Below are 53,300 nucleotides of genomic sequence, written 5' to 3'. Positions count from 1 at the left end.
GGATGGTCTCGATCTCCTGACCTCGTGATCCGCCCGTCTCGGCCTCCCAAAGTGCTGGGATTACAGGCTTGAGCCACCGCGCCCGGCCAGGAATTTTTTAAAGTTTGACAGCTGGGGTCAGGTACGGTAGCTCGTGCCTGTAATCCTAGCACTTTGGGAGGCTGAGGCGGGCAGATCACTCGAGGCCCGGCGTTTGAGACCTGCCTGGCCAAGTTGGTGAAACCTCATCTCTACCAAAAGTACAAAAGTTAGCTAGGCACAGTGGCACACCCCTGTAGTCCCAGCTGCTTGGGAGGCTGAGGCATGAGAATTGCTCAAACCTGGGAGGCAGAGGTTGCTGTGAGCTACTGCACTCCAGTCTGGGCAACAGAGCAAGATCCTGTCTCAAAAAAACAAAAATAAATTTTAAAAAGTTTGACAGTTATCTCATTTTGACTTTATATAGTTTAATACCAGTGGCAAGGAAGTTTTCACCAAATGTGGGATAAACTAGTAGAAAATTGTAGTGGGGATGAAAAGTTTTCACATATATTCTTTAAATGGTGCTGTTTTAATACCCAAAAGGAAGCCTGAGAGTTAGTATTTACTCATACATTAGTGTCCATTGTTACACATTTCGGATCTTTGAAAGCTTGTGAGGGGTATTTTTAAATTCATTAATTGAGGCATTTCTACAAATCAGGAAATGTAGTAGATGGTGCTTCCTGCTGCATTATTTTTTCCCATTTTCTGCCAGTTTAGTAAGAAGAAGCCTCCAACAGGCCTTTTCTGTCTGAAGACACGTCCAAACAGTGAACAGACGTTTACTGTTTACGGGACTGGATAATAGGAATGGTGTGGGGGGGAACAGTGAGGACATTTTATTCTTCGTTTTTTATATGTCTGTATTATTTTTCTTTTAAAAGTGTGTATTATACTTGTGATCATATTAAAACAAAGCAAAAAAACAACCATCTAAATCGGTGTGCATAGGGGCCTGGCCAGGAGTGAGGCAAGAGGTCAGCCTAACGCTCGGCAGCTGCTATGGGACCAGCCCTTTTTAAGGTTTGGTAAGTATTCTTCACTACATTTTCAAATATTTCTGGCTTCCAGTGGAAGGCAAGAAGGGAAATCTGAGTCTGAATATTTACAGGCATGTCTTTCTATTTTCTTTACTTTTTTTTTTTTTTTTTTTGGTCAGGACTGTGCAAGAAAATAGAAAAGGCTAGAATGAGACTTCCAAAATCTTGGTATTTCAGGCTGCAGTTGATCCTCTCAACCACCAGGGGACGCTTGTGAGTCTCTGCAGGAGAAGATGGACGTGAGCAACCTTAATCTAAACTTTCGTAAAACATTATGAGAATTTCTTACAATTTTTTTTTTTTTTTTAGCTCATCAGCTATTGTTAGTGTTAGTGTATTTTATGTGTGGCCCAAGACAATTCTTCTTCCAATGTGGCCCAGGGAAGCCAAAAGATTGGATACCCAGATCTAAGTATAAATTTTTAGAAATTTCGGAAATTTGACAAATCACCAGATTAACCCACGGAGAAATGAAGTATAGGTGTTTCTTTAAAAAAATATATATTATATCATATTATTATTATTTTTTGTAGAGATGAGGTCTCATTATGTTGCCCAGACTGGTCTTGAACCCCTGGGCTCAAGCAATCCTCCCACCTTGGCCTCCCAAAGAGCTGGGATTACAGTTGTGAACTACTGCACCTGGCCAGGTATTTCTTGATGCATTTTTATGAGCAGGTCAGAAAAGTTTTATATTGGTAAGTAATTCCACTTTCTCCTCAATTAGGAAATGGTGATGTTCTGATTTCTGCCTGAACATGTCCATCATCTAAACTCTAAATTCATATTTAAGATTATGGACATTAAGCTGACTTAATCAAAATGTGTAAGGTGTACACATATTCTTCTCATTGCAAAGCTTTTGGTTGACCCCATGCAATAAAAAGACAGACATATCTCAGACTTGCCACCCACCCACAGCATAAATGAAAAAACCTTTGTTTCCTTCCTGACCGTGGGTGGCATCACATAGCAATCTTGTATTCATTTAGCCAAAAACGGCACAAAACTCAGCCCCCCAACCAGTTCCTCCTGTTTTTTCCAACAGTTGACAGCGATTCCACCACACTAAGACTCAGGGTCTTTTTTGACTTCCCCAATGTGTATATAGTGTTCTCATAAAAACATGTACACAAATGCATTACGCATAATGGCAAAAACATAACAAAAGGAAACTGAAATGACCCAAATGTCTATCAACAGTAAAAGAAATAAATTATGATAGGTTCATAAAATGGAATACTATACAGCAAAGATAATGTAAAAAGTATAGATCACTCATCAACATTATATTGATTGAAATAAGCCTGACACAGATCACTCATCAACATTATATTGATTGAAATAAGCCTGACACAGATCACTCATCAACATTATATTGATGGAAATAAGCCTGACACAAAAAGGATTCCTATCATGGGATTCCATCTATATAAATTCAAAAATAGGCAGAAGTAATCAATGATATTAAAAGTAAATGGAATAGCCACTTTTGAAGAAGAGGTGAAATGTATGTTATATTGGGGGAAATCTGGCTGAGAGAGCAAATTCTCCTTAATTGAGCCTTTTTTGTTTTATTCAGGCCTCTGTTGGATTGGATGGGGTCCACTTTTACTGGGGAAGGCAACTGACTTTACACAGTCTGCTAACTCAAATGTTAATCTTATCCACAAACACCCTCACAGGCACTCGGCATCATGTTTAGCCAAATATCTAGACCCCTTGTGGCCCAGTCAAATTGATGTAAAATTAACCATCACAGTTTTATACATAGTAAAAGCTCAATAAATAGTAGATTGGTTGACTGATTTCATCTACGGATTAAAGCTATTTTGATATCAAACTAGCCCTGAATTTTTTTGTTCTGGCTAAAATATTTTGTTATAAAACTTTTAAATGTAGGAATACTATTGATTAAGTCAAATGCAATGTAGCTTTTTGTGGTTGTCATACATGTAAAAAAAAAAATCTGGGTGAAATGAATATTGGAGCAGGGCTGCTTTCTGTAGGATAAAGAAATTCCTTGTAGGCTGGGCATGGTAGCTCATGCCTGCAATCCCAGCACTTTGCAAGGCTGAGGCAGGTGGATAACTTGAGGCCAGGAGTTTGAGACCAGCCTAGCCAACATGGTGAAACCCAGTCTCCACTAAAAATACAAAAAATAGTCAGGCGTGGTGGTGTGTGCCTGCAATCCTAGCTACTCAGGAAGCTGAGGCACAAGAATTGCCTGAACCCGGGAGGTGGAGGTTGCAAGTGAGCCGAGAGCATGCCACTACACTCCAGCCTGAGCGACAGAGTGAGATTCTGTTTTAAAAACAACAAAAAAGAAAAGAATAAAAAAGAAAATTCCTTGTAATTCCTTGATAACTGGCACCTGCCCGCTACTTCAAAGTCTCATCTAGAGCTCCTTCCTTCATCACCCACTTTCTTTTTGGCCACATCGTAAGCAATACAAAACTCCACGTGGCTGCCTGGTCCCATGCTGATCCCTTTGCGTGGACCATTCCCTACAGTCCCCACTCTTTTTTTCTTACCTGCCCAAATTGATGTGCTTATTTGGTTAGTATTTGTTCAGCCTCATTTCTTTATCTGCTTCACAGTTCCCACCTACTCTCCAGCCAGCACAGTCTATTAGGGCACATTGATCACATTTGTGCCCACATCTGTTTTTCCTACTAAAATGTAAGTTTCTAGAAGTCTGATACCAGTATCCCAAATAGCTGTCCCAGTGCTAGCAAATGGTAAATGCTAGTAGACATTTTTGGAACCAAAGATTTAACTCTAAAAATAGTGCTCTTATTTAAAGGGATCTAAATCTTTCCCATTTGTCATTTATAACCTTCATAGATTGTCAACAATATGTTGCAAAGGTAGCATAAGAATCTGTAAAATTACAAATGGAAATAAATTAAGGACAGATTGAATTATCCTAGTAAACACATAGATGCCTTTTGAGTTCATGAAATGTCTATTCCCCTGTAGACGCCCTTACTAATAAAAAGATCAACTCCTTGATATTTTAATTTGTAAAATCTTAAGTTGGTGGTAACATAAAATCATTTATTCATATTTATATCCATATACCGATTCTATAGGTATTATTTATTGGTATTTATTGAATAACTACATATAAGCTGCTTGAACTTTTCAGATATTTTGACTTGGGTTAGGAGTGTGGATTTCCTTGTCTATGTGTCTTACGACTACCAGCCAGACTAAATAGATTTATGAATAAATGTCTCTGAACCAAAGGCATAGTTATTTTGAGTTTCATCTGCTGATTTGTCCCTGAGTCTCTACTTTCCCCATTTTTGGCAACTTTATCTCTACCTGCAAATTCTCTACCAACTTCAGTTTCTAGAATCAATTGCAACCTGGAAAAGGTTGTTCTTAACCGGTTTCAGCGTCACTTCCACACAGGCATTGCATCATCATCCTTGTTGTGGGCCTGAAGTGAATGCTGTAGGAGTTTGCTCCATAACAAAGAACCACAAAGTGTGAGTGTCTTAAACAACAAAAAGTAATTGTCTCACAGTTCCGGATGCTAGAAGCTCAAAATCAAGGAAGTGGTAATGCCACGCCATACTCCCTCTGAAGCTTCTAGGGGAAGGCCATACCTATCCGTTCCAGCTTCCAGTAGCCCTGGCCACTCCTTAGCTGGTTGATGCAGCACTGCAATCTCTACTCCTGTCCTCACCCGGCCATCTTCTCCTTATGCGTCTCTCTGGCTTCACATGCTTCTTATTCCACGTGCGTCCCTCGTCTCTTCTTATATGACATCAGTCATACTGAATTAAAGACCCACCTTACTCTAACATTGTGATGTCATCTTAGCTAATTACACCTGCAATGATCTTATTTCCAAATAAGTTCACATTCTGAGATACTGGGGTTTAGAACTTCAACATATGAATTTTGGAAGTATACAATTCAACTCATAACAAGCAGTTTAGTCATCATAGCCTAAACTGGAAACAACCCAAATGTCCATCAGCTGGTGAATGGACCAATAAAATGCTGTGTTTGCAGACAATGGAATGTTACTCAGAAATATAAAGGAATGAGCTACTGACACATATAAGCATGGATGAATCTCAAATGTGTTACGATAAGTGAAATCAGACTCAAAAGGCTACATTATCAAAAGGTTCAAAAGCCTTCATTTACAACATTCCAGAAAAGGCAAAGCTATAAAGATAGAAAACAGATCAGTGGTTTCCAGAGACGGGAGAGTCTGACCACAAAGAGGCAGGAGGGAATTTTGGGGAAGATTGATTAATCTGCTCAAAATCTCAAGCTTGATGCTGGTAAGATGACTGTATGTGTTTATGAAAACCCATAAAGCCATACTGCAAAAGGATGAATTTAATGTGTGTAAATTATGTCTTAAAAAGCTTGACTCCCCCGAAATGGTATATACACAAAAATTAACTCAAAATTGATGATTGATCTAAAGAATATTTGAAATTAGCAAAACTTCTAGAAGAAAACATAGGAGAAATCTTTACAACCCAGGGAGAGGTATAGTTTTCTTAGATATGACACAAAAAGCACAATCTGTAAAAGGGAATAAAAGAAGAAATTGGACTTCATCAAAATGTTAAATGTTTGCTCTTTGAAAGACACTGTTAAGAAATAAAAGGCAAACCACAGGCTCAGAAGAAATATTCTTAGCACATGTATCTTACAAAAGACTTACATACAAGATATTTAAAGAAATCTAACACCTCAATAGTAAGATAACAAATGACCCAAATAAAAATGGGCAAAAGATCTTAATCGACATTTTAAAAAATGGATAATGAGCACATAAAAAGATGCTTAAGGTCAGTGGATATTAGGCAGTTGCAAATTAAAACCCAATGGATTAACGTTATGTTCTCATTAGAATAGTTAAAATTTAAAACACTGACTAAACAAGTGTTGGCAGATGCGAAGTCGCTGGAACTGTCATGTGTTGCTGAAGGGAGTGTAAATAGTACAACCACTTTGAAGACATGTTTGGAAGGTCTTTATGAATTTAAACGTATACTTAGTGTACAACTCATTTTCAGAAAATTACCCAAGAGAAATGAAAACTTGTCTGCATAAAGACGTATATACCTCTTCTGGGTATTTACACAGGAATAAATTCCTGGATCATGGGACAACTGTGTCTAGCCTTGTGAGTCACTTCTAGACTGTTTTCCAAAATAGCTGCACCATTTTGCACTCCCAGGCTATGTGGATTGCAATTTTCCCACATTTGCAACAAAACTTGTTATTTTCCATGGGTTTTTTGTTGTTATTGTTTTGTTTTATTTTTATAGCAATCCTAGTGGGTGTGAAGTGGTATTCCCTGATGGTTTTGATTTGTATTTCCCTGATGACTAATAATGCCAAACATCTTTTCATGTGCTTATTGGCCGTTAATGTATTTTTTTGGAAAAATAACTACTCAAATCCTTTGCCCAGTTTTTTGTTTTGTTTTGTTTTGTTTTGTTTGTTTTGTTATTGAGATGGAATCTCACTCTGTCACCCAGGCTGGAGTGGAGTGGCACAATCTCAGTTCACTGCAACCTCCACCTCCCGGGCTCAAGCAATTCTCCTGCCTCAGTCTCCTGAGTTGCTGGGACTGCAGGCATGCACCACCACAGCTGGCTAGTTTTTGTATTTTTCATAAAGACAGGGTTTCACCATTTTGGCCAGGCTGGTCTCGAACTCCTGGCCTCAGATGATCCACCCTCCTCAGCCTCCCAAAGTGCTAGGATTACAGGCGTGAGCCACTGTGTCTGGCCCTTTGCCAGATTATTATTTCTTTATTGTTGAGTTATATGAGTTCTTTATTCCAGAACTGAGACACATATAAGATTATATGATTTATGAATATTTTCTAACATTCTGAGAGTTGTCTTTTCCCTTTCTTGACAGTATCTTTTGGTGCACAAAGTCTTTTTCATATTGATGAATTCCAGCTTATTTATTTTTCCTTTGGTTGCTTGTGCATTTGGTTTCATGTCTAAGAAACCATGACCTAATCCAAGGCCATGAACACTTGCATCTGTGTCTTACTCTAAACGTCGTACAGTTTTAGCTCTTACATTTAGGACTCTGAGACACTGTGAGTTAATTTTTGTGTATAGTGTGAGGTAGAGGTAAAAATTCATGTTCTTGTTTGTAGATGTCCAGTTGTTCTAGGACCATTAGTTGAAAAAATGATTCTTTCCTCCATTGTATGGCCTTGGACCTTCATTGAAAATCAGTTGATCTTAATAGGAGGGCTTAATTCTGAACTCTTAGTTGTATTCCATTGACTTATATATCTATTCTTTTTTCTTTTCAAATCAAGAAGTGTGAGTCTTTCAACATTGTTCTTTTTTTATGATTATTTTTGTATGTCCATTAATTTTAGGATCAGTTTGTTTCTGCAGAAAAGATAGAACTTTGATAAGGATGGCATTAAATCAGCAAATTAATAAGGGGAATATTGAGTTATTAACAATATTAAGTCTTCCAACTCAAGGCAGCCAGGCATCTTTCCATTTATTTAGTCTTAATTTACTTCAGTGTTTTGTAGTTTTTAGGTTAAAAGCCTTACATTTCTTTGGTTAAATTTATTCCTTTTGGCTATTACATTCTTTTTGATACTATTGTACACAAAAGCTTTTATTAAGTTAATTTTTTGATTGCTTATTACTAGCGTATAGAAATACAACTGATTTTAGTATTTTGATCTTGTGTATCTTAAAACCTTGTTGAGCCTGTTTATTAGCTCTAACAGTTTTCTTTCTGATTTTTTAAGGATTTTCTATATATAAGATCATGTCATCATAAACACAGCTAATTCTACTTCTTTCTTTACAATCAGAATGCCTTTTATTTCTTTTTCTCATTAATTGCCCTAGCTAGAAACTCCAGTACAATGTTGAATAGATATGCCAAGAGTGGACATCCTTTCCTTGTCCCTGAACTTAGGGGAAAGCTTTCAGTCTTTAATCATTTAATAAAATGTTACCTGTGGGATTTATAGATGAACTTTATCAAGTTAAGGAAGTTCTCTTCTATTTCTAGTTTTATAAGTGTTTTTATCCTGAAGGGGTGTTGGATTTTGTCAGATGCTTTTTATATCTTTATTAATAGAATTGTGTAGTTTTTAACCTTTATTATATTAATATGATATACTACATTGACCAATTTTCATATGTAAATACAAGCTTACTTTACCGGGATAAATCCCAGTTGACCATAGTGAATAAGCCTTTTTTACATGATGCTGAACTCAGTTCACTAGTATTTTGTTGAGTATTATTTATAAGGGACATTGTTCTGTAGTTTTTCTTTTTTTGTGATATCTTCATCTCATTTTAATGTCATGGAATAAGATTAATTTTTTTTTTTTTTTTGAGACAGAGTTTCGCTCTGTCGCCCAGGCTGGAGTACAGTGGCGTGATCTCAGTTCACTGCAAGCTCCATCTCCTGGGTTCACGCCGTTCTCCTGCCTCAGCCTCCTGAGTAGCTGGGACTACAGGCGCCCTCCTCCATGCCCAGCTAATTTTTTTGTATTTTTAGTAGAGACAGGGTTTCACCGTATTAGCCAGGATGGCCTCAATCTCCTGACCTCGTGATCCACCCACCTCGGCCTCCCAATGTGCTGGGATTACAGGCGTGAGCCACCGCACCTGGCCAAAATTAATTTTTAAGAAACCTATGAAGCAGAAGAAAATAACACTATAATACTCTGACATGAATTTAATAAGTAGTATTTGGAAAAATTTAAAGAACATTTTTAATCAGACATTAAAAATTCATGATAGGAGAGGGCAAACCCAGGAATATGTGAAATCCCAGTTGACCTGAATTAGGATGTAAAGGAAAAGAAAATTATCTTAGAAATAAGGCCTTAATTCCATAATGCTCACAGAAGAATAGATTTAAATGAAAGCATAATAAAAGACTTTGAGGAAAGGAATGAAAACAGCCTAGAGAATGAAACAAAATGGAAAGGTGTAAAGTGAGAGATATTTAAGATAGAGAAAGAAATTGAATAGAAGATAATAACTGAGAATAATTGAAAGGGTCCACCATTTACCTAGGAAAATTGCACTGTAATGTTCAACCTTGGGTCCTAACAAATTATTCAACTTGAAAGATTTTCTAAAATAGGACCTCTCAATAAACATCTAGATTATTTAACAGAACAAAAATCAACTTGGCTTTAGACCTTCAGGAGCAACAGGTATGTATATCTCTATGTCTACAGACATGTATGTGTATGTGGTGCCTGGACTCTTAGTACTTAGGAAGTAGTCTCAACTCATGGTACCAATTGCATGCCTGTTTTCATTTGCATTGACTACCCTGTTTAGGGGTTCACTATTTGAATATAAGAGGTAATTCATGGGTCTATTCTAACTCTGCTGATGTGGAAATATTCTTGGAACTAAAGAGATATTTTGTTTTCACTCTCTGGCTTGCAGAGGATTTTGTTTTCTTTTATTGTCCTTGCTTAAATGTATTTCAGCATGTTAAGCTGTTTAACAGTGATTTGCTCTGAATGTTGCTACATCATTGTTCATCTCCATATTCAATTTGTTGCTGACAGTAAAATTCACCCCAGGAACGCAAACCAACATACATACACACGCCCTCGCTTTCTTCCTTTCTTCTTCCTTCCCTCTCTCCAACTCTCTCCCTCTCTTCTTCCTTCACTTCCCTTGCCTTTGGGAGGACGTGATGGTTAATATTGTAAACTTGATTGAATTGAAGGGTGCAAAGTATTGTTTCTGGGTGTGTCTGTGAGGTGTTGCCAAAGGAGATTAATATTTGAGTCAGTGGAATGGGAGAGGCAGACCCAGCCTCAATCTGGGTGGGCACCAACTAACCAGCTGCCAGCACAGCTGGAATAAAGCAGGCAGAAGAACGTGGAAGGACTAGACTGGCTGAGTCTTCTGGCCTACATCTTTTTCCCATGCCAGATGCTTCCTGCCCTCAAACATCAGACATCAAGTTCTTCAGCTTTTGGACTCTTAGACCTTTGGCCACAGACTGAAGACTACACTGTCGACTTCCCTACTTTTGAGGTTTTAGGACTCGGATTGGCTTCCTGGCTCCTCAGCCTGCAGATGGCCTATTGTAGGACTTTACTTTGTGATCGTGTGAGTTGATACTCCTTAATAAACTTTCCTTCATACATACATCTGTCCTATTAGTTCTGTCCCTCTAGAGAACCCTGACTAATACAGAGGGCCTGACCTATCTTGCTTCCTTGCAATATCTTGACTAATTCCAGTGGCATTAGTTTATAATTAAATGAAGTGGATTAAGGTTTGGGAAGTATTCACTGAGGACTCGGCAATAAAGGCATTGTGAAGAACACAGAAGATATCATTATCAGGTACATAAGCACAGGAGATTTTCCTGCTTTAAATATTATATATCGTTCTGTTTTTGTTTCTTAAATTTTGATTTCTGTTCGTTAATACTACATGGAGGGATAAGAACACCGTATAAGAAATTTGGGTGAATAACACAAAACATGTAAGAATAATTACAACATCTGATGAATACTATAATCAGGACAGGAAGCAAGTGCTGGGAGGCAGAGTGGAGACCGAGTTTATGCTGCTTGAGAGGTTAGGTATTTATTTGACAGGGACGTGACTTTTTTTAGTTCTTTCTTGGAGGATAAATAGAATTTCACTATTTAGAGAAAAGGAATGTGGCTTCTCAGGCAAGGAACCAGTGCAAAGAGGAACAGTGAGAAGTTCTTTAAGATTATGTTTTAGGGTAGTTGAGACAAAAATGGAGTAAAAGGCTGGGAAGCACTGTAGGCTGAGGACACAGCCCAAAGTTAGACATCATCCTTCCTTTGACAGGGACCATCACAGGGTGTTAAGCAGGAGGACAGGATTAGATCAGTGTTTTAGAGAGATTATTCTTGAGGTAGCAAAGAGGGTAGATGATGTGGCTGGAGAGACTGCCAGAATAATTCATGTAAGACAAGATAGTCTAAATACGTTGTCTTCAAACATTTTGCTCGTAAATCCCTTAACAATTTTTGAAAAACTATGTTCCTTCTTGCATATTTTTAAGTTGAAGCATACATTTTTATCATAAGTTTAAATAATGGCAAAATGTTATTTTCAGTTTATCATAACAATTGATATTTTAAGATGAAACAGTGTAAAGCTATTTTAAATGTATCCAATAGAATAAATATGATAGCAATTTTATTCTTACCCATGAAAAAATATACAATATCTTATTTAATCTTTATATCCTTTATTCCTTTCTATCCTTTAGCTTCTATTTCTATTCCACTTCTCTTCCAAAGATGTTATGGTCATATATTTTACTTGAAAGTCTTTTATTGTTCATCATATATTTCTTTTCAACAAAAGTCTATATATACACACAAAATATGAAATTTTATTTCTTAGACAATAAAGCTCTAAGAGTGTTCAATTTTCCTCTGGGTTGAGTTTTCATGGTAACTAGTGATAACACATAAAATTCTATAAACACACTACAAAGTTTGATAAATATTTATTAATTATTATTATTATTATTATTTCAGACAGAGTCTCACTCTGTCACCCAGGCTGGAGTGCAGTGGCACAACCTTGGCTCACTGCAACCTCTGCCTCTCGAGTTCAAGCAATTCTCCTGCTTCAGTCTCCCAAGTAGCTGGGATTACAGGTATCCATCACTGCACCCGACAGATTTTTGTGTTTTTGGGAGAGACAGGGTTTCACCATGTTGGCCAGGCTTGTCTTGAACTCCTGACCTCAAGTGATCTGCCCACCTCGGCCTCCCATTACAAGCGTGAGCCACCGCGCCCAGCCAAATTTTGATAACTGAGACATAAAAAGTAAACAGTTATTAGCAGGGCATTTGCTACTGAAAGTGATGGAGGACTTTTTCCAATTAGTTCATATATCCCAGGATAAATATTGTTTATGTATTGACTGGATGATACAAGATTCATTAGCAACTTCGTAATTATATTTCTTATTTATTTATTTATTATTTTTTGAGACGGAGTCTCGCTCTGTCGCCCAGGCTCAAGTACAGTGGCCGGATCTCAGCTCACTGCAAGCTCCGCCTCCCAGTTCAAGCGATTCTCCTGCCTCAGCCTCCAGAGTAGCTGGGATTACAGGTGCCTGCCACCACTCCTGGCTAATTTTTGTATTTTTGGTAGAGATGGGATTTTGCCATGTTGGCCAGGCTGGTCTCAAACTCTTGATCTCAGGTGATCCGCCCACCTTGGCCTCCCAAAGTGCTGGGATTACGGGTGTGAGCCACCCTGCCTGGCTCATTTTTAAAGATTTAAGCATTAAGAATACTTATGAGTAGTTCAAGCATAAGTATATGGAAATGGAAGAAGTTTTGATATAATAATGACAATAAACCCTTTGTACCCCTTCTGAGTTACATGCCAAAAATCCCGGAGTTACATCACTAAGTATAATTTTTAATGACCCATAGATTGACAAGTCAGGCCTCCTTCAATTCTGGAGAAAGCACAGAAATAGGAATCACCTGATTTGCAAATAATTTTTAAAATCTAGTTATTAGAGTAATTCACTTTCTCAACACCAATATCAATATTTCATATCATTCCTTTATGTGATGGCTTGAAAGTTTCATAGGATTGCGAATAGATGGGATATATACAGTTCCTTTGAAAGAAGGCCTATTTTAAGAGGGAAAGTGAGCTTGGGTACCTCTCCTCCCACCACAGGTTATTTCTCAAGCAGACCAATTTTAGGAGACATTACATATAGAAATTAAATGTTAAAATGGATTTCCTTAAAACTATACACATCCACCTATCCCTCAGAAAGCTTGGAATGTTTCCAGGGCACACCTGTCCCATTGGTAGATCATTCATCTACCTTAAGACTAGGAAATAGATAATGGAGAGCAAATGGCAGGGTCAAGAGATTTAGGAAGAAAATTGACCCAATGGTGAGGAAATGAGAGAAAATGGTGAAATGTAACTACAGAGTTTCTAGGTGGATGGGGATATCATTGATCCAGGAAAGTGAACATGTTTTGATCCCATGTGTTTTTAGCTACGTTAAGTTTAAGGGATGTGTGAAACATTCAACTGGATCTATTCAGAGGTAATATACATATGTTGCTCTGGTCTTCAGGAGAAAGATCTGAGTTGGAATTTTAGATTTGGAAATCCTCGTTGTTTAGATTATTATGGAAGGCACAGATGTACTTATCTTCTTAATGAGAACACTGAAAGTTGGAAGAGTTTTGCAAACATTTTCCCTACCCCTAGAAAGTAAACACTTTGAGAATCTAACTTACACCTTTAATTTTCCCAGGGACCCCAGTACAGGGTTTGAGCAATGTGAATGAGTAGGAAAGCAGAGTGGGTGACTACAGCTAAGCCTTATGCAAGCATCTGGAATCCACAGATTCCTTCCTTAGGCTCCATGCAGACCTGGATGAAATTCTTTTTTCGGGGGACAGAGTTTGGCGCTTTTAGCCCAGGCTGGAGTGCAATGGCACGATCTCGGCTCACTGCAGCCTCCGCCTCCCGGATTCAGCAATTCTCCTGCCTCAGCCTCCCGAGTAGCTGGAATTACAGGCGCCTACCACCATGCCCGGCTAATTCTGTATTTTTAGTAGAGACGGGGTTTCACCATGTTGGCCAGGTTGGTCTGGAACTCCTGACCTCAGGTGATCCGCCCACCTCGGCCTCCCAAAGTGCTGGGATTACAGGTGTGAGCCACCGCGCCTGGCCAGATGAAATTCTTGATAGCTGATAGCAGCCGAAGGCTTCTGGAACCAAGGGAAAGTATAGTAATACAGTCAGCTTTGTATTCTAACTCTGATTGAGGAAGGCGGTAGTTGTTACTTTACATCTAGAATAGAGATTTCTAAGACAGCAGAAGTTACATAAATGGAAAGTAAGCCTGAATTCAAGCCTCAAATTTCTCCACTTCTCTTAGTTCAACTCATGGACAAAGCTTTAATCATTGCCACATTAAATAATTTAAAGAATTGCAGCAAATCCCTGAAAGCAATGACAATTCCCACATTTGTCTTACAAATAAGGATTTTGACTACACTATGTAATAACGATTGCGTTTTCCCTAGCTTTCTTCTTTCAGGACAAATCAAAGATTTACCACATGAATGCCAAATCAAATGGCTAAAGAGAATAGAGTGTCACTCGGCAATGTCAGGTCGAATTTTCTTTTCTTTTCTTTTTTAATGTAGAGGTTTTTAAAAATTCCAGATTGTATAGCATAGAACTTTCTCTACTTTTAAGCACCTCTGTATCTTCTTAAGTACACTTGCTTAATGATTCCATAGGAGTCCACTTTAAGAGGTTCATTGTTACAGATTTAGTCATAGTAGTAATGGCCATTTCTCATTTGCATATCTACTATTCTGTTGCGTATTTTATATACATTGTCTCTAATCTCCATTTTGAAGAAGACAAAACTGAGGTTCATGTGTATGAAAACTTACCCAAGCCCTAACAGCTAGTTAGGAAGGGAGCCAGGATTTAAACTTTGTTCTTTTACTATCCCTACTGACGCTTAAAGTCACTGAAAATATAGTATAGGTACTTAGAGAAAGAACACACTGAAGTCTATGGCGGTAGTTTGTTTGTAAAACTGCCAGCCTTATGAAGTCAGTTCTTTTTATTTTTTACATCATACCAATTATATAAAACAATGTTAACTTTAAGAATATTCTGATTCCTATGGTTTAATATTCTTATTGTTATAATAGGTTTTCGTATTGACTTTTCTTTGTGGTTCCATTATTAGACAGGGAAAGGACAATAGCAAAACCTGAGGGTGTTTTTAACCATTCTTTACTGTGTTCCTGTTTCCAGTTTTAGGACTTCAAGTTTTTATGAACCTCAAATATAAAAGAATTTGTCCATGTAACCTTACTGTTCAGAAAGGCACAAGTATGCAGTCACAATCTCAGATGCTAAGACCCAAGTGTAGTGTGGTTATAGACTGAGCGGATTAGCCCTAGATGGCTAGCTTTCCCTACAGGAAAACAGATGATTTCTACAGGAAAACACAATACTTGTTAATCTTACTGATTTCGTTTTTGCATATTATCTTCCAATCGTTAGCTGTATACATACAGTCACAGTATAACCACAATTTTGAATTACATGTTTTCACACATTAGTCTCTCTTGTTTTTAATGACTGCACAATACTCACTTGAGTGTCTTCTATTTGTGACCTATGGTGGGCATTATATTTTTCCAAGTTTTTGCTATCTAGAGACATTGTAAAGAATATCATCATGCATGTGGACCTTTAAAAAAAATTTCCCTAAGGTAATCCCTCCAATAGTGAATTGAGTTAGAGTATGAATAGTTTAATGATCGTTGATTCATATTTGGAAATATCCCTTCTAAAAACATAATCAGTTTATACTGTTACTAAAAATAAAGGGCTAACCCTGACTTGAGCAACTTACAATGTTGGTGACATGCTTAAAAACGTGTTCTAATCCCACAGCTGTGAAATGCACCCCTCATATGTAAAGCCTGCTCTCAGGGAATCATCAATCTTCCAGACCCTTCACTCCTTGAATTTCTTAGATGGTTTTAAACTTGATGTCAAAATAAGGTGAAGCCAGACTGCATAGGTTCAAAGTCAGTTCTGCCATCTATCAGCTGTGTGATCCTTTGACAAATTATTGAATGACTTTGCATTTCAGTTTCCTCATCCGTATAAGCAGAGTACCTACTTCACAGGGTTTTTCTGAGGGTTAAATGCGATGCCTACCACATTTTGAAATTAAGCATATGTTCTTTTGAAATGAAGCCTGTATCTTTTTTCAGTATCCTAAATTGTGAACAACAGCAACAGCTTTCAGGATAGATTGAATTTTGGTGAACAGCACAAAGCTATTTGGAGGCAGGTCTACAACAGAGTTCATTTACGAAGCTGGGTCATAAATATCTCATCTATCAAATATGTTTAACCTTTTTAAAATGCTGGCATTTAAGCATTAGCTTGGGAAGAAAATTTACGTGTTTGGATTCATATTCTCGAGCCCGTCATTTCATTGCTGATCAGTGCCAAACTGAGTCACTGCTATTTTATTTGTCCCCAGTCTGTGTAAGTTTGCCTTATTGTTTCCCCTTTAAATGGATGGATGACCTTGATCCCAAAGTAAGTAGAATATTTTATTAGTCTTGAGCTCTGAGAAAATTAGCTTGTATTATTTACTTGTCTTCTACTCTCCTTAAGAAACTCCTATTAGACAGATGCTAAAACTTTGTATCTATCCTCCATGTCTCAGTTTTTCTCTCATACTTTGTTTTTTGCTCTGTCTGCATTGTGTTCTATAAAGGAACCAAACTTATCCCTCCACCTCATTAATTCATTTTGTATCTGCATTCATTCTCCTATTGAGCTCATCTGTCACGTTTATTTTCATGATTCATTCATTGACTCAGCAAACTTTATCAAATGCTTCTGTGGTGACAGGTGTTGTCTGAGGAACATTTTTTTAGATTCCCAGATCTTTTGGGGGATTGTAACATCCTCAAATCTAAGCTTATTTTGTTGTCTTGTTTAGGGTGCTGATGTTCCTCAAATTTCTCGGATTCGATTCACTACTTTGTCATTTGAGAATGCCTCTGCCGTCTAGGATCATCCATGTGGGATCGATTCAAAGGTAGCCCATGTTGATCCTGCGGACGCTGGCTCATGCTGCCACATGAGGGAGGCCAGGAGCCCGCTCTCTGTGCAAAAGGGCCCCTCATCTCACTGGGGAGCTGTAGCTACTGAAGGTTTTGTGGGTATTCTCTGGCCCAAGGCCCACGGTCAGGGCTTTGGCCTGAGAACCACTGCTGCTGCCACCTCCTGCTCAGCCGAAGTGGGAGATGGTCACATGATCCAGCTGTTTCAAGCGCAGCCTCCACAAGGGCATTTTCCAAGACCTGCTCCTGGTTTGCCTCTTCCCTGTGGTTACTCCCATTTGACCTACACTCCTCATTTCTGCAAAGCCATGCTTTCCTCAGGTCTTATTTATCAGATCCTGTTTCTATCTTTCAGAAATCCCTCAAAAGCATTGGTCAATTGATGAGATTTTGGTTGCACAATGCCATTATTTCATTTTCTTGTCTCTTTTTTTTTTTTTTTCCTTTTTGGTGAGGGAGGTTTGGGGAGGAAGAGAACACAAAGACATTTGCTCAGTCTAACCATCTTTATCCCATCTCCCTTCTTAAATGGCCTTTACTTCAATTCTGTTCAGTGGTCAGCCTAGGTCTTGGAGCTTCAATCTGTCTAAACTGCCAGATACCAGTAATAATACCCAAAAGACTGTTCATGTATTTAATTCTCCCTTATTTCATGTATTTATCTCCCTTAAGTGTCATAAGTGAAGTACAAGGAAAGTGCTCTGATGTTCTGAGTTCTAGTTGAGTGAAGGCATCTGAGTTACACCTGGAAAAAAAGGAAGAATTTGACATGTAGGACAGGCATTTAAGAAGATAGCAACTAGGCCGGGCACAGTGGCTCACACCTGTAATCCCAGCACTTTGGGAGGCCAAGGTGGGTGGATCAACTGAGGTCAGGAGTTCGAGACCAGCCTGGCCAACATGGTGAAACCCTGTCTCTACTAAAAATACAAAAATTAGCCGGGCGTGGTGGTGGGTGCCTGTAATCCCAGCTACTTGGGAAGCTGAGGCAGGAGAATTGCTTGAAACCAGGAGACGGAGGTTGCAGTGAGCCGAGATCTTGACACTGCATTCCAGCCTGGGCGACAGAGCGAGACTCCGTCTCAAAAAAAAAAAAAGCAACTAGTTTGGTTTGAAACACTAATTGATGACAGAACTTTAAGATACTTAAAGCAATAAGGAAAAAATATTTGCCAATTTTTTTGAAAAAATAAGCTGTGTGAAAGATGCAATAGAAAAAAATTTCAAAAACTTAAAAAGTTACAAACAATAATCAGATAATTTATCACAAAAGTAATCAATAAGGCTAATATATTTCCATTAGTGTGTGCATAAACATATACAAATATATACATGTGTGTATATACATGTATATACACACACATACACACTAATGGAAATATATTGGCCTATATACATATATATACATAGTGTGGGTGTGTCTATATGTAAATTCTTCACTTATATTACCAAGTCATTTTTTTAGGCAAGCATCTGTTTTTATTACAAGAAAATTTAATCTAATACCTTAGAAACTATTGATAAGGTGCTTTCGTTGGAATGGCCCACTCTTTTAGATGTTTTCTGCAGAACCATTGAATAGATTCTCAATCTCAATTGGCATAATTGTGACAGGGTTGATCCTCTAGGGAGTCATTTCTGAATATATAATTTTATTTTAAAAATTCAATATTAAAAGATGATTTATGGCTGGGCATGGTGGTGCATGTCCATAATCCCAGTGCTTTGGGAGGCTGAGGCAGGAGGATTGCTTGAGCCCAGGAGTTCGAGACCAGCCTAAGCAATATAGCAAGACCTCATCTGTACAAGAAAAAAATTTAATTAGCCGTACACCTGTAGTCTCAGATACTCTGGAGGCTGAGGCAGGAGTGATGGCAGCAGTGGCCTGTCTGAAGCATCATGCTCTGTGGAGCCAGTAGGGGTGGGAACAGGTGGGAGCCCCACCCCCTACTGAGTTGACAGGGCAGGAGCCCCACACTCTTGGGCACAGTTGCAGCCACCCAGCTATGGCTCCAGACATGGGCATCCCTGCACTCCTGGAAGCCCCTCTGCCACCACAGGCTCAGAAGTGCCTGCTTCTGCTTCTCCCCACTCCTGGCACCGGCTTCAATTCTGGAGCAAAGCTGAGGCTGAACCCAGGTGCTATCTCAACCTGGCTGGGTGTCCATGTGTAAGATGGTGCTGACACACCAGTCCCACCGCCTTGGCCCCCTTTGAATTCTGGGCACCAACAAGCAGGGGAGGGAGGCGGAGGGGGCACTGAGAGCAGGTTGGCACAAGCCTGCAGGTGCCCCTTGGTAGGAACAGCCTGGTTGCTGTGGATGGCATGTTGATGGTGGCAGGATGGAAAAGGGTGGGTCCTGGTGAAACCTGACCTTCAAGCCAGGGATGGCCTGAAGCCTGGGGCCTGAGCTGCAAGTTCCAGGTGGAGTCCACTGTCTGGAGTGAGAACATAAGGTGCTTTTTCCCCCCGACCCACCCATGGCCGCCCATGGACCAATCAGCATACACTTCCGCTTCTGAGCCCATAAAAACCCTAGACTCACTCACACTCAAAACAGACCCTCAGGACTACCAGCTGCAGGAAGAAGCTACTCACTGTGGGCCTCCTTGACTCTTCTGGAAGACCTGCCTGTGGAAAGGAGCTACCTACTTCGGGTCTCTTCTCTGCTGAGAACTGGACACTCTTTGGGATGACCTGCCTGTGGAAAAGAGCTACCTAATGAGGGTCTTCTCTCCACTGAAAGCTGGACACTCATCGGGATGACCTGCCTGCAGAAGGGAGCTACTCACTTTGGGTCTCCTGAGAGCTGTTCTATCACTCAGTGAAGCTCCTCTCTGCCTTGCTCACCCTCCAGTTGTCTGTGCACCTCATTCTTCCTGGATGCAGGGCAAGAACTCAGGACCTGCTAAATGGTGAAACTGAAAGAACTGTAACACAAACAGGGCTGAAACACGCACCCCCCTCGCCCCACCACTCACCACATTGTGCGTGACAAGAAGAGGTGCAGCTATCTGGGGAGTCCAGACCTAAGGGGTCCCTAAGCCAGGGCTGTGACACCCTCTTTGGAGCTCTGTGGTTCCTGGCATCTCCAAGCTTCCGGGTGCCACAGTGTTCCCTTTGTCCAGATGTGGGTACCTGCGGTGGAAGCCACATGTGGTACATCTGGTCCAGCTGCAGCCTCGCATGAAGCTGCCTGCACCAACACAGCACCTGGTGTGCCTGGCTGTGTGCAGTGTCTGGACCCTGCATGCACTTGCCCACACACCCCTCGCTGCTCCATGCCTGGCTCGTTCTTGGCAGGTGTGGGATCTGGACTGGAAGCAAAAGCCAAGCACAGCCTGCCAGGCTGAGTGGCCAGAACAAGCCCAGTGGGCATGAGCAATACTCAGGCAGAAGGCACCACCGGCCACAGATGTTTCTGGCTGGCAAAGTGACACCCCAAGGATCCTGTGACAGGAAGATCACTTGATCCCAGGAGTTTGAGGCTGCAGCAAGTTATGACTGTGCTACTGCATTCCAGCCTTGGCAATAGAGCAAGATCTTGTCTCAAAAAAAAAAAAAAAAAATGATTGACTGACTTTTGCAAAATCCTAGCTGAGGAACTGGGGGCAGAAACGGTCAAGTCTATGTTACCAAGAGAAGTCTCAAATGGTGAGGCATAAAAGTAAAAATTTTAGCCTTACCCTAAAGGGACGTGGATTTTTAAAAGGTTGAAAAATAGTGCTTTAGGGATGGTTCTAGGGCCTAAATCCTCAATAAATTGCTTTTTTCCTCAAAAATTAAAAATGACCAAAGTTTTTGGAAACCACAGCATATATCTAATACCACCAAACCATAAGCAAAACTCATCTGTTCTTTAACATATGCAGTTTGGTTCTTCTACTGACTTTTTTTAATAACACTGACCTACAATTTAAGAAAAAGTATTAGGAATTTAGCTTTTATTCAAAATTAAATAAGCAAAAGCAAAAATTTTAAGAAATTTTTACAAATTACTTACATAAAAGAAAGTTAATAAGGACAGTCACAAATTTGCAACAAATAATTACAAAAGTTTCTAGGGCAGCATGAATATAAACCATGTCGCAGCATGGTCATCTAACTGTGATATGAATAAGGCATAACTAACATTTGCACCGAGACCAGAATTAAAAACAAAAACAAACTTTAAAAGCTTAGTTCTATATTAAACTTCTTCTCTTCTCCCAGATCCTTAATGGGTTTATACTATGCATTTTTTTTTAAAACACATCATGTCAAACTATAAATTACATAAATGGGCAGTTAATGTGAAAAGCCCCCTAAAATGTACAAACTAACTGGTACTGAATTGAGTTCTCCATTTACCTTTATGTACAATTAAATGTAAACCATATTTTCACAGTTTTGAGTGTTTTATGAATAGATGCACAGTACCATGTCAGGTTTACAATTGTTCCTGAAAACTGGCTCTAGGTTCTGCATCCAATGCCTGTCGGCCACTGTGATGCAAGTATTTACATAAGTAAGAAACTGTGTCATAGTCAGTGGTCAAGACGGTTCAGCAAGAGCAGTATTTCCAACAAACAATGATCCTCAACACGGTATTTTACAGACTTGTGCAAATATAAGCATTAGGACAGATATATCTGAGGCAAATTCAATTTCCAAAAACTTGTATCGCTACTCTTGTAAACTTGGGCAACAAATGACCCTCAGCAAGTTCTGCTCTCTATGGCTTTTGTGTTTGTTTTAAAATTTTAAAGCCAGAGAAAATGCACACACACTACCCAACCCCCACAGGCACGCACACACACACACACACGCTCTCACAGAGTTCTTATTTCATTTTAGAGTATGGTACATAGTGCAACTTCACAATGTAGAGGTTTAACACACATTCAGTGCGTGTTTTTCTGTGCAAGTTCTTAGTGGTCTAAATCCTAGTCGAAGGTATTCATTTGCAGAACCACATGATTCAGGAGGTTGAAGGAAAAAGAAAAGTTTCATTACATTTCTGAAACCAGCACTAGATGTGCAAAGGCAGCGGACAATCTGGCCATCGAGGCAACCAGATTAGGGTAACTTTAAAGGGAGATCCAAGCAGTTACTTAGATTGGTCTCTAGAAAAATAGGTCAGTATATGCTGTATCTTTGTCAGCCGTTCTTTCAAAGACTTCATTGACAAAACCGACAGCTGGTACCGTGGATCTACAGGGAGAACTGCGAGAAGCCACCAGCACCATGCGGGTCCATTAGGGGTTGCCTGAAAACAATGGGCAGTTCATAGCATTAATAAAACAAGGATTTATGTAATAACAACAGTAGCAAACCACCAAAAAACTACTATTTATTGAACACTTTTACTGTGCACCAGGTGCTATCTCCAGTGTCCTTAACAATTATGCACAGTATAAAATGGGGGAAATTGAAGTTCAGCAATGTATGCAAATTGTCCAAGATCTCTCGACTCATATGTGGCAGAGCCGAGATTCAAATCTAGACCTGACTTGCCATAGTCAACACGCGCTCCTTCCTCCTATTGCACTGCCTGAGAGCAAGGCTTCTCGACCCCAGGGTACCGACACTTTCAGCCAGATAATTCTTTGTTGTGTGTGGCTGTCCTATGCACTAGAGTACATTCAGCAGCATCTCTGATCTCTATCCACCACATGCCAGTAGCACCTTCCCACCCAGCTGTGACAGCCAAAACTGTCTCCAGATAATGCCAAATATCCTGTGGGGGCAACATGCCCCTAGTTGACAGCCACTTTCTTGAGCTATATATTTAAAGCATTAAGAAATGTTAATTGAGATTTAAAATTTCCTCAAAGTATGATGGAACCCTTGGAAAGATAGAAGAAAAAGGCCCCAGCTTCCATTTTTGTTCAAAAAAGAAACATCTCTCCAGTAAAAAGGTCCTAGTGATGTTGTAAGGGCTACCAGCTATTGAAAAAACTAGAAATTTCCATAAAAGGATTTGTAAGCCACCTTCAGTGAACCTTGAATTGCTATTTTATCGGACTTAAAATATAAAGCTTCAGAATGACAAAAGGAGCTTTGGCATCAGTGCTGATCTCAGTAGGCCCCTCTAGAATCAGATTTGGTTTCTCTATCTGTGTATTGTCTGCTGTCAGCTAGGCATCACTACCTCCTCAGCTGCATTCCAGGGATGTCAGAACCTGTCTCCCAGAATCCCCTCTGCCATAGGGTTCCAGGTTAGAGTTGGCCGATGAAAGGCACTCTTGTGGGGTGTGGAAGCTGGAAGAGAAGTCATTCTCCTCTGAAGATTGTTGCAAAGTATGGGGAGGAACTTTCCAGAGGGCTCCTGGAAACCCCTTCCTCCACTGCTGTAGACTGAGATAGTGGTGGGCACTCGCTATGATTCCTAAGAATTATAGCCACTTCCCCGCTAGTTCTTCAGAAGCACCCTGTTGGCTGTTTCTGATGCAGGATCTCTGCTGGCAGATTCCCTGACTTCTGCAGGTGACACCCTGACCTTCACTCCACAGCTCTCCCAACCACTGTATCAAGTCTACATCCTGCATTAAACCCTTCCTTCCGGGAAGATGAAGAGTGGTTGCTTTTGCTTTCCTGCCCGAATCCTAACTCACACAACATCGCTATCAGAAAGCAGTGATAGGGGACAGGGTAATCAAAGGCAAGGGTGGTGAAGGTGATGGGAAAGTTACGTTGAATTTTTCTATAAGCTGTTTTGTTATTTAAAATTTCTTATTCAATATTGTTCTTATCAAAGCCTATTTCTATAATGTTTAATCAGATTCAAGTAATCAGTTAAAACAAATAAATGGCAACTGATAATATGCTAAACAGAATGAATACTAAATTTGGAGATGGCCTAATGTTGGTGTTTCAAGTTGAGGTGAAGGATTGACTTGGGATTCAGACAGACGTAGACCAACCCTTGAAAACGGGAATGAGGCAGTGTGCATTACAATGAGATCGCTTATCTCTCCGTCTTCACATATTTACTGTCAGCCATTCCTTTGTAAAGTCTATCACCTTCTGATCAAAAACGTTTAATTCAATTCAAAATGCTTATGCCTAAAACGAAGTGCTTTAGTGAGTCTATGATCAGATTTTCCAGGAGCCAGACCCTTCTTTTATGCCTCCTGCAGTTTTGCTTGCACAGAAAGTGCCAGATACACATTCATTAGACTAAGCTTAAGTGTAAACCCTAAGTACCAGCAGCAAGACTAAAAGAGTAAGTTTCATGAGGAGTGAGGTATTAAACATGAAGAGACAAAAATGGCGTGGTGGGGTCAAATGTTGGGAGACACAAAGAAAGGTGAGAAAGGATGTTTTCAATGTATAGAAAATGGTAAGTCTCGCTGCTGTCAAAGAATAACAGCAGCAGGCAGTGGGCTTGAAGGCACGGTTAGTTGTCTCACAGTCACAGTTTCCAGATAGTAACATCCCATTTTTAATTCCTTACCCCTCCTAAAAATCCTAAGGCCTTGCTCCCTCTCTGGCACTCTCTGCTACAGGCATCTCAGCTGACACCTATTTCCAGCCTCGACCTGTACCGAATGCAGTGGATACCACTGCTCTAGAACACTCATGATTCTAAAGACCAGGTGGGGCCGGTGTGGGGAAGGGGGTAGTCAAAGAAAATGTAGTGCAGAAAGGACAGTGAAAAAACAAATGTAGAAGTTTGCAGATTTGGGTTTACAAAAAAGTGACTTTTGGAAGAAGAGAAAAGCCACCATACCTGAAGGTTTTCCTCCCTCTCGGGCATTGATCCAAAGTGCTGAAGAATTTGGCTTCGAAATCTGTCTCTTAAATTCTGAAACCAGCTGCAGGCTTGAGAGTAAACCAAATCATGAAGCTCTCTGAGATTCTTAATCTCATCTTCATCCTCAACCTAGAAATACAATAGTCAGTAAGACTTCTGTATCTAATCCTCCATCCATATGCCAACCGACACAAATGGAAAAAGGCATCAGAAGAACAGGACAATATCTGTTTCAGTGCTGACCTCCCAGAGAGTATTATTCCTATGCTATACTACATATTTCTGTCTCATATGGGGCTGACCAGACTAAAGAAAGACAGCAAGGCCTGACCTATGCCTAACCTTGCTGACTTAACAGTGCTTCATTGCAGAACCCTACTAAGAACCCCTAAGTGGGAGGAGTAAGACTGAGAGTGCGTTTTGGTTCAAAGGTCTACACTAATTTGGAATTCCTTTTGTCTTTATGGATCAATGGCTTTTGAAAGCAGTGGAACAAAAAAGTGGATGATAGTTGCTACAAAAAAGAAAAGATGAGTGGTTAGGGTGTAGATGACATGACAGAAAGTAGTAACAGGAGGAGTCCATGCACAGTTACATCTTTTACCATGGAACTGGGTCAAAACACAAACACAAACAAAAAGCTACAACAAATAAGTTAGCATATAAAGCCAGTATGTCAGAGAGTCAGTTACACAATGATGAATTTCTGCTGGAAAGGCCCAAGGCTATGGCTACCTCTGGAACCCCCTCAGTGTATTCTTTAGACTACTGGGTCACCAAACTGCAAATGTAAAATTAATTGCATCAGGCTTCCAGCCTGAGATAGAAGGGTAGTCTCAGAGAACACAGGTGGGAATATCTAAGTTTAACTCATCCATCTTATATTGATTTCTTTAATGCACACTTACATCCCACTTGCTACGTGCCAGGTCGTGCTCTGTCTCATATGCACAAACTCATCTGAAAAAATACCAGGCCTGACTCAGCCTTTCATACTTCAAGGATGACTCATATAAAAACAACAAAGGGACTCCGAAAACATTTTGAAACATAAAAATAAGACTACAGCACACCAGAGACTAAAAAGCATACTTTTTACTTTGGAAAGATTTGAAATGAAAATTAAAACTGAAGTTTAAAGAGCATCTGCTTTTTGCATAACAATGTGAGTATACTTAATGCCACTGAAGTGTGCACTTAAAGATGGTTAAAATGGTAAATTTTATGTATATTTTACCACAATAAAAATAAACTTTTAAAAAAGGTAGAGGAGCCACACAATTGAAGAATTTTGGTCCTGAAATGACTACGCAAGATTCGGGCCATTGCTAACATACACTGACAGGAGCAAGAAACAAAACTTACGACTTGTTCCATCTTTTTTTTTTTTTTTAAAGCATCTGCTTTGCACCCTCACAAAATTCAAGAAAACAAATGACAGGCTCTAGTAAGGAATGATAACAATTATAAGAGTCTGTGATGACAAACCGAGCTGGCCAAAAAGCAGGCAGAGATGCTTTTAAAGTCTCTGCCTGCTTTTTGGCCAGCTCCATTTTAAAAGCAAGCTTTTAAAGTCAAAGTACTTTACTGTGATAATTTTAACAGAACTTAAAATTTCATTAGAAGTCACGGAAAACAGAATTATTGTAAGAAGAGGAAAATTTGCTATAAAAAACAAATCTGAGAAGGTTTTCCAGAATGGACAAGAAAATCATTATATAGATGAAGACATTATGATGAGGAAAAATTACTGGACATTCCGAGGACTACAAAAAGGACTCAAGTTTATAAATAATTTATAATTATTTATAAAAAAATTTATAAAAGTTTATAAATATCAAATTTGTAATACTTTTAGAATGTGATTCCATTGCCTACGTTTATCAGTATTAATACATAGTCATGTAATTTAGCCATATACTCAAGTGATTTTGTCATCAAATCCAATATGTGAAGACATAAATTTACATGAAACTGAAATAGGGTTATTAACTTTACAAAGGAGAACCTTTAGCAAGTGATTCCATTAATCAAGTATGCTTAAAGTTGGCACAGATTATACCAATCAACTCAAAATTTTAACTCACACAATACTTTTGGCCAACTGCACAAGGCAAAGTACCCCAATGCATTTTTATAATAAGATAGGACAGCCAACGTCAGACTAATCAGGTTTATCAGCAGACAGCCAAACGGCATAATGATAAAGCTCAGAGCCTGAGTCAGAGAGTTTGCTTTCATCATTTTTGTTACATTATCTATAGGATCTTAGGCAAATTAATTAACACCTCTGAATTATACTTTCCTCATCTACTATTTCATAGAGTTGTGAAAATTCTATGAGTTAATGTTTGTGAAAATACCTAATGCCAACATCCAATAAATGTTGACTGAAATGAAGGGCCTAAACAGATCAATGAACAAGTGACGGGATAAGATCTGTTTTTTAATGCCTTTCCAAAAGAAATTGCCTTCAATTTGGTATTTATAGCATCACAAATCATTTTTCTGGTTCCTAAACTAACTGTAGTAGGTAAACTGGGTATTGCAAACATCAAAAGGGCCACCTTAACCCTATTCTAGAAAGACATCACAAAACCACTGCCCTGGTAAGGTATCACCGACATGTACACGGACGGTGCTTTCCATGTCTGCCCCAGGGTCTCCACACAGCATTCAACTCTATTTTATCATTAAGGTTATCTTAGGCACAAGAACTATCTTAGTATATAAAACAATTCTTACAAGACTTAATGTGTTTACATTTACATGAAGTTTCAATCTACTAATTCCATCAGCTTCAACTACTAATGCATTCAATAAAACAGGGCAGAAATGTAAACCTTTCAAAACTTAGATGGGCTGGAAGTTCAACTTAACCACTATGAAGTACGTATCATGTGTATACACACATGCACATGTGTACATGTACACATTCTAGGGCACTGGGCTGGTTGTTAAGCCTGTTGAAATAAAGAGAATCTACATTCTAGTCTTCCAAGTTATCTTAGAATGTGCAACAATTGCAGAGCAAGATACGAAAAAGGTAACTTGGAGCGCATTCTCAACAGTGGTAAGGCTCTCTGATAAGAAGAACTGGTTCATGCGCCTAGAAAATAGCCTGCATGTCTGTACCAATCCCTGGAACAGGATACACTAAAGTATGCTGGCAAAGCACATTTTAAAATACCTTAACATCTTCCAGATATTCAATGTCGGCAGTGCAATATCCATCTTTCATTCCTCTTTTTAAAACCCTAAACCGCTTTCCTCCAACTGTATCAACCACAGACCTTCCATCAGGTAAGAAATGCACGTTTCTAATTTGTAACATACAACCATAATCTGCAAAACTAAAAGAAAACCTTGATTAGTAACAAAGTTGAAAGATAAACATGCAAGTTCTCATCCATATTGACAGGTCTAACATAAATACAAATATTTTAGTTCACAAAAAGCATACCTATTTTGTGTATCACTGACACACATGCCAAACTGTTTGGTTCCAGTCTGTATACTTCTTCGAATCATCAATCTATATCTTGGCTCAAATACATGGAGAGGGCAAGGCACAGTGGGGTAGGCCATAGTGCAAACAAATATTGGAACATTCTTGGTCAAGCTGAGGGAAAAACAGTTTAATTATTGAGTTCATACAAGAAAAATATTCCAAACACATACAAAAAATGCGTGAGGTTTATAACAGCAATGAACTAATGTAAAACAAAAAAAGAGTAAGTTCTAAATAAGGTGGTTTTTATTCTTGGCAAGAACAAGAATCAGCACCCCGTTCATTAAGCTCACACTGATGAAATATTAATACTAAAAATCTGCTGTGATCCTCTTATTTATAAGAGTAAATTGAATTTTAAGACACCAGATTATCTTACAGAGCTAAGTATCTTTATGAATCAATTTATTATAAGTAATATTTTATATTAAAATCTGTTTAAATATTTATAACATATGACAATAAATATCTTTTATCCAAACACTCATAGTTACTCTTAGATAACAGTAAGAAAAAGTGAACTCCCACAACAGACAAAAAGCAAATAATTAAAAAATCTCAGGCATTAAAATATTTTCAAACGCAAGATCAGAAAACATATTCTGATAACATTTTTTCCAAGTAATTAAAATGATATAACATTTTTCATTGCCAGATTGGTAGAAAGAAAGAGAAAGATAAAGGCAATGCCCAGTCCTGTCTGAGATCTGGGAAAACTGGCAGCATGGGGGCATTCTGAAACAGCACAGGCACACTGAAGAACATGGCTACAGACAGCAGAAACCTTACGTTGTTGGCAGGAAATGTTCATGTTCTTGGAACCAACCAGCTTATTTTCAGACATGAGTGGACAAGTGCTACATGAATGTTCACTGTAGCAATGTGGGTAGTAACCAAAATGTGGAAGCATAAAGAGGGGACTAGTAAGATCCATTATGGTACATAGGTAAAACAGAATACTATGTTTCCATTAAAAGATGATGTGTATGAACTGAATTAGAAGAAATGCTTATATCAATGAGAGGAACAGGTTTTAGATACAGATCATGAATAACATGATCCCACCTTTGTTTAAAGCCTGTTTACATACTGCATTCAAGTTTGCAAATACGTATGCCAAAATGCCAATAGTTGATTCCCTTTGGGTTGCAGATTACGGCTTTTTGTTAAATGCTCATTTGTATTTTTGAGTTTTTTTCAAAATGATCATCAATGACTTATATAAACATAAGGTGAAACATGTTTAAAATATGTGTTTTAAAAAACAGCCCCATTAGTAAGCAGCTGGACACCCTGACGCTTCGCTTCTCTCCAACGCGCAGCTCTCTGTGTGTGACTCCCTCCTCTGTCCTTTGAGTCTACCACTCCTCTGTGGGCGGGCTGGTTGTGTCACTGTGTTTCAATTTTCAAAAGTGTAACTGCAGCTTTCTTAAATCTAGATGCTTCAGCATTGATCAGAAAGGCTCATAATTGTCACATCAGAGTATTTTGTAAATCACACAATAAAATACCAATTCTGTGAGAAGACAAATCAGTATCTATTTCTATAAAGAAAAGAATGGCAACCTTTCTTCTGTGGAAGGCCCCTGGCTCACTGAAGACATGTGACGGACACATGCTGAAAGAGGAGTCTACAAGCACAGCTTTTGTTAGAAAGTGACATATAAAATGTTCAATTTATATTTTGAAAAGTAATGGAAACAAAAAGTTGTCAAATAAATAAAACAGCATACAAAAATTATAATTTTGCTTTTTAGTGTGTTCAATTAAAAGAGAGTAAAAGAAATAGAGTAAAGAAATTTAAAACCCGTGAATAAAATTTAAAGAGACCCAAGTAACTGGTCAGAGGGAAAGACATTTAGGGAAAAGAAAGGGAGAAAAATGGGAAAGAAAAACAGGAAAGGGACAATGAGCAATGCCTCGCCCTGCCTACCCAGCTCCATCAGCTGCTGTGTTCTCTGCAGAGTGGTCTGAATTACCAAATCCCAAAGTTACCTCCGAGATTTTCACCCTCCCGACACCAACTCAGCTGTGCTCACAGTCAGTATCTTCATTCATTGAGGATTTGGCCCTGAATACCCCTCTTCCAATTTCGATCTCAGATCTCAAAGTTTGGAAAGCCCCCTTCCTGGCCTCCATGTGACAGAAAATCCCCTGCTAATCTAGGTTACTGACCCTCAACCTTCCTCTCGCCCTACCATGACACATGAGAGCTGCCATCACCACCAGTGTCACTGTCACCAGCGCCCCCTCTCTATTTCCCATTCCACTGCCTGATGGCACTGTAGGAAATTCCTCCTCCGCCTAAAATACTGCTTCAGCCCACAGAACTGAGTCAACAACTCCCTGTAAAACATCCGGATGTTACCAAGTGAACTTTTATAAAATTCTGTCTGTTGAGGACCACAGAAACTGACCAGTACTTCTTGACTAGACTGAGATGAACTAAAGACAGGATCCAGCTTGCGGTGAGGTTTTCCCTTACTATTAAAGGATAGTAGTTCATAATTTTTTTTTTATGAGAAGAAACTTACTGTGAGAGTTCAGCAGTTTCTTCATCATATATTTTTTTTCTCTCAGACAGTTCATCAGGCAGATACTTCACTATTAATTCTTCCAACAGCTGTGTGACACAGTACCTCCTATCTGCTAGATACTAAAAGACAATATTATTTTACATTCCAGCAGTGCTTTTCCTACAGTATAAAACAGGCAACACAGTTAACTGATATATTAAAGCCTTTATTACATATTTATACCATCAATTCTGGATTAATTAGTGAGGGGAACATTACAATGGATGATGCTAAGCAAAAAAACCTGTCTAAGGCTTTGCTCAAGAGCATTAAAGATAGTTGGCTGCAACCTGAACCAAGCCCTGTACAAAAGAACTGCTTCGAGCTGTGACCACAGCTCCTCTATGAGCTGCAGAGGGCCCTGCCCCGCCGTCTTCCATAACAGAGGCCCTTTTCCATCTGACAGCTCATGGGCACTAAACTGTCATTTTAACTGAGATACAAAAAGGAGATAAGGAATAAATAAAATAACACATTTGCCTTATATAAGAAAAACAAAACATCTGTTCTGTTCCCAATTTCAGACACAGTCTCTAGATAATTTTTCTTTCAGATTTTTCTTCCACTGTCACCCACTACTGAGTAGAGGAGTGGACCTTGACTCTGTCCTTGAGTGACCCAAGGATGGTGCGTTTCTTGTGACACTATCACTCAGACCTTATCAAGATATTGCTTTTCCTATACGATCCATCCACCCCAGCTCTATATAAAGTCGTATATTTGGGCTGCCCCCTAAATATTCTGAAAAAGTACTATCCTCATGCATTTTTGTGTCATTTTCTATTCCAACTTTTAAGTCATCTCTTTCACTCCTGCCTATGAAAACCATGTCTATCCTTCAAGGTCTGACTCCAATTTTACCTTTTTCACAAACTCTTCCTTAGTTATTTTTTTCTCTCCCAAGAACCCATATTTTACTGTTTTCACCACATAGTAGGCATTGTAGCATGTAGTAGATGTACACAGATACATTACCTCTCTGTAGTTAAAACTAAAAATTGCTTAGGGTAGGGCCAGGGACATGGTCAGGGTGTGTGCACATAACTTTGTACAAAGAAAATGCCCAATACATATTTATTTCATAAAATTAGTGAGGAAAACCTCCTGGGAAACAATCACAAGATGAAGCCATCCTTGAATCTGCAGTCAGTAAAAGCAAGGGTTTTGTCATTATCCAGTGAAAAACAGATGGGGAAATGTGAGAGGTTGGGAAATTGGTGGTGGTTTTCAAAGTTGAGCATGAATCAGGGCTTGTTAAAATACAGACTACCGAGTCCCACACCAGAGTCTCTGAGCATCCGGGGTAGGATCTGAGAATCTATGTTTCTAACAAGTTCTCAGGTGACAGATGCTGCTGGTCAGGGGAGCATGGGGAGAGGTGGCCTTGAGCAGGTAATACATACACAGATAATAAGTGTTTATCATAAAATTATTCAAAGTAGACATTATAAAAGCAATTCCATTATCATTTTCTATTAAGTTAATGAAGATGTTTCAAAATCTAGGGAAATACAACCTCTCTTATGTTACTGATAAAAATCTGAATCAATGTAACATTTCAGGGGATGAGGCAATCCAACAATTGGTTTCAAGGGCTTTATAAATATATGGCTTTTGATCCCATAATGGACCTCCCAAAAATTTAACCTAAGGAAATGGTCAAAGATGCATACAATCATTGATTTTAAATGATGTTAGCAAAAGCATGGTATATGAACAAGAGAACAAGAAACCCTATATATCCAACAACAAGGAAATGTTAAATCACTGGACTATTACGCTGCTATAAAAATCATGTATCTAAAGTAGACGGAAATGGAAAAATGAGCAAAATAAAATGACAAGTAGGAAAAATGTAAAACTGAACAGCATACCAATATTTTTTAAAGTATACGTATTTTGAATTTACAAATTATATTATGCAGGGTATCTTCAAAGTTGGAAACAGGATACCGCTAAATAGTATGTTAGTTATACTTTCAAAAAATATGCTTAATATATATTTTGCAATCTCCAGGCATTTTTTTAAAGAAGGAATACCCCTAATCAAAGCAATGGATCTAATATTATGCCAAAAACCACAATTACTTTTGCACCAACCTAACAGTTACTCTGGAAAAACAAGCATCACAGTTATCCTGGGGAGTATTTAAATAAAGTCTGGAAAAATAACATGTTTAGAATACTTCATCTAAAAACATTGAGCATATTAGCTGAAAATGGAACTAACAAACTCCTTTAAGAATCCATTTATCTGATGTTTCCTGACTTTGAGAACATTCTAAATATGCTTTTGTTTTACATATCAGCTTGCTTTATATATATAAGTAAGACACATCTCAAATGTAGTAACAGACATGCTATTATGACATCCGCACTGAGTTGTTTTCTATATAGGAAACACTGCATGTATATTCATAATGGTTTCATGAATTTTTCAATTCATATTTGGAAGATACTTTTCTTTAAGCAATCCTGTCAATCATCAGAATCACTTTCCCCAATCAATGCTACAAACTGCAACTGCCTCTCAGAATCACAGGCTGTAGCCTGACCGTAGGTGATCTGCAGTCACTCGAGCATGATTAAGAGGGTGCTCTCTTCTCATCAATTCGAGATGACACCCACTGAGATCTAGCTACTTTCCTATCACAGGTTATTAGCACTGCTCACTGACTCTACAAGAAGGGGGATAGGAGGCTGTACCTCCCTCTCTTCTTTCCAGTCTACCACTTTTCTAGAGCTGCACTGTCCAATGTCGTAGCCATTAGTCACATGTGCCTACTTAAATTTAAGTTAATAAAATGTAAATATAGTTCCTCAGTCGCACGAACCACATTTAAAAGCTTAATAGGCAAACATGGCTAATGGCTAATACATCAGACAGCAAAGATATGGAACATTTCCATCAATGCAGAAAATTTTATTAAAGGAAGTTGTTCTAGATGTTAAGGAAGCTGAAATGGTCCTCAAATCTGGTTTATTATTGGGGGTTGGAGGCATGGCAATAGGGTTTCCCCAATATAGTCATCACCAAAATTGAACTTATTCCTGACCAGATAACTAACCATACCCACTTTTGTTTAAAAAAAAAAATTAAGTACAAGGGGTTTGGTCTTCAGCATCTGTCTTCTTTCCCCCCATCTTCTTCAACCTCATTTTTCTCCAACATTAGCATATGGGTAATAAAACATTATCCTTGTTAGTCACTCAGCATACAGAATGTAATTCTGAACATGATCATCACTATTTCTATGGCTGAACAGAAATTAAACCATGCTGCCAAACTTAAGACCAACAAACAGACACATATACAAATATTTACCTCTTTTAAGCTTTCTTTGCAAAGAGGACAATAGGGTGCATGATCTAAACAACGCTCAAGACAATTCTTACAGAATGAATGTCCGCAAGGGGTTGTTACTGGCTCAAAAAACAACCTGAAATCAACCAAAATACATGTTAGTTTTCACATTAAACTATCCACTGGAAAAGCTTGTACTACTATAGAACCATAACACTAATCTCTATTTAAAGGAGGAAGAAGGAGGGCCCAGCAGGCAGGAGAGGAGGGAAGGGGCAATGATAAGTGTAACCATACCCTCCAGAATGTTATAAAAGTTCTCCATCAACAGAGGTTCCTGCCAAGGGCCTAGAGCTGTCCTGACTAATGCAACAGCCCCTGGACACTATGGCTACTAAGCACTTGAAATGTGGCTAGTACAAGCTGATATGTGCAGTGAATGTAAAATACATACCAGATTTCAAAGACTCTCTGCAAAATAAATAATGTAAAATACATCATTAAAAATTATTAGTTAGCTTTTGTATAGCCTTTAGATTCCCATTTTAATATCAACTTAAAAATGATTCCTTAATAGGTTTATAAGAGCCTTATGATTTAAAACTCATAAAAAGATGATCTAATAAATAATGCAGTTGCATCTTAAAGAAATGTTAGGCTTAATACTAAATGTATTATTCAAACACTGCAGAAAAACTAGTTTTACTTATTTTTTGAAACACGATAGTTTTGAATTTGCTAGAAAGAGATTTAGAGGTACTTTAGGAACTGTGTAGTATAATCCCGTCACTTCACAAATGAAGAAACCAAGGCTCAGAATTAAGACTGGCTCAGGAATATAACTGCTACCAGCCTAGTGTGACCAGCACTAGGCCTCCTGACCCCGTATGAATCTTTTGATCCGACACAATTCATGTAAATGAGAAATGTTATTTCAAAACATTTAGTCTTCTAGAATTATAGCATTCTGAATAATGGAAATCCTTATCCTTATGTTACTTTAAAAAGATTTTACGGTTAATATACATTAATAAGATAGGATCATATACATAAAATACATAATTAGAATTCATACCCAAATTTAAAACCACGGAGATAGGTAAGTTTCAATAATAATATCTATAACTTTCCTAGTACTTTACAATTTCCCAGATTCCTTTTATACTGAAGCCATGTGATTCTCACAACAATAAGATGTAGGCTATGCAAAGTTTGACCCCACTTTCTAAATTAGGAAACCTGAGGTTCAGAGATTCAGTTATTTGCTCAAGGCATGAAAGGTAAACCCAGGACTAAAATTCATGTCTTTTTATTTTTATTCCAGCATTCTGTTACTTTACATTGTCTATTATTACCTTTATCTACACTGTATTTTATTTATACTAACATAAAATATTCATCTTCTATAAAGAAGATATATGCTTACCTCATGCAGAGAGAACACTCGAAATCTGAGACATCAATTAATTCTTCCGGAATATCACCATAAGCTAAGGAAAACATACAGACTTCATTGGGAGTTTCTATTAAAACAAAGACATGGGGTTTTCTTCTTTAGGAAAAACTTTAAAGACTATTCTGACTAAATAAATTTATATAAGTGTAGAGCAAAATGTTTACCTCCTTGTTTTTTAAGCTTATTTCTTCCATCTTCATTTACAATCACATCCTGTTCTAAAAGAGACAACTTTCTTTTCAGCAGAACACCTTTTTCTTGAACAGACAGAACAGGTTCTGAGAACACTCTTTTTAAACAGTCCTCTCTGGCAGGCGTTTCTGTTGAATTTATAGACTGTGCTGACTGAGCACGGTTTAAGCTTCCTTTGACGGGCTCTGAAGTGACCTCTGGTATTTCTTCACTCTACAAAAATACAATAAACAAAGGTAACCGTATTTCTTTACTATCCTTTATTCCTCTCACCAAGAATCAAACTGAAATGAAATTTCAATGCCTTATAATGCTCATTTTAATGTTCATTTAATAGCACTAACTTGATTCCAATACTGTGACAAGTAAATGATTTTTGCCAGCACAGTTGGCCCTCCGTATCCATAGGCTCTGCATCCGTGGGTTCATCCAACTGGGGACAGAAAATATTCTAAAAAAAAGCCTGAACATATATAGACTTTTTTCTTGTCATTATTCCCTAGACAATACAGTATAATAACTATTTACATAGCACTTACATTGTATTAGGTACTATAAGTAACCTAGAGATGATTTAAATATACAGGAGGATGTGCATAAGTTATATGCAAATACTGTGCCATTTTATTAATATATCAGGGACTTCAGCATCCTTGGATTTTCGTATCTGTGAGAGGTCCTGGAACCAATCTCCCACAGATACAGAGGATGACTGTACTTACACAGCCCTAGAAATCAAGCTGACTTTTGTTAAAATGAGGTTTAAAAGTAGTTATGCTGTAACACAGCTGTTCCTACCCTGGGGAAACATAAACGCAATGTTCTATACATATTTTTAAATACCTAAACGTTTCCTGACATTCACGTGACCTAAAATTGTGATTCATTAGCAAATGTTGTACATAAAAGATTTTAGTGTAAAATAAAGGCTATAGAAAAAATTCTACTAAGATAACTAACCAGGTTAAAAGTACTGAAGTAGGTGCTGGTACTTGAAACTAGGAAAGGGAAGATCGTAGCTTGTAAAGAAATAGATACGCTAAATTCATGATAACCTCGTGTCACCCCGTACCTGCTCCGGGCTAGGTTCACTGGGAGACTGAGACTCTGCCATCACTGAAGGAAAATCAAAAGGTCTGTTTTTAGTACATGGTAATGAACTCCAGGAAGATTCCTTCAGGCCTTCTTTTAAGTTTTCAGGTAATAATAAATCACATAAAATCTGTAAGAGAAATATTAAAAGTAGAAAATATAAAATATTTGGTTAAGGATAATTTTATATAAATTTACCTAATTAAGAATATTTAGAAAGTTTATAGCAGACATTATGTTTAATGAGCAGGAGAGGAACAAGGTAAGCAACACTGTAAGTTGCAAAAAGTCTTGCAAAACTAGGTATGCCTCATGGGGTCAAATCACCCACAAAGAAACTATTCAAAACTTTGAAAGGAAGGCATGGGAGTAGTTAAGACTCAGGATAAAGGCTGATCTTTTAACACAAGGAATATAAAAAGATCTTAAAAGAAATATTAAATATTTACCTCTGAATCTCAGTGAGCCCTATCCTATCAAAATAGTTCATGGTTCACCTCAATGTATATTTATGAGGTTGGCCTTGGGGCATTTATGTAAACTAAACTTGGACTTCTAATTACAAAACTACAAAATTCCTTGTATACAATCAATTTAATCTCTCACTGAACAACTAACCTGTGTGGGCAGTTACTGCTGCCCAATACTTGGTTAGGAGCACCCCATGGCAGCTTCCCTATAATAGCTAGGAAATAAACTGGGAGACAGCTGGAGAATCAAATTTCTGGGTGCTTATCTCAGGAATACGCCTAAAACTCCAACAGAAACAGGCTAAGATGGGGGAATAACGTGGCTAGAATAAAATGAAAGGGATTCTGATTATTTTTGGTTGTCAAACAATCTGTATTTATAGGTACAGCACATATTAAAGTCTAAAGTGGAGGTTCAGTTTTTCAGATGCTATCTTTCAAATACACAAAAATCAGAATAAATCACAAATCATTCATGGAAATATAAACAATGTAGATAAAAGCATGTATCTTTGGTAGGTGCTCAGATACTCCATTTAATAAGCAAACATTTAAAAATCTGTATATACACATTTATATTTCCTCTGTTTTAAAAATGTATTAAACACACATCCACCCTAGAACCCAGCAATTCCACTCCTAAGTTTTTGCCAAAGAGATGTAAAAACATATGTCCACAAAATGACTTGTACAAGAATACTCATAGCAGCTTAATTTATATCAGGAAAAAATACTGGAAACAATCCAAATGAAAATCACTACTAACTGAAAACCACAAATTCCATTATGTTCATATAATGGAATACTTAGACAACAACAAAAAATTGACTTGATGTATCTAAAAAATATTATGTTCAGCAAGAAAAAACAAAAAACAAACAAACAAACCCAGACACAAAAGAGTAAATACTGTATGATTCCATTCCAATGAAGTTCTAGAATAAGCAACACTATTCTACAGTGACAAATCTGAACAGTAGTTGCCTCTAGGAGCAGGGGATGGAGGATTTACTGGAAAGGAGATGAAGGTACTTTCTAGGGTGATGGAAATATTCTCCGTTTTGACTGGGATGCTGTTACATGGGATGCTGTACATACCTGTTACAGGTATATACATTTTTCAAAATTCACTGAAGTGTAAAATCCACGCATTTTATTATATGTAAATTATACCACAACTTAGAAAAAGTATATTGGAGAAAAACAAAATATTCTAAAGCATTATTTGTTTTGCATCCACCTGATCCTATTAACCAGCAAACAAATAGTTACAGAAATAGAAGGATGTCTGGCAGCATGCAAAATACAGAAACACATGCTCTTAAAATTAAAGTTTGCAATCTTACCAAGAAGATAACACTAATGAACATGGAACAGTCAGAAAACAGACAACAGTAAACATTTTCTTCTTAAATCAGTGGGCTAGAACGTATAAGCAAACAAACCTCATAGAGGCTCTACCAATGCCAGCTGGATTCTTAAGGGGGTTGAGATCTGAGAATAATCTCAACGTTCTCATGCTTCAGGGTACATAAACATCTCTTGGGCTGGTTCTTAAATGGCTGCTCCGATTTCAGAGATTCTGAATCAAAGACTTGTAGTTGGTGGGCCCAGGGCTCTTCAGGTTTAACATGATCCCCACATGATTCCGACAAAAAGCCACACTCTAAGAAACACTGCAACTGTGATAAATAATGTGGCATGTTTTGAGTATATGGAGGAGAGCATCATGACTGGGACCCTGAATTTGTATTAGCATAGATTTTCTCAAAGAATTTTTTGAAGACCCTACTCTTTCCAGATATTCTGTGAATAAGTCCTGCAAGAGCTGAGTGCTATTTTATTTCATGCTGGCATATCAAAAGCTATGAGATGTTCTGGAGAAACCTAATTAACTTGGCTTAACCCAATGCTTCCCAAAGTCACTTCATCAGACAGCTCCCTTCCTTCCCCCATCCCCTATTTTAAAAAATTAATAACTACTAACATACCACAAATAGAACAAAGCATGGAAAGTGACATATGGAGTATTGAAAAATATAAGGCAAAACAAGTGCACTGGGAAACACTATTGGCAATCCTGGGGAGTAAGCAAGGGCAGACCTGAAGTAAAAGGCAAAAGGCAGGTCGATAAGGCTTCTGAGCAGGAACATCGTGACAGCAACGCTTAATTAAGGACCATCGGTCTGGCTCAGATTGAACAAACTATTAGAAAACTGACCAAAAAAATGCATTGAAATATCTGTGAATGAAATGTTTCGATTTCACTACGAACTCAATATATTAAGTATATGAACCTGAAAACCACTCAAATTGTCACATTTGTTCCTAAGTTAGATTTATTTACTACTTACGTTCTTATTCCAACTTTTATTAGCATTTTTTTAAAAAACCCTGCCTGTCTCTTAGCCCTACCTTGAACTGTAATTGTTGGTAAACTGATTACCTTTTGTACTTGCAGCTTTGCAGGTGCAAAATCTTCATCAAGGGCTAAGCACTGAAGAAAGAGTTGTAAGGCATCACCTAAAAAACCAGCATCGTAGAGTACTTTTCCTTTCCTGAAGTAGACCTTCAATAAAAGCACATATATAAAACCTTTGTGGTAAGAATTGCTTTTTAAAAAATCATTATCAAGTAAAGAAAAACAACAGTTTGCTCAGCAATGCTGATTTTGGGCCGACTGCGGTAGCTCACGCCTGTAATCTCAGCACTTTGGGAGGCTGACAAAGGTGGATCACTTGAGTTCAGGAGTTCGAGACCAGCCTGGTCAACATGGTGAAAACCCGCCTCTACTAAAAATACAAACACTAGCCAGGCGTGGTGGCATGCCTGTAATCCCAGCTACTCGGGAGGCTAAGGCACGAAAATCACATGAACATGGGAGGCAGAGGTTGCAGTGAGCTGAGATCACACCGGTGCACGGCAGCCTGGGTGACGGAGCAAGACTGTCTCAAACAAACAAAAACAGGAAATGCAGATTTTAAAATTCTGAATAATTGAGGCCATAGCACTTTAAAGGCATACCTACACACCACCCTGGAGAAACACTAATAGGGGAACTGAGGCTCAGACAATGACTTTTTGACCAAAGTTCCACACCAAGTCAGAGCTTGGCAGGATCAGAAATACCATGTCCCCACACTTTAAGGAAATTACTAATTTAAATATTATTGATTTAATAAGAACTGTTTGGGGGAAAAGGAAATTACATGTAAAAGTATACTGACTTTAAGAATGCATCAAAATTAAAGAAATATTAAAATGTGAAAAAAATTTTGTCCTAGATTTAGGACAATATGGTAAATTTCTTCCAAGTTATTAGGAATCTATAATTGCCCATGCTATTTTTTAAGAAAGTACTTATAGACATAACACTTTTCATAAATCCCTTATTTTGTCTTTCACTTTTCTCCTTTGTAATGTGAGTTCAGCAAACTCTATGACAAAAATTAGAATCCCACTAATTATCACCGATAAACCCAAAATTCAGTTTGTGGGTTGGTCCACCAACAAAGTATCAACTGATAAGCTTTAAATGTTCCTTGCTTATGTGATCAGAATGAAAGAGATTCTTAGTATTAACATCAGAGGAGCCTAAAGAACGTTCTAGTCAAACAGTTTTTTAGCTACCACTTTAATGGCTGAAGAAAACCTTTCTGATTACATCACTTCTGTGATAAGTCCAGAAGATTCCTTTTCAGTAGTTTTAAAGCCATGCACACCGATCACTGCCCTCTTATTCTGAATATATTTGCTTTGTACTAACCAGTCATGCCATCATGAAACTTCGTATCATTTCTCTAATTAATTTGTAATTTTTAGAGCAGCCTTACTACACTGTCCTCAAAGGCACAGTTTGAATGGAGGGAAAAAGTCACGTAAAAGAGTAACTTATATCTTAAAGAACACATTTGGACTAATTTGCCTTGACAATTTGATAAAAAGGAGAATCTGTAAACTGATTGTATGTCATACACACTCCTAAGTCTTTTTAAAAGCCACAAGAGCAAGGCAACTTCCTTTGTCTCTATCTTCTGAATTAAATCACTGCCTAATCACCTAGTTACCATATAATACCTCACAGAGTTTCCAACTTTAAGAACCTATTCTCTTTCCATTAATAAATCTCATTCAATGAAGTCCAGTTTGCATCTATTTCTTTGCAGGTATTTTGTATAATAAAGTCTTTTTTTTTTTCCCGTACCATGAATTGTTTGTTCCTAATTTATGAAAGAAAAGTCTCTTATAATTAAAAAAATTGTGAGATGATACTCATCCTCTCAAAATACTGAACCCAGATTAGTTTTTGAGATGGGGTCTGTCACCAAGGCTGGAATGCAGTGGTACTTCAGGGGCACAACCTCAATCTCCAGGACTCCAGTGACCTTCCCACTTCAGCCTCTCGAGTAGTTGGGACTACAGGCACAAACAACCATGCCAGGCTCATTTTTGTATTTTTTGTAGAGACGAGGTTTCACCATGTTGCCCAGGCTGGTCTCAAAATCTTGGGCTCAAGCAATCCATCCAACTCAGCCTCCCAAAGTGCTGGGATTATAGGAATGAGCCATTGCACCTAGCTGAACCTACATTTCTGGAGCACTAGGTATTTTATTTGGAGTCAACCATCGACTTTGTCAAAATTCGTAACTGTGAATGAATGCATGTCCCCTATAGTTGAAATTTTACAATTTATGCAAACATAAAACAGTAATTTTACCTCAGGCCAATCTGGAAGTTGAAAAAGAACTGCATTTAAATCTTCTATGGCTGCTTTAAACTCTTGGAGACCAGCATATGATTCTGCTCTGTAAATTTTTACAATCAAGTCACTGGGCTCTGAAATAAATATTTCATAAGGATATGATTACTTTTAAAAGATTATTACATAATTCACAAAATATGATCATACCAGATTAAGAAATGACTTAGTGATTCCACGGTTAATAATCACCTAAGTCTATAAGCCAAGGGCAGTACAGGCACAACCCATTTTACATGTTGAATCTTATCTAGAAGTTGTATCAAATCATTATAAGTAGATCATTTTAGTGGAGGAAACTGTTTTCCAGAATATTGTAAATACTTTTATGATATGAATAATCACTCCTAAGAAAACTTTTTTTTAACAAAGGGTAGTCTATAAAGATTTTAAAGACATATTTCTTAGATGTTTAGATTTGCCTTTTTATAGTAAATCTTATATTTTTACCCTACTTTCTAAGTCCTCATTTATAAAAATAGCCATATGTGTAACTATTGCATGTGGAATTCCCACAGTGACAAGGGACTGACAAAGGCTCAATCTTATGAGGGTATACAGTAGTCTTGATTCTGGAGGAAATGAGTTAATAAGAGTCAGCTTTTAAGAGATCGAATTGTAATTCCTGCCACTAGCAAAAACGGTATTGGCCCACTTCAAAATATATTTAATTTAAAATACTCCTGAGAAAAAAGGCTTTGTTATTCGTTTCACTATCATCTACATCTGTACTTAAGAAGCCAAATTATTATCTTATGGCATTCAGAATTTCAGACACTTAGCTGGTTCACTGATATTACTGCAATCAATTACTACAGGTACGCAGATTCTACAACTGATGTCCAAGCAAGAAATTAATTTTTAATATAGCAACAAATGACATCAACTTGACTCTTATTTTAAAGCTATCTTTGAGATCTTTAAAAGCATAAGGTATTCACTGTAAGATGGGCATAAAGACCTTACTGCCTCTAAATAAAATTTAATAAAATTCATCAATAGCTGCCGGGTTTACTCTAGTTTTTAGATGACTGCTTTTCTATCGATAACTCTCATTTGAGCAATTAATTTAGGAAGGCCTCTTTCCGTTGCTGGTGTCTGAGAACTGGAATTACAATGTTCCCACTATTTTATATCAATGAAAACATTTAAAGAGTAAAATTAATATTTTAGAAAACTTTTTACTTAAAAAATATGTCTAGAGTATTTTGTCTGGTGCTTCTTAAAGCAATGAAAAATTATCTCTGAACAAAATGCATATGAATTAAAAGTTCAATATGATTAATCAATCAAGAATTAAGAGTTCCTAGCCCAAACCTAGACCTTGTAGGTATTCAAAAATGTTTTACATTATTCCTGTCTTTGAGGAGCTTATAATCTAGCTAGAAAATTTTACTGTGAAACAGCATCATGCAATACTGACTTGTCAAGTGCAACTGGAGTTGAGAAAACAGAGCGATGTATGGCAAAATAGTCTAACAACGAGTAGTAAAAGCATCAGCATCAAAAACTCCAGGCGATCAAGGACTGGGCTCAGAAGTGCAGTTTTCCACCCACAGCTGGGGTGCTTCCAAAAGCATCCTTGAGACAGACTCCGCTCCGTACCTCCAGCGAGAAGAAGCTCACTATCGCAACGAGCAGCCTATTCTTGGATTTTTATTTTTTTTAATTTCAATTTTTTTCTTATCTATCAAGTTCTCCCTCCTTTATATTTGATGCCATGCATGTTCAGAACTGTTGAATATTTCCCCTTTTATCCATGCCTTCACTGCTCAATCACCTTTATAGTTTCTTTATGGCAGCAGTGAAAGAAGTGACTCAGAAGACCTGTCTTTGAAAAAACAGTCAAACTATAAAATGTATCCACTCCGACCAAAGCAAAAAAAAGATATATTCCTTCCCCTCTCCACACAGAACAATTCAGGATAGTGAGATCTCCCTACAGGAGGTCCTCAACAGTATATGTTGGGGTAAGAAGAGAAGAGGCATGCTCTAAATAGAGATAAAAAGAGCCAGTTTTTAAAACTCTTGCTCCCTAACTCCTTGTTTGTAATGTTCTTATTGACAATTTCCAATGTTAATGGATTATTTTGAATGATTATTTTTTTGAAAAAAAAAAAAAAAACCCTCATCAGGTGAGTTCAAACTTCCAATACTTTTTTAAAAAGATTAGGACCATCACACTTACTGATCTCAAATTCTTTTTAATTCTAAAAAAGAGCCAAGTGCGCTAAAAGAGCCCCTTTGAAAAGCATACACAAGGTCTGCCTTCCATGTAAACTTTCACGAAAGACAACAAAATGGCAATCAGTCCTGACTGTATCATTAACTTAAGTTTGAAAGAGTCAGTAAGTATTTACTGTATGCTCTCTATGTGACCTTGAGGACACTAGAGAGAACTAGTCACCTCGCTGCACACACCATCAGGGAAGATCCTGGTGCTCACTCCATTACTGCAGGTATCTGTAGTACCCAGGAAGTGCCTGGCATATTATATACTTTCCATTTTTGAAATTGACAAAATTTCAAAAGTTGTCAAAATTTGATAAAGTTGTCAAAATGGACAACTTTGACAAAATCCAAAGACAACATGGTTTGGGCTAATTGTATTGAATATGACTGTGGTACTTAACTCTGTGATCTTATTCTAGATCACTTGGTGTCTCTGGTCTTGTTTCCATATCTACCAGAAGCAGGGACAGATGTACTAGTCATCATTATTTAATTAACTCCCTGATCTTTATCTTTAGTCCTGATTTTTCACCCTAACTTCAGATTCATCGAATTTCCAACTGCCTGCCATACTTTTTCTCAAACTCAGCATGTTCTTCACCAAAAAAGCATTTTTCACTGTATTCTCTATCACTGACACCACTAACTTCCCAAATCAGAATCAACTTTGTAAATGTCACCTCCTATGATATGCCTCAAATCTGCCCTTTTCCAATCCTATTGCTAGTAACCCTGGGTTAGGCTCCCCAAATCTCTCTCTAGTACTATTGCAATAGCTTGCTAACTGATCTCCCTGCCTTCAGTTCTACTCTACCTACATCCTTACCATCCACAAGATAAAACAGGTATTATTTAGTACAAGTTCCTCTATGCCTGGCTCCTGCCCATCTCTCCAGCCTTAATTATCATTATGAACCTCCCACTCACTCAAAGTCCCAACTATACCTTACTACCCACACTGCCCCATGCACAGCATTCTATTTCATGCCTCCTTCCTGTGCTGAGCTCCTCCCTTATCATACCATTCTTTATCTTGATAACATTTTATCATCCAGCAAGACTCAGCTCACCAATCTCCTCCCAAGATGCTTTGCTTTGGGTCTTTATGATAACCACCAAGAGCATGATCTGGCTCCTCCACCTACTCACTGTGACTTGGGGCAAATTGCAAGTAATATCTGTACTTTAATTTCCTTAGCTTTAAAATTCAGGGGCTTTTAAAACATTAACACCACTATGTGCTGTTCTAAATGATTTACAATCTTCAGCACAATTCTACATGGATCTAGGATTGTCCACATTTCTGTAGAAAACAGCGGAGAGCTTGCCCATGATCATACAGCTAGTAATTGGTTGATTCGAGATTCTAACTCAGGAAGCCAGCTTGAGTTCTAGCTGTTTACCGCCACACTATTAATATGTTGGTAACAGTCTCTACCTCAAGGGTTACTCAAGAGAGTAAGTTAATGGGTGCAAAGTACTTAGAACAGGGCTTGGTACATTGAAAGCATGGCGTGTTTGCTATTACGATTCTGTACCTTCATTGTATGTATATGGCAATTATTAAAGTAATTTAAAGATTGTTGAACTCCATTATTTCCTGCCTTTTATCCTCAGATCCTGGCTTTGATAAATGTTTCCTGAACTACGGAAAATTTATTAAAATTTGATTCCTTAAGCTCAATTCATGTTCCCATTTTCTCTCCTTTTACATCCGGTATGATCTGTAAGTCATTCGGCAAGTAAAAAGATTTAAATAAGACTCTGCTCCCAGAGGAATCTAGTCTTCAGCTGTCCAAAGCATTTATTTCATGGACTGAAGAGAGGTGGTCATGGTTTCCCATCTTTGTTCCAATCCTTAGGGATCCGTGATTAGTAACAGGAGTCTTAAACTTGTTTCTTTAGTTCACCTTCAAGAAAGTTTTTTTCAAATCACAAAAGCTTAAAAAATGTTTAGTCATAAAATTTGAAAAATATAGAAATGAGTTAAAAACTATATTTTTCCCATCACAAAGAAACAGCCAGTGTTGGTATTAACAAAAGAAAAAAAATTACCACAAATTTAAAGTTCGAATTGGCTTTTATTTGTGATTCTAGAAATGGGCAACACCTCATTCTACAAAATGAGTGTTCTGATGAGCTAAGCAGAGGAGGTTAGCCTTCTAGGCAGAAAAGGGCTGAAGAAAGCAGAAATAAGGGACACGAATTGTTTCAAAGCTGAAAACTTTCTTTACAGGGTTAAAACAGAGAGGACTTTCTTATTTCACTAACTCAGGTTGACTGAAATCTCTTTTTTTTTAAGAAAACTGGCTCATTTCAATTCAAATTCAAAGTTCAGTTTGATTATGTGGCACTTAGCACAAGGGCCTCCATTCTAATTCTGTCTGGTCTGCTGGTGCCTAGTGCAGGAGGTCAGTCTAAAACAACGGCCTCCCATGTATTTTTGTTCTTTATGTGTGAAGTACATTATTAACATGTAGTTTTATAAAATATATCACATATGCTGTTTATAATCTGCTTTTTTCTTCCCTGTAATACTAGTCCACATGATTTTTAGTAGTTGCAAAATATCCTACTATATACACAACCTATTTAAAAATTTCCTACTCTGCAATTAAGTTACTTCCAACTTTTGGCAGTATAAAAAGTATAACAAACGTCTATCTATCTTTATGTATCTGCTTGCCTTTTTAGTTATTTGCTATACAGTATGTAGAAAGTTATTTATTTACTGTACTTTATTTTGTTATTTATTTGAGAAAAGATCTCACTCTGTAGCCCAGGCTGGAGTGCAGTGGCATTATCATGGCTCACTGCAGCCTCGACCTCCTGTGCTCAATAGATCCTCCTGCCTCAGTAGCTGGGACTCCAGGTGCATGCCCCCACACCTGGCTAATTTTTAAATTTTTTGTACAGATAGGGTACCACTATGTTGCCCAGGCTGGTCTCAAACTCTCGGGCTCAAGTGGTCCTCCCTCCTTGGTCTCCCAAAGTTTTGGCATTATATGCATGAGCCACCATACTGGGCCTACAAAGTTATATAGATATACAACATTTCCAACACATTCTGCCAACCCTTCTTTTATAAAAACTTTATTTTACACTCCCCTCCCACAAGCTGTGTTTTTTCTCTTTGCTAGAAATATATAAATTAAAAATAGCATCATAATTTTAACAACCTCCATTTCTTCATTAAGTTTGACCTTTAAAACTCTGTGTTTATTCAGTATTTGGGCTGTGTATAAAGTTCTCTATTCATATCCTTTTTCTCATTTTTCTGAGTGTCTTTTTCTTAGATTTATATATCAAGCTATCAAAATTTTCAAAGGCTAACCAGAATATCAATTTTTTTTTCTTTTTTTGCTTCTATTGCTTCATTAAGTTCAGTATAGTAAGACTTGGTTACCAGGGCTGAGCTCAAAGCTGCCAACTGATAAGTTGTTGATGATTGATTAAGAATGTTCAGGAGTAGGAGTCTGGGATAGTAACATCATAAACACTGGATACAGAAATTGGGTTCACATCCCCTTTTGGTAGTTTAACTGTTTGAACTCTCCTCACCTATAATATGTTTACCTCTAAAACACCTACATTTTATAACTGCTGTGAGGATTGAATAAGATAATGCATGTTAAACAGTTAACACCACACCTGGGACGTACATGCTCCATCTATAATAGTTGTTGATAACATTCCAAAATATCTCAAAACAAGGTGATGAAGATATTAGATCAGCCCTTGATACAAGGTACAGAAGAGTATTTTCTACCTTGTCTTTTACCCACATAAATGGTAGCCTAGATAAGAAACATCTGTAGGGATCAGCAGAGCAGACTGGACAACAGACAGCACAAAGGTGGGTCAAGGGGAGGGGAAGCAAAAGAGCTTACCAAAGGGAAAGAAAAAACCAAAGAGAAGCTTCCATCTTGCATTTTAGAGTTCCCTGAAGTCATTCAACTTCAATAATAAAACAATCCTAATTTTCAGAAATACCTTTGGAAAGAGGCAGAATACTACACAAAATCATTTAAAATTTTACTTGAGATTTTCCAAGCCTCTTAGAAATATTCCAACAAATACAAAAATGATTCTGAATAAACCAAAAATTAATATATTAAATAACTCGAAATCTAAGATAATTCAGTTTTGGTAAATTCTGCATTTGATGAATGAGGAACAGATTAAAAAACAAATTATTCATTTGAAATGGGACACTTCAATCAGTTTTTTTATCATTTATATCAATAGCCATTATAGTTGATCTTTTTAGTAACCCTGAGGCACTAAAAAAAAAAAATCCTTAAAGTATCTTATGAATCAAAGAAAATAATTAGAGATACAGTCTTGGTTAAGAAGTCAATTAGGGCCGGGCGCGGTGGCTCAAGCCTGTAATCCCAGCACTTTGGGAGGCCGAGACGGGTGGATCACGAGGTCAGGAGATCGAGACCATCCTGGCTAACAGGGTGAAACCCCGTCTCTACTAAAAATACAAAAACTAGCCAGGCGAGGTGGCGGGCGCCTGTGGTCCCAGCTACTTGGGAGGCTGAGGCAGGAGAATGGCGTAAACCCGGAAGGCGGAGCTTGCAGTGAGCTGAGATCCGGCCACTGCACTCCAGTCCGGGCGACAGAGCGAGACTCCGCCTCAAAAAAAAAAAAAAAAAAAGTCAATTAGGCAGTAAACCCCATTTTCTAGGGATTTTCAATTTGCTGCAATTATAAAAGAAACAAAAAATACAAACTCTACAAGGACAGGGACTTTATTTTACTCCTTTTTATATTTCTAGCACCTAAAACAATGCCTGGTATATAGTAGCTACTCAATAAAAAATTGTTGAATGGTAAGAACAGATTTATGTTTTACATGCTAATTTTAAAATAAACTTTGCATTCAGAATCAATATGCACATATTTGGGTTCTGCTTTCAGTTTTAACTTGGTCACTTACTTGCCTTAAGAAAGTCACCTAAAATTCTTGGGACTTTTCTTAAATCTGTGAATTAGGTATACTAATACTTGCCCTCCTATCTCATATGAGTTTGTGTATGGATCAATTACGATAATAGAAGTGAAAATACCTGTGAACTATAATCACCATACAGACATCAATGTTTACTGTTTCAAGTCCTCTGCACAATAAGGAAGGACATAAATAAGTTACAGGAGCCTCCCTTTATCCGGGGGGGATACGTTCCAAGACCCCCACGGATACCTGAAACTTCGGAGAGCACCAAGCCCTATATATACTATGATGCCTATGATAAACTTTAATTTATAAATTAGGTATAGTAAGAAATTAGTAACAATAACTGATGATAAAATAGAACAATTATAACAATATGCTGTGATAAATGGTACATGAATGTGGTCTCTTAAAATATTTTATCATACTGTACTATGTGGGTAACCGAAACCACAAATAAGGGGAAACTATTGTATTGTTTAAATTCAAATTTCTTCATTTTAACCTAGTCGAGCTACGAAATAAAAACCCTCCACATTTTCTTTAAATGTATTCAGTATTTACCTATAATTTGACTGATCTTCTGATAGCTAAAGCTTTTCAGTATCTATAGTTTATTGATGAATGCTAAACTGCTAGTTAACATGTGTAGACTAAAATCGGGATGTAATCTTCACTCTCTCTACCAAGTGACAGAACAGAACAGGATGTAAAATCCCAAGGTTTAGATTCCAGTTTCAGTGAAATCACCTTCTGGCCAAAACACACTTCTACATTTTAAAAATATTTAATCAATATTTACTGGGCATTACTCCGTGTCAGGCACTATTTAAAGCACTTAGCATGTTTTTACTCATTTGATTCTCACAACACCCTATGAGGTAGAGACTATTCTCATTTTTCAGATAAGGAAACCAAAACACAGAGAGGTTAGGCAACATGCACAAGGTCGGAGAGCAATGAGGGCTGCGTCGGGAATGAAAGCCAGGTGTCAGCTTCCAGCATGCAGAGCTTTAATCACTAAGCCACACTGCATGTCTATCCATAGGTGCCTCAGTTTCCCTCTGAGGATAATATTATGGTACTCCATAGAATTTTCTGTGAAGATCAAATGATATTAATATGAATAATGTAAAAATACTGGGTAACAGTCAAGGATCATATTTTTATTTTTATTTATTTCTTATTTTTATTTTTTGAGACTGAGTCTTGCTCTGTTGCCCAGGCTGGAGTGCAGTGGTGTGGTCTCTGCTCACTGCAAGCTCCACCTCCAGGGTTCAAGCAATTCTCCTGCCTCAGCCTCTGCAGTAGCTGGAACCACAGGCACGCACCACCACGCCCGGCTAATTTTTTCTATGTAGATACAGGGTTTCACCATGTTGGCCAGGCTGGTCTCAAACTCCTGGCCTCAAGTGATGCGCCCACCTTGGTCTCCCAAAGTGCTGGGATTACAGGTGTGAGCCACCATGCCTGGTCAAGGATTACAGAATTAATATTAAAGACAAAATTTTCCTTACCCAAATATTTTAAAACAAAATGTTCTCCCCCTTACAACCTTTATTTTTCTTTTAACCTGTACAAATTGTAAATTATACTGTTCTGTTGTCTTCTTTTAGAGGAGAGGTGAACACGCGAAGGAGACAAGTCAGTGTAAAGAAACGTTCAACACAAAAGGCAGACAGCATGGCTTAGTGGGATCATTTCAATAGGCTCAAGTACAGAGATTCAGCGCAGGAAAAACTTTACATAATATCCTTGAATACTAAAAAGACAGAAAGTTATGAAACATCTGAGAGTTAATACCAAAAGATCAATGGTTTAAATGTTATCTAAATATATTTCAATTCAACAGAAACTTATGTAATCTAAATGGGAAACTTCTGATTTTGGCAAAGGTTTTCAAGCTTTCTTTTGCTGCTGGCAGAGATAAGTTTGGATGTGTGTGGGCTAACTGCAGACTAGATTTTTTCTAGTTAATAGTATTTACTTGTTTCATTATAAGAATTATATGAAAAAATTATAGTGAAGATCTTTTTTTCATTATCAACAATAATGACAGGGTCATTAATAACTACAACTGTACAGTTATATAAATACATGTCAAATGCCTAACTTGCCAATTCCAAAGAAGTTAAAGCCTAACGATTATACAAATAGATTATGACTGTACTCGTTAACATTTTGATTTATACCCATAAATTGTGAAACACTTATAAATCGGCCCTTTACCAACTCTAATAGCTCTAAGATTTTTTTCTCATTTTACTTCACATTAATAATTCAAAATATTTAAAAAACTTATCCTCATTAGTGCCATTTGGACATCTGCAAGTATGGAATTAATGATTCTTGAAAGAACTAAAAATGAGGAAAAAATTAGCTAATGAGGTGAAAGTCGGAAGATTCGGGTTCTATTCCTGCAAGAGCAGAATTAAGTTGCTTAGTGCGCAAAATCCCCACGTGCAATCTATGCAGCTTGTAAAAAGCAGAGATTACATCTTTCAGAGCCTTTTCCTGTTAAACATAACATCCTCCATACAAGAACCAGAATCTGTTAATTATTATTGGTCACAATATTAAGCTAGACCTCAATTAGCAAATGTGTTCACTGTTCTTCCATGGACCAGGACCTGGATTCTTGTGAAACACCTAATTTAAGGTCGAATCACTACATCAGTAGTACTGTCCATAAGTTTCAGCCTCAGTGACCAAAAAAACTTCCTTGGATATGTATAATAAACATTTTCATTGGATGAGCTATAAGGCAGGATGAACCCTAGACCAACGTTTAGGAGAAGTGGAAGATACAGCGCTGCCTCTCAACCAGTTAACAGTGTCACTGTGCTCAAGTCTTCACTGCCTGGCATCTGCTTCCTTGCTTTAAAAATCACACCATGGTCAGTTACTAGGTGGTCTGTACAGCTGAGTCCAGTTTCCCTTCTCTTTATTCACCCAGAGAGGCAGAGTCATCCGTATCACAATTCTGTATTCCAAACACTTTTCTTTTGTTCTGAGCCTATCTTTCTATTTTATAACTGCCTACTCCTCATAAAGGACCTGAAAGAATACAAAAATCTCCGGTGTTTGTGCTTCGAACTCTAAAGATATTAAACAATGCAAGATCTTGACATTAGTTCAATATGACTAAGCACTTGGGACAAAAGATGACCTGAAAGATGATCCTTTCAGTTACACAGTCTATAAATTTACCTGTAATACCTAAAGTCAGCTGCTATTCTAGATGTCTATCATTTCATGCCAATGGATAGATACTAAAATCTTGAAATATGCGTAACACAAGGTTTATCAACAGTGGCACTTGGGGCCTGATAATTCTTTGTTGTGGGAATTCTGCTGTGCCTCGTAGGATGTCTGAGCAGCACCCCCGGCCTCTCCCACTAGATGTCGGTACCAGCACCACCCCCCACAAGAGGTGGCAACCAAAAATGTCTCCAGATATTGCTCTAGATAATGTCCCCTGAGAGAGGGGAGGTAAATCCCGCTGGTAAAGAACTACCGATTTAAAGAACAACTCTTCCTTTTACATAAGAGAAGCTTGACACTGCCCCCTTTCAGCGCCTAAAACCACCTTAAGAAGAAAGTGCTAGCTAACCTAGGTTAGGAGGCCGAGGCTGTTTCTCGGAGACTAAGAAATGCACTCAAGACCTACAAGGCCTTTCCCCACAGCTTGATCCTAAGTGGAACGGCCAAGAGAAGCGTGGCAAAGAACTCTGGATCAGGAAGCCCCTCTCATCTTTACCATAAGCTAGGTGCACTGCAAAGTACATAGGGAATAAGCATGATCTGAAATAGGCCAGCTGAAACTTTCGAGAGAAACCAGTTCAGGCATTTCCAGGTAGCAAGGGACCACCGGGGCAGCTCCGCCCCAAGCCCCAAGCTCAGCGGCCTGCGGGGCCTCCCGGGGCCGGGTGCCCGCGCGGAGCTCCCGCCACGCCCACCGGACGTCACCCGTTACACAACGACCCCCGCCCCCAGCTTATGCAATTCTGCCCTCCCGCGGCTCCCAATTGTCCCGGTGACTTTTGTGGGTGAGGAAGGGAGACGCCGCCTTCCCGGCCTAGTTGTCCTCGCGGGGGATTCTCTCCCCACCCCGGCAGTCGTTTCCCCGCGGCGGGCCTGGCCCGAGAGAGTCAATTCCCGGAAAGCGCGCGGCAGGAAGCGAGCGGCCGCTCGGGATAGCCCAGCTCCCACCCATCCCGCGCCGGGGCAGCCACGGTCCCGGTCACCCACTCTGAGC

General features: G+C 38.2%; 1 protein-coding gene across 1 annotated transcript; it reads right to left on the bottom strand.

Moving 5' to 3' along the window:
- Positions 1-20,673: 20,673 nt before the first annotated feature.
- Positions 20,674-41,935, bottom strand: LOC105512369 (LON peptidase N-terminal domain and RING finger protein 1-like). Its single transcript, XM_011942801.1, is given in 12 exon segments — positions 20,674-22,000; positions 24,467-24,619; positions 27,681-27,843; positions 27,954-28,112; positions 30,536-30,657; positions 33,903-34,017; positions 35,308-35,371; positions 35,502-35,742; positions 36,602-36,751; positions 39,538-39,623; positions 39,626-39,660; positions 41,809-41,935. Coding segments are annotated over 12 exon segments (1,482 nt in total). The 5' UTR covers positions 41,844-41,935; the 3' UTR covers positions 20,674-21,841.
- Positions 41,936-53,300: the final 11,365 nt, after the last annotated feature.

Source organism: Colobus angolensis, unplaced genomic scaffold (assembly GCF_000951035.1).
Source record: "Colobus angolensis palliatus isolate OR3802 unplaced genomic scaffold, Cang.pa_1.0 Scaffold210, whole genome shotgun sequence".
NCBI classification, from domain to species: Eukaryota; Metazoa; Chordata; class Mammalia; order Primates; family Cercopithecidae; genus Colobus; species Colobus angolensis.
The sequence above is the reverse complement of the archived record's forward strand: the minus strand, read 5'-3'. Positions and strand labels throughout refer to the sequence as shown.